General features: G+C 38.2%; 1 protein-coding gene and 1 long non-coding RNA gene across 2 annotated transcripts; both read left to right on the top strand.

Annotated features, from left to right (window-relative positions):
* The first annotated feature begins 21,736 nt into the window (after positions 1 to 21,736).
* Positions 21,737 to 35,761, top strand: LOC18440261 (putative beta-1,4-xylosyltransferase IRX14H). The gene is made up of 3 exons (XM_088855364.1): positions 21,737 to 22,660; positions 23,156 to 23,707; positions 34,976 to 35,761. The coding sequence occupies exons 1-3, from the start codon at positions 21,918 to 21,920 to the stop codon at positions 35,214 to 35,216; spliced, it is 1,536 nt and encodes a 511-aa protein (XP_088711490.1). The 5' UTR covers positions 21,737 to 21,917; the 3' UTR covers positions 35,217 to 35,761.
* On the top strand, positions 27,703 to 28,651 carry LOC148779169 (uncharacterized). The gene is made up of 2 exons (XR_016047237.1): positions 27,703 to 27,899; positions 28,386 to 28,651. It is a non-coding gene; the product is annotated as an uncharacterized LOC148779169 (long non-coding RNA).
* Positions 35,762 to 72,089: the final 36,328 nt, after the last annotated feature.

The raw sequence follows: 72,089 nt of genomic DNA on the forward strand, positions 1-72,089 counted from the left end.
CATTCACAATAACAGAAGTCCTGCTGTAAAAGCACTAACCTTGGGTCCGAGGTTATAACTTCTACCATCGCACAGGAGATGCACCATCAATGGGTAAATCCGTTGTGTAGTACCTCACACACGCACACAACCCCAGCGCACTTTGAGGCTTTTGATAGGCACTGACCTTGCAAGACAGACCATCTTATTCACCCTTCTAGTGAGAGAGCATTACACTACCAAAGGGGTTTTAATGAGTAGTGTCTTACATAAGTTTTGGAGGTGAGACCTTCCAAACACATACACTCCTAACTCTCATCCTATCATAGAGAGTAAAGAAAAATCATAGCTGCTGGTACAAATAACTCATTAGATCATAAAAGCGGCATGTCTCCATGCACCCATATTTTATCGAAAGCATGTTACCATTCACACATATCTTATCAGAAGCATGTTACCATGCACCCATATCTTATCAGAAGCATGTTACCATGCACACATATCTTATCAGAAACATGTTACCATGCACCCGTATCTTATTAGAAGCATGTTACCATACATGCATATCTTATCAGAAGCATGCTACCATGCACACATATCTTATAAGAAGCATGTTACCATGCACGCATATCTTATCAGAAGCACGTTATGTTACCATACACGCATATCTTATCAGAAGCATGTTCCAATACACGCATATCTTATCAGAAGCATATTATCATGCACGCATATCTTATCAAAAGCATACATATATTATCACAAGCATGTTACCACGGACATATATCTTATCAAAAGCATATGTCATATGTACTCACAAGAAACATCAACGTGTCTATGCTATACATATAGTCACCAGAGAGTTCCCCATAGGTGTGGACACTTCTAAAGTATAGTCAAGAGGTACAGGTTCAACACAGAAATGGCATGTAAAATGAAGTGCAACAAAAGAATGAGAAGAACCATGGTCTATCAGAATTCTAGCCACTTCCATCTATCAGCCTTTTCTACTCCTCCATGCCCCAAAAATGTCGGTGGTGTAAATCCCTTGAATCTTTCAATTAACCCACCATCTACATGATCTGGAGCAGGGACAGCTGGGGTCGGCATAAAATCCTTCATGACATGAGTCATGACCGCGAGCGTCGTAAATAATTCCCCGAAAACCTCAATGTTCCCATCATTCTTGTTCAAATTACTACCACGAGTCCTTGACATCTTGACCTAAAACAGAAACATCCAAACACTAGTTACTACTCTATCCCTATTTAACCTAAGGGTCCTTTTAAGATTTTAAGCCAATAATCCTATCCTGAAGCTCTGATACCATAATTGTCACACCCCAAATTTTATAACACTAAAATTCCTAAGATGTGACAGTCTATTCTTAAATAGAAAAATAAATTCGTAATTTTTACTATTTATTGCTCCAAAACAAATTTTTCATTCAAAAGTTTTTTGTACAAAGTATATTTCATAGCTTATAATAACATGAAGATATATATATATATATATATATATATATATATATATATATGAAAACGCTGAGATTAGCCCACTAGCTCATATGAACCTATGAACCCAACAGTCAAGATTGAATCTGGGCCGATCTGACGATCACGACCTCATTTCGTACTTGAATTTTATGTTTTTTTTTTAGGAATCCAAATAAATTGAAATTTTAGGTATCTATTCTTTTCATCAAGAAGCACCTAATAAAAATATTTTAAAAATAATTCGCAAAAAAAAAATTGATCAAAATACCCCCGAAATATTTTAGGAATATTTTGATCCATTTATTTCTTGAAAATTATTGCTTTGATATTTTTATTAGATTCTAATATTTTTGAAGAATACACACCTAAAATTTCAAATTATTTAGATGCATAGAAAAAATATTAAATTCAAATATGAAGTGAGGTCATGACCGTCAAATCGGCCCAGATTCAATCTGGGCCTTTGGGCTCATATGAACGCATATGTTCATATGAGCTAGTGGGCTAATCCCAGCATTTGCCCATATATATATATATATATATATATATATATATATATATATATATATATATATATATATATATATATATATATATATATATATATATATATATATATATATATATATATATATATATATATATGGGAATGATTTCATACAACGGTTGTATAATAGTATAATACAACCATCTTAAAAAACCATATTAGAGACATTTGTTTGATGTGAATTTTTAAATGTACACTCTTTACATTCTGAAGAACAATCACAAAAAAGAAAATTTTGTAAAAATGCTACAGAAAGTTTTCATTCTAGCACAATTAATATAAGCCATCCATTTTATTGAGATGGTTAGATATAGACCTCAGAAGGATTTTTTTATTCCCAAAATTTTTATATAGCATTATCATCATTAGATTAATAATGATAAAAAATAAAAATAGGATTTTGAATTTCTTAAGGCCTAAATCTTGAAATTCACCAAATGGATAGTCGAGATTTATTGTTGGATGGGTACTAATTTGGACCATATCTAGGGTGCAAATTGAAAACAAAAAATTCATAGGATTGATTATGAGGATGAAGAGAATGTGTGTACAAAATTTGGGGTCATACAAATGCCAAAAATATGATTTCTAGACGTGCAGTTGCATTATACTACTATACAACCGTTGCATTAGATCACTTCTCATATATATATGTAGACAACCTGGTGAGCTTTCTTATTATATGTCCTTATATTTATTGAAAATGGTTTTATAGGGATGCAGCTCTATCAAAATAAGTAAATCCTCAACTCATAACTCATCGAAAATTGCAATTCAAGCATTAGAAAACCTTGACGTCAATCATCTTGGCTTAAACATTACGGTTGTGGAAAAAAAAATAGGATTTCAAGTTCTGAAAAATAGTATATATTGTAACAAATCATCTACACCGTTCATTTTGCCCTAAAAGTAAGTATTCATAGATCTACAAGATCTGTACCATATTTTTAAGTTTCGAATTTCATTATTGGTGTTGGAAATTGATTTTAGAGCCATCATGACTATTTCCTTTGCCGAAAGTGCTTTTGGATGAAAATTTGAAGTGAGGCTTTATTTTGTTTTCATAATGGCTATGCCTTATAGAAACCTCATAAGTAGAACCTTACATAAATACGCATCCTCGCTACCAAAGGAAGTGATCGTTTTGATTTGAGTAACCACCTTTCATGCCTTGGAGACTAAATGGGGCGATTGTCCGTGTTAGAACCGTTCTCGAGTTAGGGTGTGGCAAGAGATCCTCCAGCGTAATGTTTCTTACTCTTGCGAGAAGCTACACAGGCTAAAAATATTTGTTGGTTGATTTTTTTTTTTTTTTTTGAAACAAAGCTCAAATATTTGTTTTTTTAGATAATAGTCCCTACCCATTTTTTAAATCAGTAGTTTGTTGTTTACTAAAGTACTTAATTGGGGATAGAAAAATATTTACTCCAAAGGAAGACATGGTGGTGCAACGTGGTCTTCAATGGGTAGGTAACGCGTGCCTTTCAATAAGGTAGCATGCGGTGCGGCGGATTTGGAAATGGAAATGATCGGTGCGGAATTTATGTGTTTTGATTTACAATTGTATTCTACTTTTAGTAGTCAAAACACAGAATCGGGCCGAATAATCGGTCCTGGCTGATCCTATTGGTACGATCGATTCTGACTGGATCGGCTCATTAGTGCCTTGATTTTTTTAAAAAAATGTAATTTTGATAAAAAAATCTTAAAAAATTCAAAACATCCCAAAACAAATCCCAAAAAAATTGTAAAAAAATGTTTATTTATATTGTCATATAAAAAAAGTAAAAAAATAAATATCATAACAAGAAAATGACCTAATACATTTTTAGTTAGCAATATATAATTAATATATATTAATATTTTATATTAGATATAATATGTAATCAATATATACTATATAAGATAAATTACATTAATAAACTAAATATAGATATATAATATATAATATATAATATATAATATAATATGAAATAATATTATAAAATAATAAAATATTGCATCTCAATATCATGTTTGTTTTTTTGGGTATTTTGGAATTCAATTAAAAATGAGTGTGGTTTGTATAAAGTTGCAACCTTAAACAATCCGATTAAGGTGCACTTTCAAATTTTATTATAACATGTAATTTTGGTATAAAAAATTCTTAGGATTATCTGAAAATCTATTTTCATCTCTAAGTATAAAATTTTAAATTCCAATAATAGTTAAAATCAAATAGATATATAAGCATATGAAAATTTTGGAAATGGACGGTCTAGATAATGTGTTGCAAGATGTACTATTTCTGGAATTCAAAAAAAAACTTTTTTTTTTGAAATATTCATATCAATTAGAGGGTTTTTCAACATTAAAACAACCTTTTTCAATGGATTTTTAAGGTACATCTTTAATTCTACATTTTAACGTTGCAACCTTATATAAAATTTTTCCATTAAAAATATAGGTAAATTATAAAATTGTTCGCCTATTTGTGACAATTTTGATAAATTTCCATCTCTCTCTCTCATATTTTATGTCTATGTGTATGGCTATGTGCCCCTGGGTGGTTGATGGTGCGAGTATTAGATTGAAGATCAAATAAGATGGACAACAAATAAATTTTATATCCCCCAAGTTGAGGGATTTACAGGCTTGGCACCTTGTCGCGCCCCGACCAACTCTAGTGCGTCCGAGTCTATTCAGCCAAGGTGGTAACCATTACAGTTAGCAAATAAAAAATTTGTGATAATATATAAAGTTTTAAGTAGAGTAATAGAAGAATATGGAAAATATATATATATATATATATATATATATATATATATATATATATAATGTTATAAGGACAGCTTTGCAGAATCTGCACTGTGACGTTACACTTATCGGCCTATGTTTACAATAAATCACCGATTAGTAACGATTACTCTAATTAGTCGGTCGATTAGTGTACTGAAAAAAGAAAATCCTACATACATGACCCTTGGAATCGGGCCAAATTGGGATTGGCCAATGACCGATCCCGAATTAGTCGGCCGATTTTTTAAAATTCGGCCAATCTTTTAAACATTTTTCTACTTAACCTCCGTTGTGTTGTTCCGAAGTACCAAAATGTACATTTGTTCTAGGGGCCCGAAAAGCATATTTGACGGAAAAAGAAAAAAAAATGGATGTTCTTATCAAACCATCTCTTCTTGGAGATGTACCATTTAAAATTTGATTTTTTCTTTTCTTTTTTTGTCTTAGTAACAAAAGACTCCCAAAGGACATGTATTAATGTCTCAATAATGCCTTTTAAAATTGTTCTAAGGTTAGTTTTCCAATTTTCTTCTTTGTTAAAATGGAAGTAGTTTATATAAAAGAAAAAGTTTGCATAAAGATGCAACCTTATAATGTAGAACTACGGATGCACATAAAAAATCCATCGAAAAAGGTAAAAAACCCTTTGATTGATCATCTCGATATCGAGATGTATGACCATGAAAAATAAAAAGATTTTATGTCTCAGAAATAATGCATCTTATAACATATTATCTACACCGTCCATTTTCAAGATTTTCATATGTTTATAATTAGATATAAAAATAGATTTTGAGATAATCCTAAGAACATTTTGCATCAAAATTATATACCATGATAAAATTTGAAGGTGCACCTTACCTCTACAGCTACGGATGCTTCTGTATGCCAATGGTACCCTTATATGAAAACTATAATGTTGAATACCAATATTTTCACACATGTTAGATGAGATATTGGTGTTTCTAAACACCAATGTCTTACTGAATAAGCTACCTTACGGGATAGTGGTGGTTTTGAGGACCAACATCTCACAAGTTTGTCCTAAGATATTGGCATTTTCAGATGCCATGGAATTTTCAAATATCAAGTCTAAAGTATGTTTGGAATAAGATTTTGGTATTTGAAAATATGAACAAGCTAATATAAAGAATTTTCTCATAAACCACTTTGGATTGATGGATGGGCAAGATTGTCCTAAGATATTGGCATTTTCAGATGCCATGGAATTTTCAAATATCAAGTCTAAAGTGTGTTTGGAATAAGATTTTGGTATTTGAAAATATGAATAAGCTAATATAAAGAATTTTCTCATAAACCACTTTGGATTTGATGGATGGGCAAAATTGCAATCACATTTATTGATATCGGACCCCTAATAATGTTGCATGATTTGTATACTTGAGGGCTTTTCAGAAGAAAATGATTGAAATGTGATACTATTGAATGTGATTTGATTCATGAGAAAATTTCAAAATAGTTGAAAGAAAATATATTTTAGGAAAATTATTTCATGCGGGCTGGACCGGATTTCTACATATACGGTCTAGAAGTATAAAGCATCTATCTTAAAGATGAATGCAAATATGTAGTCCATCTAAAAACAATTGAAATTAACTGTCCAAATGTTTTCTTAATAAAATTATTATTTTTAGTTTTTAAAATTTATTTACTTTTTCATGTTTATGATCTCTATGTTAGAAATTACATATCCTTGAAAATTAAGTCTAAAAATCGATCTCAAAAATAGATTTATTAAGGGGTTCGCATTTTTACATGTGCAGGCTTGGCCCGCATGCTAACCGCATCCTTAAGTTTATAAAATCTAGATCTAAAGTATGTCAATCTACAAAAAGGATTTGATTTTGGAATAGTTTGATTTTTTTTCTTTTTTTTTTTGTTAATTTTTTTCTAAACTGATCCTAGATATGAATAAAAAAACAGTGGTTCGCTGGTGCTGGACGAAGTGTACCGTTTGGTACCAGTGGACCATGAGCTAAAAAGTCATTTCCTTCCCATTATTATAACGATCAAGGTGTAGTAGATGTGTTCTACCAAACCCAAACAATGAACAATAATTAAAAATATGCATATTAAAGAAGGTAGCACGTTGGCATCTCATCATATGAGGTCCGGGCGTTGGATGAACCCTTTTGATCTCAAAATCACAATGACTGCCCACCCCAAAACGCCTTCCATATGAGGGAACCCCCCTTACACTAGAGAGAGATGTTCTTGATTCTGTTTGGCCAATTGCCCACCATCTATCTTGGGAGACAAACAATAGTCATCAATCCTTGAACACGCGTATGTTGAGAAGGGATGGTTTATAACCTTAGGATAGATCATTGCTCTGAAACGCCTAGGTCGTTGATTTGGATGGGAATTGAGACAGTATCCACCTATTTCCCCCTAAATCCAGCTATATATATTTTTTCTTCTTTTGTTTTTCTTTAATCTTATTTTTTTTACGTCCTCTCTAAATCCCTAACCCATAAAACCTTATTTTATTTTAATTTTAATTTATTTATTTTTCATATTTTCTTGGATCACCGATTCAAATCAGTGCTCTAAAATGGCAATTTCTAACCCAGATCATTGATTTGGATGGGAATTGATTGGGACAATACCAAATGTAGGATTGTATGGGTCTCGCCCTAATTCCCCTAAACCCAACCATATTTTTTTTTGTTCTTTTATTTGTTTTTAAATTTTATATTTTTTTAGGTCATCTCTAAATCCCTACCCCATAAACCCTATTTTAATTTTTTTTTACTTCATTTATTCTTAATATTTTATTGGATCACTGATTCAAACCAGTCTAGACCTACTCCCAATTACCGATCCAAGAATTTGACACAGATCTATGGGTGAACGATCTACCTCACTGATCTAGGTTTTGAAACACTGGGATAGATTATCAATAACCAAAGAAAACATTGAAGTCCGGAAGGGAAAAACACAAAAGAGAAAGATAAAAGATGGTTTCATGATGCTCATAGACCAATTTCAACCTCGTATGTAGCGAAAAAAAAGGCCTAGCATCAGAAATAAGACTTTTTTTTTTAAGAGTTTGTTTAGATGACAATTAATTTTACCTGAAATATATGATCTTATCTGAATTAATATACTCTAAAAATATTATTGTGTTAGTTGTTTAGTATGTATCTTGTACTATATATAATGTTATTTAAATATTTAACTTCTTAGTGATTTACAACTTCTTTTTTTTTTGATACATTAAGAGTGGATTGGAGGGTGGAATGTTATGTTGAGGCATACCAAATCACTTATGTCCCAACCCCATTCCTAGTGATTTACAACTATTTTTAGCTATTTTTGGCCAAGAACAGGTGATATTCAACAAATTACTTTGGATTAATGTAAAAACGGCTTTGAAACAAATAAAATTATGTGTACAACTGTCTATAAGTTTATTTTGGATAACTTTACGATTGATCACTGATAACTTTATAATGGGCACGACCAAATAACTGATATCTCATTATGAAGACTAAATTTATTAAAACAATAACAATAACATCTTGTAAGGTTATTTTAGATAACTTTATGATTTATCACTGATAACTTTATAATGGGCACGACCAAATATCTGACAACTCATTATATAAAAATTAAATTTATTAAAACAATATAATAACAACTAGCGTGTCTAACAAACTTTAAGTTTTAAAGTTCTAAAGCCCATATAGTTCACAGGATTCATATTTCTGGGACTCATATTTTAAAGAAATGTGCAAAAAAATCATGTTAGGATGCACTTTGATGGAGGGATTCATATTGTGCACATGTAGGCCACCACTTAAACTTACCTTAAAGATCGATTTTAATCCAAAATTTTAAAGATTTATGATCTAGGTTAAGATGATCATGAATATGAAAAAAATTAAATTTTTAATATTTAAAATGTGCATTTTTTAAAAAAAATTCTACACTATCTAAATTCATTTTGGCCCATGGGTTTGTTATTTTGTTATGATGTCCATCCTAGAGATGGACGATAGTGAGAGTGGGCTTTTGCACTCGCTAACTCACAAATAACTTTTCTTTTTCAAAATAAGAGTAACTTGGGTCAGGCATAAATTTCATGAAGTCAAAATTTATCATGAAAATTGAAAATTTAGACGAATGAAATCGTGGAGACATCCGCAGAACCTAATTGCGTTGGTGGCATTTGGCATTTGGCATTTTGCATGTAAAGGTTTTTCTCTTTTCTTTTTCTTCTTTTTTGTTACTTTTCTTCTTCTTTTTTCCTTTTCTTTTTTTTTTTTGAGGGAAGGGGGGGGGGTGGTGAGTCAGTGGGGGGATGGCCCCCTTAGTAGAAATTCAGCCTAGGACGTAACATTGCAAATCATCAAGCACGCTAACCAATTAAACACGGGCTATTTTCATAAGGTTTTGCTTCTTGTCACAATATCCTAAACATCAGGTGTAGAATTGGGTGCAGGTCCAACTTCGACGTTTTTTTATTTTTAATTTTTTTGGACATGTTCATAGTTGACGGTGGGAATGGAGGATGAGATGTCATATCGAGGGGTCAGCTTGCCTATGAGGATGAGAACGTTATGTTGAAACATCAATCCCCCCAACCACTAGTATCTCAAAATCCCATTCCCAGCACTAGTATCTCAAAATTCCATTCCCAGGTTTGTGTCCAACGTTTCGACCAATTGACCCAAATTCGTTCCAAGTCTATTATTCGGTGGGGATGAAGTTTATTTTAGAAAAAGATTTATGTCAGTCGGCGGATGCAATAGCCTGCTGAAACACATACATCCATCATTTTATACGTTGTTTGAAGTGCATGATTATAAATAACATATGGACAGTGCAAAAAAAAATCTCAAAAAACATATTTTAAATTTAGGTGAGGTTTGTATAACAGTCTAAGAAGGTGAGGACCGTAAACGTTTCCTTAACTCATCCCAAGCTCGGGTAAAAGAGGTGAGTTGTGGTAGATAAGGTGTACAACTTTGCCAAATCTATCTATGGTGAGGTCTGTACAAGGTTCACACCTTAAACAATTATAGTAAGAATTTCAACATAACATGCAATCTTAAGGGTCGTTTGAATACCTGGAAAATGTATTGTAGGTGAAATATATTACTGGTGTAATGCATTACTGGTGTAATGCATTATATGCAAATTGATTGTTATTGTTTGGGTAGTATTTAGATGCAACCTGCTCTTACTTGACACGGTTTAATATGAAATTGTCTACATTGCACCTTAAATTTGCTGTTATATTGCTCTTACTAGACATAGTGATTTAATATATAATTGTCTACGAAGAAACTATAATCATTCTTGTTTTTTAAATTTCAAAATAGGTGGTTGTACTAGTCTCAATGAATAAATACAAAAAAATTTTTAAAAAATTCACTTCATGAATCACCTCAAGCCATCCAATTTGACATCTAATATTTGAAAATGATTGTGACCTCAATTCACAAAAGATAAAGTGTGAATTAATATTGGTCATAAACATTGAGTGAACTATTTTAGTCACAACCTTTAAATATAGTTAATTTGTAGTTTAAATAGTAAATGGTGATGTATTTGTAAAACAATTTAATGTGAAATGGTAAAGTATTTTAAAAATTAGATTGAGATATTGGAAGAGGCCAATGTGGAAGTAATTTATCACTCCTTAAACTGTGTCTAAACCCTAATCCCAAAAATTCTTTTTTGTTTTTCAAAAGAGTAATCATTATAATTTAAATAAAATATAATTTATCACTTTTTTTATCTCGATCTAAACCCCAATCCCAGAAAAATCTTTTTTTTCAAAAGATTTAGTAAATCATTATAAGCACAACTCGCTTCCTAATCCCAAACAAATCTTTTTTAAAAAAACGATTTAGTAATCATTATAATTTAGCATAGAGAAGGGAGGCTCAAAAAGGGATAGAGAATGCAGGCTTAAAGAGGGACAGAGAAGAGAGGCTGAGTAAACCTAGAACATTTGATTTTCATGAACGCAGTACGTCATGAAGAAAGAACGGTTGAGGAAGCAGGGAAGAATAGAGACGGGATTCGAGCAAATTGATGAGAGGAGAGAAATTGATACCATCCTTGAATTTGGAAAAAAAGAACTTGAAAAAGAGGGAAGTGGTAGGCTTACCAGGTTGAGAGGGAAAAAGAGTCATTGAATCTGAAAAAATGAGCTAGCGAGAGAGAGAAGTGGTAGGCTTACCAGGTTGAGAGGGAAAAAGAGTCATTGAATCTGAAAAAATGAGCTAGCGAGAGAGAGAAGTGGTAGGCTTACCAGGTTGAGAGGGAAAATGGACGTGAAAGAGAGAGGGAAGTAATAGGCTTACCAGGTTGAGAGGGAAATGGGAGCTTGAGAGAGAGAAAAAGATGTACAAATGAGAGAGGGAAAATGGTTTTTTAAAAGTGATTACCCGTCATGCACATAAAATATTTCTCAACCCTCCCCACCTGTAATATATTTCACTATATTTGGGGAAATACTATGTAATTTATTTTCATTTCCTTACTAATAAATGTATCGAAACAGTGTAAATGTCATATTTCCTAGTAATCTATTTTCTTGTAATATATTTTTCAGGTATCCAAACGGCCCCTTATTGACAAAAACTTTTTGATGAACTAAAAATCTATTTTCATATTAATTATAAAATTAATATTTAAAAAATAGTGTAAATTGAGCAAATCCATAAACACTTGAAAATCTTGAAAATGGATGGTTCATATAATGTATTACTAGATTTACTATTTTAAGGACTTGAAATCTCATTTTTCTTTGTATTTAATCATCTCCAAGTTAAGATGTGGAGGGTTTTCCAGAATCAGAATGACCATTTCTAGTGGGTTTTTGAGGAGCACCTTATTTTTACAGTATAAGGTTGACACCTTATTTGAACTCTTTCATTTAATTTTTATTTTTATTTTTATTTTAAAAAATTCATGTTCATCTTGACAGATCATGAATCCCTAAAAGTTTAAATAAAAAAGCCATCTTTAAGATAGAATTTAGAAAAGGGATGTATGTGTACATATGACCAGCTTACTAATAGAACCCTGTCACACCCCAAGTTTTTATACTTCTAGAATTTTTGAGATGTGACAGTCTAATTCTAGAGAACCAAAAAAAAAAATTAAAATTATCACCATTTCTTTCATTAAAACAAATTTTCCATTCAAGAACTTTTAAATTTGTACAATATCTATTCTCACTTATAATTTACAAGAGGATCTATGTTTGCATACAACTGTGAGTTTGATCAAAAGTTACAAAGGGACATCTAATCATGAACAGATTTATTTCTGATCTTACACATGTCATGTATTCCTTATTTGACAAAGCAAATAAGCATGATACATAAACCATATACACACGATTCATATCAAGATCAACAATAATCTAAATTTGGTAGTTTAAAATATTAGTGTAATCAAGTATCAAATATGATCCAACAAACATTCATAACAACAAAATTCTTGCAGTAGAAGCATTAACCTTAGGTCCAAGGTTAGAAATTTTACCATCCCACAAGGAGAAGCACCACCAACGGTTAAGTCTGTTGCGTAGTTCCTCACACACGCGTACCTCCCCAACGCTCTTTCGGGCTTTTGATAGGCACTGACATTGCAAGACACTACCCCTTACGCCACTTGGCTAGATGTATGCACCGTCAGGGTGCCAATCACTATGAATGGGGGAGCGACCACCCAAACAACTCCTACCCCTACTCGCTTCCTATTATTCAAGAGTCGAGGAGGTCACACTTGCCGACACAATCATATCTTATCAGAAGCATGTTGCCATGCCCACATATCTTATCTAAAGCATGTTGCCGTGCACACATATCTTATCACACATATCTCATCAGAAGTATGTCTCATACATAATCACAAGAACGTAACCATGTCTATATTACATATATAGAGTGACATCACTGTGTCGTATTATCATGCATATAGATTAAAATACATTATTATGTCAATTGCAGGTTATATATCAATATAGTAGAAACCAAGAAAAATTAATATCGTGTTTTCAAAATATCCTTTAAATCACTTACACATAACATTTACCGCATTTAAAATTTATATAGCAATAAATACAGAAATACGTAAAACTTACAGTACTAGAACTATTACAATTAAATGCATGAATATCTCCAGGAATATAATAGAAATATCATGAAATGAAGTCACCTACAATACCTAACATCTGCGCTGAAAATATTACAATTACATACCAAAATATCTCTGGCAATAAAATATTAGTTTTCAAATAATGAAAACATTAAGTCACCTACATGTAGAGCTTATGTCATCTAAAAATTCATAATAGTGTACGAAAACACTACAATTTTATTGAAAGCGATAATACCATTTTTCAAATGACTATTTTTCAAGAAAATGAGATCACTTACATTTAATCACTCAAAGGATTGATGCTTTTGGTGTATGTTGGTTGGGGCACTAAAGGGTCGTCTGTTTACAGTGAATCTTATGGAATCAGTATGCACAAGAGCTCAGTGACAAATATTTCAAAAGCACTGGCAATCCTAATCATCATAGTAGATCAGCTTATCAAACAAAGGTCCCATATTTCGTAAGCTCATTGTTATAGACTATGAAAGGCAGCTGCCTGTTGTACTTTAATGAACAAACAGAACTATGAAAGATATCATTTCCACATGCAGCAAAATGTTTAGAGGTCGTGCAAGGCACACATAAACAAGGGCATACCTCGGTGATGAGTTCACAGTAAGTTTGACAGATACAAACATTGAATAAAGAGTAGAGTCAATAAAAATAAAGCACACCAAATACCAAAGAGAGATCCAATATGAGTTGTATTTTGAAAAAGCCTACATCAAATCCGTACTACACTTAACATAGATAGTTTCCACCTATATAGATAGCAGCTTACAGAAAGAAACATGGATTCGAATAAGGTAAAGATGAGAGAAAAGAGAAAGACTTTACTAATGGCACATGAGTTACCACGTGGAAGGAGAGAATGTTTAAATAAGACGGGGTTGCCACGTTGAGAGAGTGGGAGTTAAATGGGATGGGGCTGCCACGATAGAACTAAAACATAAAAATAGGAGATGGTGGACTTATGGTCCATCCAAAACAAATTAGACCATGAAATTTATAAGTTAGTTCGTTAACAATAATATCACATTACCTAATGATAAACAAAAAGAAAAGGTGGTGGACCAAAGGTCCACTTTATAGGAGTATACCATCACAATGAATTATTTATATTATTACTATCTCTCTAGTGCATACAACCCATTCATCTTCCCATATTTGTTTATGCATAGAGTGAGAAAAGTTTCAGTTAAAAAGACACATCCCATGGTTATACTATAGGAAGATGGCACATTTAATTTACTTACACGTCATAGTGGATTGTCAAGGGCCAACACGTAAGAGAAACTACAAGCCACATCATAGAGAAGACCCAAAAGAAAAAGGAGTGGTCCTCTTAGACCAGGCTATGCGTATGATCCACCAAACGGAATAAAATGGAACTTCTTCTAAGCATAATGGTCTTAGTACCATGGACTCTCAGATAAAGTTTATTTCTTTATATATTTTTTATTTTTTATTTTTAATATGATTATTATTATTATGTTCACTATTATTTTTCAGTTAAAAAAATTTTAATTTTTGGATCATCACATTTATTATTATTGTTTTTTCAGTTCTAAAAATTAAGGTCATTACATTTTCCCCCTTAAAGAAATTTAATCATCTAAATTTTGTACCTATGGGTTATGGGCCCACCACGACTCTATCATGCCATGGCTATGGCACATATACTTTGTTCGGAAACTTTCCATATTCTCCTGCACCAATCCTCTTAATAAGATAACATTGCTACCCCATATACTTATTGGCAAAATTTTCTCTTTTCTAGAATACAATGTTTGAGAGTCACTTGCTCTCCTAATGCTTAGTTTTTGATACTTAGCTTCTCTTTCTTGCCTCATTATTGACCATATGTGGATCAAGCCTGTCCAATTCAGTAAATTTGACTTCATATTGTACTACCATCCTGTTTTCTTGGACTAATTCCAGGAATTCCATTTTCTTTTGATCTTGAATAAAATCTGAGAAGTACTTTTCATTAAAATGCATCTCGTAATGCTTCCCAAGTCATGGGTTTATATTTTAGGACCAATACTCTTTTTGCCCTTTACCACCATTTCCCGTTACTGACTGCTTAAGTGGATTGTGTTCTCCATTTAATGCTGCATAAGAGCAGCCGTATTCACCAATGCTCTATGAATTCCTTCCATACTTGCTCCAGTCATACGGAATCTTGTAACTGTTTGTACATACACTAAGTATGACTTATGGTATATTTCTATTCAGATTTCCTATGATCCTAAACCTATTACTCTGATACCGAATTTGTCAAAGATTTTGAAAATAATTTTTGAAAGGTAACAGTTCTGAAGGACATTCCTGAAATGTAACATGATAAACAATTTATTATCAATAGAAGACCTTTTATGGAAATCCAAAGTTAAACACGGAAATATCACAATTTTATGGAAATGCAATTACGTAAATAATCATTTTACAGGAATAGATAGCGTTTAGATAGACAAAATACAATTAAATACATATATGCGTGAATCTTTCAGTAGTGGCAATATTACAATCAAATGCAGAAATATCAGTTTTTTCGAATAATAATTTTATAGGAGAATGAAGTCATTTGCACATGAATTTTACAATGTTTAAATATTAAAAAATTGTGAGATTTTATTACTAGTTCTCCTCTTTCAAAAATATTCTATTTCTCTCAAAAATTGAAAGAAATCTCACAAATTTACTAAAAGAGGAATTATTAGTTCAACTTTACGAGAAAATGAAATCATTTATGCAACTTATAAAAGTGATGTACAAAATATCATAATTTTATTAAAAGCAGACTATTTTGAAAGAGAATGCAATCACTTACATATAATCACTCAAGAGATTCATGCTTTTGGTGTATGTTGGTTGGGGCACTAAAGGGAGATCAGAAATAAATCTAAATTTAGTAGTTTAAAACATTACTGTGATCAAGTATCAGATATGATCCAACAAGCATTCATAACAACAGAAGTCCTACAGTAGAAGCACTAACCTCGGGTTAGAACTTCTACCATCTCGCAAGGAGAAGCACCACCATAGGGTAAGTTCGTTGCGTACTGACTCACACACGCACACTTCCCCAGCATGCTTTGGGGCTTTTAATAGACACTGACCTTGCAAGACACTACCTCATACGCCACCTTGACTATAACCTTGCATAGTCAGGGTGCCAATCACTATGAATGAGGGAGCGATCACCCAAACAACTCATGTCCCTACTCCCTTCCTATTATTCAGGAGTCGGGGAGGTCACACTTACCGGCACAATTATTTCATCGAATCATAACAGAAACATGTCTCCATACGCTCATATCTTATCAGAAGCATATTGTCATGCACATATATCTTATCAGAAGCATATTGTCATGCACATATATCTTATCATACATATCTCATCAGAAGCATGTCTCATATATAATCACAAGAACGTAACCATGTCTATGTTACGCATATAGTCATGAGTGACATCATTATGTCGTATTATCATGCATATAGATTAAAAAACATTATTATGTCAATTGCAGGCTATATATCAATGTAGTAGAAATTAGGAAACATTAATATCGTATTTTCAAAATATCTTTTAAATCACTTGCACATAACATTTACAGTATCTAAAATTAATGTTCCAATAAATACATAAATATGTAAAACTTACAGTAGCAGAACTATTACAATTAAATGCAGGAATATCTCTAGGAATATAATAAAAATATCAGGAAATGAAGTACTTACAATACCTAACATTTACGCTGGAAATACTACAATTAAATACCAAAATATCTCTGGCAATAATATTAGTTTTTTCAAATAATGAAAATATGAAGTCACCTACATGTAGAGCTTATAGCATCTAAAAATTCATAATAGTGTACGGAAACACTATAATTTTATTGAAAGCGATAATACCACTTTTCAGATGATTATTTTTCAAAAAAATGAGGTCATTTACATATAATCACTCAAGCAATTCATGCTTTTGGTGTATGTTGGTTGGGGCACTAAAGGGCCGCCCGTTTATAGTAGATCTTATGAGTCAGTATGCACAAGAGCTCGATGACAAAAATTTGGAAGCACCGGCAATCCTAATCATCATAGTAGATCAGCCTATCAAATAAAAGTTCCATATTTCATAACATCATTGCTATAGACTATGAAAGTCAGCTGCCTATTGCACTTTAATGAACAAACAGAACCATGAAAGATGTCCTTTCCACATCCAACAAAATGTTTAGAGGCCGTGAAAGGCACACATAAATAGGGGCATACTTCGGTGATGAGTTGGATTTACGGTAGGCCGTGAAAGGCACACATAAATTGGAGATGTTGGACTTATGGTCCATCCAAAACAAATTAGACCATCAAATTTATAAGTTAGTTCGTTAACAAAAATATCACATTACCTAATGATAAACAAAAAAAGAAAAGGTGGTGGACCAAAGGTCCACTTTATAAGAGTATACCATCACAATGAATTATTTATATTATTACTCTCTCTCCAGAGCTTGCAACCCATTCATCTTCCCATATTTGTTTTTGCTTAGAGTGAGAAAAGCTCCATTTAAAAAGACACATCCCATGGTTATACAATAGGAAGATGGCATATTTAATTTACTTACACGATCATAGTGGATTGTCAAGGGCCAACACGTCAAAGAAACTACAAGCCACGTCATAGAGAAGACCCAAAGGAAAAAGGATGAGTGGTCCTCTTGGACCAAGCTATGCGTATGATCCACCAAACAGAATAAAATGGAACTTCTTCTAATCCTAATGGTCCCCAGGTGTATTATTAGTACCATGGACTCTCAAAAAAGTTTATTTTTTTATATAATTATTTTGTTTTTATTTTTATTACTATTACTATTATTATGTTCACTATTAATTTTCACTTAAAAAGTTTACACAAGATTTCAACCTTATATTATTGAAGACACACTTTAAAAACCCATCGGAAAAGGTCGTTTGATGATAAGAAAAAAAGCCTCAAATTGATCATCTCTACCTCGTGATATACGGATTAAAAAAAGAAAGAAAAAAAGATTTTAAGTCATGAAAATAGTATATCTTGCAATGGGTTGTCCATTTTCAAAACTTTTAGGAAAATTACACATCGATACGATTTCAATGCATTTATTACAGTATAGGTCATAATTTTGTAAAAACTATGTGGGAACCACCCACATCCACGACCCTTTCTTTTCTCCCATAATTGCATATCTATCAGCATGTCCAACACTGAACAGGTGGGAATCCCACAAGTTTTGGGCCATTGCTAATAGTAAGGGCCTATTCAATATTACCAACACCAAACAAACACGCTGTTTAGTGTTTGTAATACCAGAAAACTCAACTTATAAAAAATCTCTTACTCAGGGCTTGTCTAATATGTGCAATATTGAATAGCCATATTCTTCTACTTTTTAAATGTCGGACGGCATAACTTCCTAAGCTGGCCAGAATTAGAAATACTACACCTATTGAAGTAATTATTATTATTTATATTCTAACTGTTTAATTAGTATAATAAAATTTATGTACTATAATTATTTTTATTTGTTTGTTATTTTATTTATGTTATTTTATTTGAATAAAAGTACTTACATCAAATCTATTATACCAATTACATAATAATAATTACTCATAAATGGTCCAACTTTTTCTAATGGCAAACAACATGAGAAGTTGAGCTGTGAAGTACTAAAAACTCAAAACTATGTGTCTGTTTAATTTTTGTAGTACGAAGCATGCTCTTACTAATAGGGGTGGACCAAAACTTGCGGATTTTCTCATCTGTCCGATGTTGAAAATGCCATACAGGTGGGCAACTTTGGAAGAACAAAGTGATGCGGCGTGGGGTTGGTCTCCATATAGTTTTTCTAAAAATATGACCCATATTGTAATACACGTTGAAACCATGTCTTTGTAATTTTTTCAAAATTTTTATGGTTTACAGATCTACTCGATCAACATCATTTACAGAGCTTTAAATTGTATATCTAAGATAACATTAGATTTTTATGCTAACAAAACTTTCCAGTATTGAAATTACATCTTTCAGCATAATTTTAAGATGCACTTTGTTTCAATAGTATACCATTAACGCCTTATGTAAACCTCACTTGTTTTAAAAAACACCACCTCAGTATCACCAAACCACACGTTAAAATGAGCTCATCCAAGAAGGCGTCAACTAAAATAAATTAGGGAAAATTGCAAATACCCCTCAACTTGGACTTTCTAGACAACATCCCCCCAACCAATATTTTTATCATAACTTTTACCTCAAAACAAGTTTTTTAGCAAATATCCCCTCAAATAAAAATGTCATTGGATTTTTTGATAAAAATACCATTGTCTGTATATGATGGCGTCACATCTCCGTAAGATACTCAACGATTAGAAAAAATATTAGATATGGTGTGACGAACTAAGTCAACAATATGCCAGACCGAGCGGGGATATTGCTAGACCGCACTTTGGGCCTATTGCCGGACCACATGGACTTATTGCCATACCGCATGGTCTTATTGCCGGACTCTCTTTCGCAGTGCCAGACTGCATGGGCCCTCACTTGTTTAAACTATGGGACCACCTTTTTGTGTGTTGCGAGAAAAATTAAGTTGTCAATGTTGGTAGGGAGAGATGGAATTTTCGTCCTAAATACTATAACTTTTTGACTAGGAGGTATTTGTTAGAAAAGTTTATTCTGGGGTAAAAGTTGCAATAAAAAAAAATTGATTGAGAGTACATTGTAGGGGTGGCAACTGGACCCGTACTCGAATCCGACCCTGGACCTGTAGAGATTGAGAGAGGGGAGAGCCCTTTGGGGAAGATGGGGGGTTTGGGCCTTTGGGGTTGCAGGGAGACGTTGAAGCGGGAATCTTTCGATAACTCTTTCTCTCTCTAAATATAGGACACGGTTTTTATATGGCCTACCCGGATAGTGTAAAAATGCGGGCTTGGCGATAAACGTATTTTTTAAATATAATTTGATCTTAATTTTAGATAATACATAATTTTTAATATGGAGATCATGAATATGAAATAAAAATAAATATTGAAAACTAGAAATAATAATTATATTAAGAAAACATTTGGACCGCTAAGTTACAATTGTTTTTAGATGGACCACCTATTTGCATCCATCTTTAAGATGGATGCTTTATATGTTTGGACCGCATATTGTAGAAATGCGGTCCAGCCCGCATTAAACAATTTTCTTTAAATATAGCTATGTTTCTGTCTCTGACTCTTATTTTGCTTTGCTTCTATCATTGCAAATATGAATCACCACTAAGCAAGTTGGGGGCTTTTATAATTGGTCATGCTTATGAGGAGGCATGGAGAGGACCCGTTTAAAAAACTTACTCTTTTTATTTTAATGGCTAATGCTTGGTTTTGAGTCTCTGGTGTTCTTGGCCCTTCGGTTATAATGGCTCCTAGTCTCTCTTAATGTTGTTTTTTTTAGATAGAGAAAGAGTTAGAGAAAGAGAGGGCAGAGAGAGCAGCCAACCCTGAGACTGTTATTAATGTTTTCTTGCCCCCGTTTAGGCTTTTGGGTTTGGAGCGAGAGAATGAGAGATGTTTGATAATTTAGGGTTAGGGTTGGGGACTTGAACTTAAACCATATATATTCAACACAAAAAAAAATTTAAACCATATATAACTAGTAGTACTAAAATGGGTCGAGTATCTATTGGGTCAGGCATAATTGGACTTAGACCTAAACGTAAGATTGATCAAGTATCAATTATTGGACCCAGACCTCTCTGTGGGTCCAAAACTTGGACCTATACCCCGGGCTGTGTAGAATACACCTGTCGGGTCTCGGATTGGTTCTGGGTCCATTGCGAGGCCTATTATGCTTTAAAGACAGTTGGGTCAAGGGCGGGTTTTATAATTTTCGCAACAAATTACCATGCCCCCAAATCCAGCACTACAGCTTAAAAACGAATGCGTTTGACTTGTTGGCACACGTGTCTTATCACAGGAAAGCTTAGAGTAGAAGACACACTTCCCTTGCATTCCCAAACCATCGCCAACAACCAATGGACCCCTCCACCCGCTCACTCTTTCTTTCCCTCAATTTTCTGTTCCTTGTCTCCGAGATACTCCAACTAAAACAGGCTGTCTGTCTGTTTCAACGTTAAGAAAGATCGGCCACACCATCCCAAATTTAAAAAAGAACATGTATGTATGGTGGAGTAGAAAAGCATATTATAATAAAGGGCGCGGTTTGTCTAGAGAATAAACTTTTTTTTATAAATAAATGAAGAAAAAGTTTATATCGAGCCGAAGCTCTAATCAATCAAATTAGAGCTTACCTCAAAATTTTAATTAGAAGAGGTTGTTTTGATGTTAAAATATTATCAAATTAACTGTCTCGACATCAAGATGCATGAACATAAACAAAAAAAAGAAAAAGATTTTTAATTTTGAAAATAGTATATCTTGTAATCCTCAATTTTCAAGTTTTTCTATTTAATCTACACTTCTTTTTTGAAGATTTAAATGTGATAATTAAAAATAAAAATATATTTTAAAACATGACAAGGATTTTCAATATTAAAACTACATTTCTCAATTTGAAGGTGGTGCGCTTTAGTTCGATGGTTTAGAACGACGGCGTATTTCTCAACACTATTTGGAAGTGCGCTAACCTCGGCTTATGACCGATGAACCGTGCAATCCGCGACGTGTATTAACGAATACTTGTGATACTTGTGATGAATAGTGGAATCCCCACCCAATAAACCTAGTCTTGGCAAGAAGACGATGTGCGACGGCTCCTCGCTCACTCCCTTTCGCCGGCAACAAAGAGAGCGAGAGAGTTGGGAATCATTTGAGCAGGTGGGTCTGGCAAAGGTAGAGTTTGGGGATCATTGCATGTAGAGTTCAGGGATCATTGAGAGAGAGAGAGAGAGAGAGAGAGAGAGAGAGAGAGAGAGAGAGAGAGAAGCATGAAGGTCTCTATTGACCCCATGATCAACGCCCCAAACAACAACAGGCGCAACAACAGCTTCAGGGGTATCGCTGAGCAGTCGTCAATGGAGAGCATATTCAGGTCCCCCTCCGCCCTCTTTTGGCTCCTCCTCCACGGCCTCTGCTGCATCATCAGCCTCGTCCTCGGCTTCCGCTTCTCCCGCCTCATCTTCTTCCTCCTCTTCACCACTAGTTACAACAACTCTTCCTCTTCTTACTCTCAGTCCCCTCTCCTCCTCCACCAGTCCACATCAACCTCTCCACCCGTTCTCACCACAAATGCACCGACGACGCCACTGCCTCACGCCAATCACAGCGGCAGCAGCCGAGTAGTTGTGGGTCGGCACGGGATACGCATAAGGCCATGGCCGCATCCTGATCCGAAGCAGGTGATGCAGGCCCACCGCATCATGGAGAGGGTGCAGAGAGAGCAGATGCTTACCTATGGCGTCAAGAATCGGAGGCCTGTTATTGTGATTACGCCCACTTATCTGCGCACTTTTCAGACTGTGCACCTCACAGGGCTTATCCATACGCTCATGCTTGTGCCAGGGGAGGTTCTGTGGATTGTGGTTGAGGCAGGTGGGGCCTCAGATGAGACTGCTGATTTGCTTGTGAAATCGGGGCTCGAATTTGTGCATGTTGGTTTCGGGGAAAAAATGCCCCCTTCTTGGGAGGCCATCCACAAAATGGAGGCTCGGATGCGGCTCCAAGGCCTCAGGTTTGATAGTTTTCACCCTTTCTTCGACTTTGTGTTTTAAATCCTTGGCCTTGTTGATCATACCCTCGCTCTCCAAGTGGAACATGTGCTCATTTGAATTTGTTTTTTCTTTTTTTTTTGGTTTTTCCTTTTGTGATGAATATGCTGTGATAATTGGGTACTTGATCTAGTGTCCATGATGATTGGGAATAATTTATTCTTTTTGCATTTATCCAAAAGTATTCTTAGCCCAGTCAGAAAGTCTCCCTCTGGGTTCACTCCTAATTCTCGTTTATGGTCTCTGATATTGCAATTCAGAATTAAGGTTCTTAGTCATCTTCTAGTGATTACCATGCTGATGCTCTTGTCCCTTGTTTTTTGATTTGCTCGTAATTCTGCCTTTTCGGCCTGTTGCAATTCAGAAAAGGGTTGTTGGGCATCTCTATGTGAATACTTATAACTGATTCCATGCTTTCCTCCTCCTCATTATATTATTGTTCTTGTCTTGTTGGGCAGGGTTGTGAGAGAGAGGAAATTGGACGGTATCGTGGTGTTTGCAGATGATAGCAACATGCATTGCTTGCAACTCTTTGATGAGATCCAGTCAGTGAAATGGATGGGTGCTCTCTCCATCGGACTTCTGGCACATGGGGGTTCCCGAACAAAGCAAGATGGCAATGGAGGAGAAGAGGATGCTAATTTTCCATTACCTGTTCAGGGTCCTGCCTGTAACTCCTCTGGCAAATTGGCTGGTTGGCACACCTACAATGTTTCTCCATATATGGAGCAAAGTTCTACCCTTGTTCATGATGGGGCCACTGTTTTACCCACCAAGCTTGAGTGGGCCGGTTTTGTGATGAACTCAAGGTTGGTGTGGAAGGACGTTGAAGATAGGCCTGGTTGGTTTCGAGATTTGGATGAGTTGAATGAAAATGGTGATGCTATAGAGACTCCACTCTCTTTGCTGAGGGACGAATCTTTTGTTGAACCCCTTGGCAAATGTGGTCGCGAGGTGATGCTTTGGTGGCTTCGTGTTGAGGCCAGGGCTGACAGCAAGTTCCCTTCAAGGTGTGTTGTGATTATGGCTTCTCATTGTTCTTGCTCTTTCACTCACAATGGAATGTTTTTGTTTGTGAATGGCTGCATTTCGATCTTAGTTTTTTGTTTCCTTGTTACTAGTTTGCTCTGATAGCATTATTAAAACATTTAGATATTATGCCCATATTGCTCTCTCATGTGGCATATCAAATTTAAGACTGATCTGATGGCAACGATTTTTAGGTGGTTTCTTCATTTCAGTGGTTATCTTATGGCCCTATGTAGTTGGAATTATGGGGAAAACTGGGTTCTTAGGTTGACCTACTGTAACCTTGTTTCCCTAGAAATCAGAAGTGCGCACATGTGCTCTATTCCACAAATTGTTTTCTAATTGAATTTTCCGGAAGCTCATAATGGTTGGTAGAAGTTGTACATCTTAATTTGCGAAGAGCCGAAGGCATTTAAATTTCCTGTGTCATACTGCAATTGTCAGATTGTTTTTCCTTTTTTGTTATTTTTGGTAAGTCTATACTTGTTGGCTTCTCTGGGAACATAGTGAACTTGCCAGTTTGTCCTTTATCTTGGGCCGTTAATGAATTCAACTTGGTCCATGAATGAGTTGAGCATGTTTATGAATCATTGGATTGCCCTTGGGTTTGCCAGCCTGCTGTTCCTGGTGATTTGTATTCTTGCGGTTCACTTAAATTTTAACTTATGTTCAAGTTGTCATTTTAAGTTTTTCAAAAGGATACCCTTCTCTTACCTAATGACGATGATTTCTGTGGACATTATGTATGGTAGTACAGGATGTTGGAATGTATTGAATTTACATCTTATTAATGCAGCATGTAGTTCGAAACAAAAATTGTTATGTGTTTCTTTCACTGTTAGTTGCTCCTTAATGAACCACTGAAATCTAGGAGTACATGAATTGAATATTAAAATGTTTTTGATTGCAAAATGAATGGCTCGCCAAGAATATTAAATCTATTACCTGTATATTTGAAAACTCATAGAAGACATGTAATGCAGAAAGAAATTCAAGAATTGAAATTTTGACTGAAAATAATGTTGGAAACTAAGCCAAACTTCTTAGCTATCTTTTGTTCAACCAAAAAACATAAAAAGTTAATATCAAACTTTGCCACAAAGTCTGTACCGAACCCCTATTTATAAGGAAACCCCAATCAGATTCCCAAAAACCTTATTTTTATTCTAGTTCCAATTAAATTGGCATCCTAGTTAAAATGTAAGATGATTTTTTTAATTAAAATACCCTTTACGAGTAAACTAATACCACCTTTGACGAAAAGAAAATAACAACCTAATTGATTTCCCCAACTGCCCCTAATATCCAAAACCTAACCAATAAAATTTAAACCCAATAAAACCCAAAATAACTGAATTAATTAAACATAAAAAATATGAATCAGCCTATCCTGCATTAGACTCTTCTGGTTGGAAAAATCTCGAAGTGGGCTAGGATAAATTCTCTTATCATATCCACTACCGTCTTCAACATTCTTCTTTGCTTTCTCTAAAGATATGAATTGTACTGAGACAACTCATGGAACAGATCTTGATATGTAGACAGAGGAGTAGATAAAAATATATCAAATTCACCTGTACTTGAACTTACACTTAAAATTGCATTAAAAACTTTGAACTCAAAATTTTAGAGGTTTATTCTTTTTGTACCCTTCAGAGTTTTTTGTATAGGACATCCATCTCTTGGGTTGCCTATTTTTGGAACTCTCCCTTAACTGTACCGTCTTCTCAATATCAATACAATTGTCAACTTATTAAAAAAAATATTTTAGAGGCTTTTCCCGACCAAAAAATGAGTAGGCAATACCAGTCGAGCTGGTTTGGGTGTCATGGGGCTTTAGAATAGCTTTCCAAAGAGTACCATTAATTGCCATTCTGAGTTATAACGAAAAGTTATGGCTGTTGGATGGTACAGCTATTGAAATCATCTCATCTGAGGCCTGAATTGTAATATGGAGGGAAATATCCTCAATTATTTGCTAGGCACTCTCCAGGACAAACTCACTAAAAGAGAGTCTTAAGAGAGTTTGAGATTCCGTGGCGCCCTATCATCATCTATCTCTTTCTCCAGCGCATGAAGTTCTAATTCGAGTTGAATTCTTATCCTTTCCAAATTGACTCTCTCTTTGGTCTTGGGCCAATTGAATCATCATGTTTTTTTTAAAAGAATTGAACCATCATGTTCAGCTTCGTCCTGAAAATCAATGGTCTTATCCATTGAACTCCTTCCTAACAATCGATACAAATTTAGGAATCCTAACTAAGTTCCAGTATATGTCATCCTTGTCTCCAACCAGAATGCAAACTTGCAGCATGTCTCTGGCGCTTTGGGAATGAGACTGCTCTGAGAATTTTTTAAAAGTTCTTGGAAAGAAACCAAATAACTAAAAAATTTGATTGAAAATAATGAAGACTTACAAGCCCAACTTCTCGGCTATCTCTGGTTAAACCATGAAACATGAACAAACAATATCGAATGCTGCACTGAAGTATCTACCGAGCCCCTATATATAATGAAACCCTAACTTAGACTTTAGGAAACCCATTTCTAATCTAATTTGTATTAAACTGGACTCCTAATTAAGACATAAGACAAAATTACTAAAGTACACTTTACAGGTAAACTAATATTGCCATTAACCAAAATTGACTAATGACTTAACTAATTTCCTAAACTCTGCAATCCTAAGAAATTCAAAGAAAACCAAAAAATCCCAAATTACATCTGCAAAATTAACTGGAAAATAATATAGTATATGAATCACCCTGTCCAACATCAACACGATAAACTTATTTATAACAAGGCAATTCAATTATACTAAAAAGTTGATTACGGACTCATGCATTGCCATAACAACTTAAATGCCACGAGCTACAACTCAGTTCAACGTGTTGATACCAACCAGTTACCAGTACATTTAAAAAGCGGACCGGCCAGCTCTTGGGTGGACGCTTAGGTGGGTCCAGAAGGCCTGGCCGCATTGCCCAAGCCTAGGCGGCCAAATTTGGCGGATATCCCTAGGCAGCCGCCTAGGCACTCGGGAACACACCTAGGCGCCGGGGAAATCGCCTAGGCGGCTGCCTGGGAAACCGCCTAGGCGGCTGCTCGGGATCCCATCTTGTTGGCCGCCTAGGCCTACGCCCGGCCCAGGGCAGAAATGCCATTTGTTGAGGGCATTTTTTTGGTCATTTTTTAATATTAAAGGAGAAAAATTGTGGGTTTTAGGGTCATTTGAAATCGAAAACCCATTAGAGCCTATTTTAGAGAGAGAAAAACCCAAAAAACTAGTTTTTGGTGATTTACAAAGGGTTTCTCAAAGTTAAGAGAAATTGATCTAAGCATTCACCCATTGATATTAGATTTAGTTTTGGATGTTTTATAAATTTATTAGAAAGTTTTTTAGAAGTTTTTGAGTCCTTAAAAACATCGTAGAGGTGGAAGTTTGGAGATTGAACAATCAAAGTTAGTTATTTTTTTTTAATATGAATTTATTGTTATGGAGTATGGAGGAGTGTGTGCTATGAACTTGTGTACTATACATTTGATGTGCCTTAAGTGCCTAATTCTTATATGTTATATGGTTATACTGTTAGAGACATTTTTCTTTCTACTGGGCTGCCCAGGTTCTCGAGCCTAGGGCACTGGGTGGCCTAGACCAAACACTGATACCATCTGGCAACATTGAGTGGGAAGTTATTGATCTATATGTGAAGTCATGAATATTATTAGATGTCATTTGACTATAATCACTTATAAATGAATTTTGTCTCATATGTACATTCAAAGCTGTTACAATTTTCTCCTAGTGTTTTTGTGTATGTTGTTCACCATGATGGTATCTTTGACACAAAGGTTTCGAATGAACGAAGCAATCAATATTGTGAACTTCTTACTTTATGAATTGTAGAGATGAAAAAACCTTCCTTTATAGATTTCATGATCTTTGAAACATTTTGTGTGGTTTCGAATGAGTCAGCAATTCATCGGCGAGGCATATATTGTGAAGAAAAAAGCTACAAGTCATAGTTGCTTTTGGTGAATATGATGAATTTCAAGAACTATACATGATATTGTAGTAATGGTGATAAAAAGGTGATTATAGTTGGTGTTTTCAAGACTCAGCCGAGTCCAGTCCAACTAGGCTGGGTGACTCGGCCTCCACATATGGTTGAGGTGAGTTTCAATGAACAACTTGCCTAGATTTAAAATTAGCTAAGGAAAGCCTTTTTTTTGTTAAAAATCAGTATAATATGGTTTAGAAATATATTGTTATATGATTTTTGTGGTTTCTATGATGATTTGGATGCTTTTCATGTTACATTTTTTATTTTCTTATTTTTCTGAAATATTTCAAGGTACAAATCAAAATTTTCAAAAATCCAACTTGTATACATTTTTCATCTTTTATAGAACTTTAATGACTTCTACTACTTATTTGAGATATTTGATATTTTTAATAGTTTTTAATAATTCCTTTACCTTTTTTTTTTTTTTTTTTTTTTTTTTTTTTTGAGTTTATGGGAATATTTTGTTCCTTTACAAGACCCGGCCGAGTCCACTTGGACTCGATCATGTTATTCGGCTCGGGCCAGGGCTGAGTCGGAGGTCCGACCACTGCTGACTTTAAAAACATTGATTATAGTCTTGACGTCTTTGCAGTCGGTTCCTTATGCACAAGGTTTTTATTGAGGGCTGAGGCACATGCTACCTGTAGTTCCTTGTTTATAGGCGACGCATGCTAGTCATTCGAGCATGTTTTCTGTCTATACTGAGAAATATGTTTGAAAGTCACCAGTCTGTTATGAGAAATTGCAGATTTTGTGCATGAGAATGGTATCCTTCATTTGGAGGAAGGATATAACTGTAATGTATCCTCTTGGATTGTACATAATTGTGTTAGTGTTATATGACATTTATACCTTAAATAGATGAGTGTATAGAAAATGGTAACCGTACTTGTCATGGTCACCCAAACAATTCAGAAAAATACTATTTTGCTAAAATCACCCACGCACTTAGGAAAATAACTATTGTTCTGGCTTGTTTCAGCAAGGAACCTTCATTATTATTTTTGGGATTGGTTAGGTAACGATTAATGCTTATTTGTAGTAAGTTTGTAACACTAGAATTGACCTTAAATAGGATGGGAGTTTCCTTCAATGCATTTTCTTTGATAAAAATCTTTTATTCAAGAAGAATGAAATCAAATTGAGATAGGACCAACAGTGTTGTGATATAGAAGCTCAATAGCAATAGAAAATAAAGAGGCTGTGGACTTGTAATGTTGGGACAACTAGAGTGTTCTGCTTTTCATGATCACTTGGACAGGCTTGTTTCTTCTATGAGAGACATAAAGATACAAGAAATGCATAACACCTTGGGGACCATTTAACTAGTACCAGGACAATTGAATTAGTTACCATTTGCATGTGTTATTGGCTCATGTCTGATTGATCAGAATAAGACCTTGCCTTGGTTTAGACAAGTTTTCGTTTTCCCGGATTGTTGATGTAGGTTTAATATGACACAATCTTTTGAAAATAGGATTTTCTTCTTCAAACCTTTTACTTTGTTTGATTATGTGCGGCTTTCACCTACTGCTATCGATGGATGGAGGAAAGAAGGCCTGTATTCGATTGCAAAGTTTATTATGTACCCTATCGGAGATTCCATTTTTCTTTTACCTCTTAAACTGTTCATTGGGAGGTCCTGATCAAAGTCATCTTATAATCTATGCTGCCAATAAATAATGAAATCCTGTGTGGCCAACTTTGCATGAGCATGTAATTTTATGGTGATTAGAGACTGTTATGCCTTTTGAAATACCATATCTAACCTTACTACATCTCAATATCTACCTATAGCTATGGTATCTTGTGGTCAAAATGTCATCCTCTCTCTCTCTCTCTCTCTCTCTCTCTCTCGCTCTTCTCTTCATCTGGCTAGATGACCACCTCAGTGTCTTTTGAGAGGCCAAACATGAAAAATTCATGTACTGAAATCCTCTGCGATCACTCCATGTCTAAATCTTTCAAATCATGCTTGATGATTGTGATAAAGTTTCTAGATTGACTTTGAAGATTGCAAATCATACACTTATCTTCCTAAGAGTAGCACACGAATGCTTTTTATAAATAACTTTATAAGTCAAATGGCTACTTAGATATTAATTATTATACAAGGATTGAAAACAGTAATCATTAAGTTAAAATTTCTATCGATCGGATATGCCCATATGTTAAGACCAAGGTTTTAAAAATCGACGAGTCTCAACGGACTCGCCCGAGTCGATACGGAAATCGGGCACCCCGTGTCAATTCTTCTGCCAAACTGGGAATCGCCCGATCCCAGAGGAGAATCGGCGATTTTGAACAGTGAATCGCCCCTATTACGTCATAAATCGCGATTCCAGCCGCTTAGTGACGTCACAGGACGAATCCTTACCTGAGGACATTTTGGTAATTTTTTTCAAAATATCATTTCAGGTTACCCCTTCTCTCTATCGCGCTGACATTAAAGCTTTTGTAAAGGTATTTATATCTTATAGACTTTCTCCAATTCTTCGATGTGGGACTTGCGCTAAGCAATATTATATTGAAAATTCATACAATATAGGTAAATAGTATACAAAACTCTTCAGTAGTGAGCGAAGGGCTGCCGTGGTTGACAGAGGAGGTTTTATGCATTACGTCCCAAGTTCGAATCCCTGTTGGGACTCTATTTTGCAAATTTCACTTTTTGTCTTCATAATTTTTTTTTTAAAAAATAATATGATAATGTTTTTTTTTTTAAAAATAATATCATAAAAAAAAGAAGAAGAGAGGTTTTTACTTTTGTCTTAAAAAAAAAACTAAAATTTGTCTTCATAAAAAAAAAAACAGAAAAAAAAAAAAAAAAAAGAAAAAAGAAAAAAAAGAAGATAGGTTTGTTTTAAAAAAAAAACTAAAATAAAGAAAATAATATGATAAAGGAAATAAAAAAAATAAAAAAAATAAAAAGTAATACAACAAGCAAAAAAAAAAAAGGTAATATAAGATCTTTTTTTTCTTGTCAAAAAAAGAAAAAAGGAATACAACAAATATCATATTTTCTCATAAAAAAAAAATACAACAATTATTTCTTGTCAAAAAAAATAAAAGATATTTCTTAATACAACAAATATTTTTTAATACAAACTAGGAATAACTGATCTAATTATAATTTTTATTTTTATAATGTGGTAAGCTTTAACATAAATTTGGAATATTAATTTTAAGATATGATTCATACACATTTGAAATGTTTCTCTGTCTCTAGCAATCTCTTCCATTAAATTTATTCTAGAATTCTAAAAAATTATATTTTAAAAAATTTGAAGTGTTATTTCGAAAATTGATGCGCATTCGAATAATTTATATATTGATAATCAAATATTTTATTTATTTATTTATTTATTTGCATTATAAATCTTGTAATGTATTATTTTTATTACAGTTGTCAATAATACATTTTAAATTAAATGATATTATAAAATATTTTAAATTTGCTATTATTTATATAATAAAATATAATCCAACAATTTTCATTGCAATATATAATATTATAGTTAGATAGGTTGTAATAATTTTGGATTATAGTTAGTTAGGTTGTAACAATTTGGTTTTTTTTGTTTTTTTAGTGGATTAGGTTTTTCCTCCAATTCGAGATTTTAGTGGCCATTTTTTATCGATTTAATCTATTATTTATTGTAGTCTATATATGATTATATATTTTATCCGTGGTAATTCTATGTTTTTGGTTTTATGTGATGCAAATTTAATGGTTAACATAAGTTCATACGGGAAAAGAACATCTTAATTATTCACAAATTGATTAAAAAGGAAAGTTAATAATGTAATACCCGAATTTCTTATTGGATTCTTAAAAAATAACATTTATCATGAATTTTCATAATTTTTTTGGATTTTTGTTAAGGCTTAAGAGGACCGATTTGGCCGATTCCCGATCCGGATCGCCGAATCACCGATCAGGATGGGTTTTTGAGGTGCCCGATCCGGGGCATCGATCCATTTTTTAAACCACTGGTTCAGACTATTAGAGAATTCATCCACAAATACCATATAATATTAAGCATTGGATCCATGGACCTTCAAATATCAAAACAATTATGAGTATGAATACTTGAAGCTTTAGTGTAAAAGTATCTCTCTTACAAGATGAAGAATTGAGCTCATTTTCGCCGACTTATTCATAATCAGAAAATCCAAGTTTCCAATCTATCCTGCTAGAAAGAAGATAAATCAACAGTATATTTGCCATATTGATTTTGATGGTGATATTTTGAGTATTAAATTCTCTCAACTATGAAAGGCCTTCCTTGTTAAGTCCATTGTCCTGTTGCTTTAATGAATTGTTGAGGAAACACCGCATTTGTTGTTTCCATGAACCTATGATCCAATATCGGCATACAAGCACTGCTTTTTGGGTAGGTCAGTGGTGGGATGTGAACCTGGTATGTTGGCTGGGAGTTGTCAACGCTGTAACCATCAGGTGAGCACTTAATAGCATGACAAGACAAATCACCATTTATATGATTTGTAAATAACTCAAATGATAAAGTAGAAGTCTTACCAGAAATGGCTGAAATGATTGAACCAATTTCTGGGTAGTGTAAAGAAGGAAAAGTAAGGTCTCAGCAGTAATCAGAGCTGCCAATTGCCCATTGAGCATGTCTTCTGCCTACGGATCTTAATCTAGCTAATGCTTTCGTGATGGTTTTTCCCATCTAATGGCAGTGAAAATATTGTATGAGTAACTAGCTTTTAGTTTCATATGTACTTATGTTCAGTTGGGGTGCCATTGTTGTCTCTCTAGTCTCTCTTTCTTGTAGATGCAATAGACTGACAGTGCTCCTTACATATCTGAGAGGAAGATGAAAATGCAAAGCCCCGTTTTGCATCAAGTCTGTCGTCAGTGTCACTAATGTTCTCAGTAGCCTATTCTAGTTCTGATGTTAATGATGTTTGGATGGACATCAAATGTACTCATGACAGCTCTCCTTATTCCAAAGTTGTCAACTAGGCGGTCTTTGCTGTAGCATCTCAATCCCCTGCTCTTGATGACAATAGGGAGATTGATTCTATTTCATATTAATTTTCTATAAATGATAATGCTGGTCCATGGATCTGCGCATAGCTTGGTACTTGATACTGCTTTTCCCAGAACTCAGGATGCTAGCATAGGACGACAACATGATCAGATATCTAATAACAATATCTCTACTTCACTCAATGTTCGTGGATTTGGCTGTTTGTATATTGATACATTTCCACAACTCGTTTGTGACTATGTTCATTATGCTTGACCCCAATTCTCTATATTTCTTCTGTATAAAGAAAACTATTCTTTACTCTAATTTTATGAAATATGATTCCAATCTGAGATCTTTGTTTTGATGCATGTTTTGAAACAAAAAAAGGTGTTGCTTGATGTAAAATCTTCTTTATTATTTTTGTTAATTCATGGTCATATTCAGTGACAGATAAGTTTCGCTTCCCCTTTTTAATTTTTATGCATTTGCAAGAAGGCCTGAACTGCATAATCAATTTATGAAGTTCAATATTGCTTTTTATTGTTAGTCCCAGTCTGAGGCTTGCATCATAGTTTCTTTGACCAAAGAATTCGTAACATAAACTCTAAATTTCTTCTGTTTGTCCTGCTTTGGATTCAATTTCTTCAAATCTGGTTAATTGGATTTAAATGATAGCCCAAGGAGCCAATAAGATGTTTGCTTTGAAGTTATGAATTATTCGAGACTAGTAAAAGAGATTGAGGAAATCAGATCTTCTCTGATCTTGCTCAAATGAATATCTAACAAAGCTTTGCTCTAAGTAGAATAACTCCCGAGTATTTAAAGCTACAAAATGGGAAGTGGCATCAATTGTACTCATGGTAGTGGGAGCAGAAGTACTCAAATTTCAAAACCTAAAACTGAAAACTGAGAAATTTTGATTTTTCATTCCCGAGTATTTAAAGCTACAAAATGGGAAGTGGCCAATATATCAAGTGTTACTCATGGTAGTGGGAGCAGAAGTACTCAAATTTCAAAACCTAATACTGAAAACCAAGAAATTTTGATATTTCTCTGATGAGAAATCTTACCTTGCAATGGTTTCCAAATAAGTTAAGGCAGTGGTCACAATAAATTGTACTTGCATAGTCCCCTTTATCATCTTAAGTTTGAACTAAAGAACCAACATCCAATGACATTTCGAGTCTCCAGTTTTAATAGTTAGCCTTTTGCAAAGTGTTACAAATATTTAGCGCAATGTCATCCTGAGATGGGACTGGCCTAGTGAGTGGTATTGCTGTAATGCTGTCTCAGTATATGCTAGAATTGGAGCCTTTGTCGATCCACAGCTCTACCAGGTCTTCAATGCAAAGAAGAACACATATAATGCTCACTCCTAAATGCCTTCCCTCTGGAAGAATAAGGTAGAATTTTTCTACAGCCTACACTGCAAAAAACGACCCATGCAATGCTCAGTCTTAAATATCTTTCCTTCAGAAGAATGGGGTATGAATTTTCTACAGTTACAAAACCTTGGAGCGGGATGCACAGTTCTTTTATTGTTTAGGGTGCTAACTGATCCTCTGCCAAACTCTCCTCTTGCACATCTGATTGATTGCATTGAAAGTCATCTTCCAGCCTGTTCACCTAATCCATTGTCCCTTATTTTTGACCCTATATTGAAATTCTCTTCCCCAACTTTGGAAGTCATGTTTGTCTTTGCTTATCTTCTAGTTGTTCATGTTTGATTTTGTTTTTAATAGGCCAGAAATTACGTAGATCCTTTTTTTTCATGGATGTTCCCTTGGGAGTGCGTGAATTTCTCTTGCATTGAAAGTTCAAAGAAGTTTCTCCAAGCTGTATAGATGGGGTTCCACAGACTTTGTAATTTCTGTGTTAATAATTCTGTATGGTGATTACATGCAACTGAATTTAATCGATTTCATCTCTAGTATTTGAAATAATCTACATGCAAATTACTAGGCCTATCTTGCATATAGCTGCTTGCATGCAATTTATTATTGCATTTCCATGCTAATATGGAAATTGTGAGAGTTCTACCATTTTTCTTACATGATGATATGTTCATTTTGCTCTGTTTTCAATTCAGGAACACTTTTAGTGAATTCAGGAATAGGAATGCTATGAAATGTTGTCTGCTATTTCCTTCTTTGTGACATAGGGCATTTTATTTATACAGGTGGATCATAGACCCTCCATTGGAGATTGTTGTTCCTGCAAAACGCACACCGTGGCCTGATGCACCCCCTGAACTTCTATCGAGCGAGAGAGAAAGTGGGATCAGAGACCATGCTGAGAAGCATCACACAAAAGCTGGAAGGGTTTCCAGGTCAAGAAGAGTCTCCCACAATAAAAGAAAGCATGATTCACAACAAGCAGAGTCACAACTTTCTGTGGTATCTACAAAGCAAGAGAGATGATAAATTCATTGCAGGTCTTTAAAACAATATGCTTATCTTCTAGTTTTAGTTTCAAAATGTAGAGAACATCTACTTCTACGCTCCTAGACGTTTATATGGAAAGCAATTATCCTTTGCCAGGGTACTGTTTCTCTTCATTTTTGGAGTGTAGATTGACTGGAGTAATTAATAATTGGGCACTTGGGGGTGTACATGCTGTCAAGCCATGAGCTGGCCATTTGTCTCTGCACTCGATTGCGGATGGAGTATTAGGACAAGCAGGCCTTTCTACATTGAAACAAATTTTACAGAACTGATTCGTGTTCTGCTTCTGACTTGGTTTAGTGATTGTCAGTTGATGGATATCCTTTTTGTGTGATGATTCTCATGAAAGAGGGTTGGCAGCGATTGCTGTCTTCACTGTCAGAAGCAAATTTGTATTCAATATATTTTGTTTTGTCATGGAGAAATTTCAATTTGGTTCCTTCAAATTCAGTTTAGTTCATGAACTGTTATGTAGTATCCTCATTGGCTATGAAGAAGGTCCTGTTACATCATTTTACTTTTATGATTCTTATATCGGTGTATATGATTTTAATTATTTATGTTGAATGGTTCCATTGCAATTCTGAACTTCTATTTAGAGTGAAATATAGGCTCGTGGTCTTAATGGTGATTTCTCATATTGTTTTTATGTTGTTGGAATCTTATAGCACCCCCTTACTGGTTGCAGTCTAAACCACTATTTCCATTTGAAGTTCATCTGTTTTTGTAGGCATCTACAGATTGACTTGTATTTCTTGACTTCCAGCATCAATTAATATGTCAAGATATTTGTCCCACTGTTAACTTTTGTACTATTGAAATCTGTGGCGTATTTGTACTATTCAAATCTGTGGCGTATTGACACAAAATCTGTATATTTAGCTTTCCTCGGTACATGTGGTTTGGCTATCGATGTCTCTGAGTGATCCAATTTTAAAGCGTGGTAGTATATCCACCACATTATTGCCTTCCCTGTACGGGTGCTTGATTCAACTTCTTAGGATCAAAACATTCTTCCAATTAAATTTGAAAAAAAGTTTGTCAAGTGTGAACCTTATATTGCACGAGTAAGGTGCACCTAAAGAACCTACTAGAGAAGATTATTCTTATGCTAGAAAACCTGCAAATTGATCATCTCGACTTTGAGATTCATATCTATGAAAAAGAATGGATTTTTAGTCCAAAATATAAGTTGTCTTCTAATACATTATCTGGACTGTCCATTTCAAGATTTTCATGGAGGTGTAGATCTGTTTGATCATCATTATTTCTAGAATTTTAAATTTCTGAGAGCAACAATAGATTTGCCTATCATTGGAAGGAAAAAAAAGGAATAATCTTCTCTACTATAGAGACCTCTTTGACCCAAGTTCTAGGCATACGACCACTCCCAACACTTTGTAAAGCACACTGCGTATCCTAACACTTTATTTTTAACCCATTTCCCAAAGTGAAACCGTAATTATTTAAGGGAAGAAAATCTTCCTTCTCTACCCTCATTTTTTGCACCTCCTCTCTAAGGAAAATAAAAAGATCTATTCGGTTTGGCAAACATCGACAAAATTTGGTTCTATACATTATGTACAGGACCAGTTTTATTGTTTAAAATAGACGGTTTGGTACAATATGTGTCGGATTGTGTTGGACTGGCTTCAATAGGACAATGAGCAAGTTTGGCACACTATATGTGAAATCGGCTTCATTTTAAACAAAAGAACGGGTGTGGGTACAAAAAATTGTGGGCATAGAGGGGCATTTTCATCCACAAACATTCACCTTTTAATTTAAGGGGATGGGTGCAAAAATAAATAGTGTTAGAGTCCGTGAGTTAATTTAAAAAGTGTTGTGGGGTGAGCATGCCTTTAAAGTTGGATCTTAAGGGGCATCTATAATTCTCCCTTATTAATAACCCTAATGGATGACAGGAAACACTAGTCAACGAGCATTTTGGCTTGCACATTGATGTTAACAATTTGAGCTCATGACAACTGTGAATTAGTGCTTTTGACTATGTTAACAATTTGAGCTCATGATGACTGTGCATTAGTTCTTTTGACTGTGTTAACAATTTGAGCTCATGACAACTGTTCATTAGTGCTTTTGACTGGAATGCTTCTTTCAAGAAGAATTTGATCTTAGAGCATTTTTGTTTCTTATCGATTTTTTGCTTTTGACTGGAATGCTTCTTTCAAGAAGAATTTGATCTTACAGCATTTTTGTTTCTTATCGGTTTTTCTTTTGGTATTTTAAATATTGTAAAATGGTATAGAATTTAGAATGAATATATATGAGGGAATTTCGATGTGGCCTCAATAAGCAATACGATGAAGAAAAGTAGATTTAGGTGAGCTGGCTATATGCAGTGTAGTCGTAATACAATACCAGTTAGGATGTGTGATTTGGTTCAAGTAGAAGGCTCTAAAAGGTAAAAAAGAAGGCACAAAAGGACATGGATAGGTGTAATGGGAAAAATTATGGTCACTTTTGCTCATGCTGACAATATGACATTTAATAGAGAAGAATGGAGGAGCACGACTCATGTAGCCAAACCTAAAGAATTGAGCAGGGCTTGGATGGTGATGATGATTGTAATATTCTGAATATTTTTTCTGGTATAATTAGAAATGAGCAAATAGATAGAACTAAACTAGAAAACTAAACCTATGAACCGGTTTGGCCTCTTGGTGTGGTCTAGTTTAAGGAAGGGTACTAGGAACTTTGCTTGGTGGTAGGAGTGTTGGGCTCACCCGTTCAAGTCCTCTGGCACGAATGCGAATGTGGGCAATGGAACCCAGATTTATGCGGTACAAAATAGACCAAAATGGTATGCATGTGTGTATGAGCGGAAAAACATGCAATAAAGCCAACAAAATCTACAAGTACCGAGATTTATGTAGCTCACTTTTGTAGGCCGTGTCTACGGGAGAAAGAGACAGATCTAGTATTAAAATAATAGTTACAAAATTCTTTCAAGAAAAAAGTTTTGTTGGACTCTCTGATTTCTTCTAAAAGGTTTTCTCCCTTTAGATGTTGAGGTTCTTCTATCTCTCTGATGCTTCTTTTCTTTTCTAGAGGCTTTCTCTTTCTATGAAAGAAAATGTTCTTTCTCTCTCTAACATGCTTCTTTCTCTTCTTCTTCTCTCTTTAAGATGAAGGGTAACTTTCTTTCTCTTCCTTTTCTTTCTCAAAGAAGGCACTCTGTATTTTTCTAAGGGAAAGCTCTCTATGTTCCCCTAGAACATAGAAGTTCTATGTTCCCCCTATCATCCAGCCGTCCATTTTTTATCAGGAGAGCCACTCACCGTTTGATCTTAGATCCGACGTTTGAAAGTATTTTATTTTTAATTTTTTTAATAAAATTTTTTAGAATATAAAATTTGGTACGTGCCATCTTCTCTTTGGGGCGCACCTATAAAAAATATTAACAATAATTTTTCGATAAAAAATAATGACCAAAATACCCCTTGAAACTTTCAAGGGTATTTTTGATCATTTTATTTATTGAAAATATATTTTTTATATTTTTTGTTAGTGTAAATTTAATATAGGAATGGACATCCAAAATTTAATGTCAAAAAATTTTATAGAAAAAAAATTAAAAATAAAACAATATAGAGACGTGACATTGTGATTGGGACAATCTTAGCCTTCCATTAAAAAATGGAAAGTTGGATAAGGGGGAACATAGAACTTCTATATTGTAGGGGGAAGATAGAAAGTTTTTCTAATATACTAAGTTATGTATGCTCAAAGAAGAGGCACTTACTAAAATATTAGAGAGAGATAACAGTCAACATTAGGCTTTCCCCTTTTTATAAAGGATGAGATTTTGCTTCTTAAAAATATCTACCTCATCTCACGCCATTTTTATCTTATGTTTTGTAGAAATAGATCACTCTCCTCTCTCTCTAAAGAGATTAGAGATAATATTTCATAACAATCGACTCACATGAGTAGTTATCCACTTATAACGATGGGTTGTTATAACTTAATACCCCTTTAATGGGATTATCATCGGTGCCCCTTCCTCATGGGACGTGACACCTAACAATCTCCCCCTCCAGTCCTAGAAGGGAGGTTTGCTGTCACAAATCAACCGCTACTTACATGGAACCCATGTCATGCGCGCTTCTACATAACTCTTGCTTGTCTCTGATCAAGGTCTTTGTCATCATATTAGATGTACCTTTGTTGGTATGGATTTTTCCTAGTTGCAACAGTTTCTCACCCCTTTTCAGCTTGAACTGCCATAAAACTGCGCCCTATAAAAGTAAGCAAATATTATGAGATTGGCTTCCTGGAGTCTAGTTTTCCAACTATGTATTCGTCTCTGTGTCATTGTAACATGTGTTTTCCTCCCCCAAAGCTTAAATTTATTTTGCATATTCCTCTGAGATATCTGAATATCCAATTGACTGCGGCAAAGTGTTCCTTATCAGGATTAGCGATAAATCTGCTCACTACGCCAACTGTGTGTGCGATATTTGGCCTTATGCACTTCGTGGCATGCATTAAACTTATTATGGCCTACCCATAAGGAACTTTTTGCATTTCTTCCTTCTTCTTTTCAGTTGAAGGGCTTTGCTTGACACTTAATTCCCATGTCATCTTGCCTTTAGGTAACTTTATCATGTCATAGGTGTGATTCTTATGTAAGGAATCATTATCTTCTTACATAGCTCTAATCCACACCTATTTGTGTTTGTCGGCTTGGACTTTTAGGTAGGTTTATGGTCCACTCTCTTCAGTGTATAGGACATAATCTGATGCAGGGTATCTAGTAGAGGATTTATGTCCCCTAGAAGACCTTCTATGTTCATATGAAGGTAGCACTTCTTGAACATGCTGCTTTCCTACTCTACTTCAATTGGAACTGGTATGTCAAACTCTTGGAACCCATCTTCTTTACAAACTTTTCCCCCATCTTCATGTACCACGGTGTGAGGAACTATACCCGGTTTTGAACTATTGAAGATTTGTGGCTTTTCTAACTTCTTCACATCAGAATGATAAGGTCTTCCAAAAAAAACCACATCCCTACTCCTAATCACCTTCTTATTCTCATGATCTCATAGCCTATAACCGAACTCTTCATCTGAGTACTCTAAGAAGATGCATGAGTGCTCTCTCATCCTACTTGGATCTTTGTTCCTTGGGCCCGTGCGCCAATGCCTTGCATCTAAACATCCTCAAGTGTCAATAAGATATATCTCTTTCGGTCCAAACTCTTTATAGGATTTCACCATCCAAAGAAAATGATGGGGATCAATTATTAGGTAGCATACTGTGAGGACTGCTTCAACCCAATACGACTTTTGTAACTTGGTGGCAGATAACTTGCTCCCAACTCTTTCTGTAATGATGTGATTCATTCTCTCAGTTACACCATTATGCTTGGGATATATGATATTGTCTTTTCATGCCTTATGCCATGCTTGACACTGTAGCTTTTGAAATCATTGGAAGTGTACCACTAAACACCCCCCCTAATTATTTGATTTGGAACAATTTATGTCATGAATCTACCCCCGACCGCCTTACCCCTGACTACGGAGGGCGACCGGACGCGGGTTCGTGATATCAAAGTAGCGCTTGTTACTCGGGTAGGAGCAGACTCAACACCTTATTCTCGGTAATCAAGCAAACAAAAGAAAGTTGATGCTCACAAGCCTAAAAATTTAAAACTTAGCAAATTCATTCATAAGGAAAGATGTTTCATTACATTACAACCCAAAAGTAGTACAATAGAGTTCAAGGCTCCAAGGCCTAGAGTTACATAGGTCAAAGAAAATAGTACAAATAGGGCTGAGAGCCCCGCTACCTACAAGATCTAAAAATCTTTTTTAGAGTGGTCGCTTTAATCTTTAGCTACGACCCACACTCTCAACTCTGAACCTATCACTTTTAGTCTACAAGGAGGGAAAACAATGGAATGAGCTTTGAAGCTCAGTAAGTAGATCTAGTGTTATGCTTACCCATGTGCAATAAACAATTTACTGGATCATAATCAGCGGCAATGCAGTAGTCACGTATATTGGTCATTAGATCAGTACATCAATTATAAACCAGATATCTAAGCAACAATGCATCAATTATAAACAATATTATGCATCAATTAGAGACAATATCGTGTATCAATTATAGACAATATTATGCAGTCATTAAAACTATATGAAATCATAGTCATAATCCATTCATTTCACATTCACTCCCTAGTTCACGTACTCGTGTTAGTAGAAGCTCTATCCATCAAGCCAAGCCAATCCCGCTGCTTAGGACTTCTACCATCCTACAAGAGGAAGGGTAATGACAAGTGGGGTAATCCACTTTGTAATACCCTCAACTCACGTACACGGTCCCCAGCGAGTATTGGGGGTTCGACAGGCCTTTACCTTGCAAGGCATCTATCAATCATGTATCTCATGTCATGAATCATAGGGAGCGACCCTCCTTTCTCCCCTAACCAGGTCCTGTCATTGTGCAGGTTAGGGAATATGCCGGCATCACCTCCTTAGTGTATCAATCTCCACTACCAATGGGTGTCCTATCGCGTAGTGGCTAGTATCAGTAAAACAGTGGCCAGTATTCTCATCTATGTAACAGTACAATACCCACTACCATTGGGTGTCCCATTGCGTAGTGATCATCATTAAGGCCTCTTTCCATGCTCAAGCATTCAATTCATTAATGCCAATTCAGTGCCTCATAACAGATAAATCACATTCTCATCATATCAGTATGGCAATTAACACGAAACATTCATTACATGAATCGTAGCAAAACATTTACACATGGATATCATCAATGACATTTTGGCACTTACCATGAAACTTTCATCATTAAATAATCACATGAATATGGCGCTTATCACTTTTCACATAGCGCATTGTTGTGGAGCATCATTTGCATGGCAATTATCATATAACATTCATACTTGTCACTTATCAAGGGAATTTTAATGCTTCAATTAATAGCTAGATGAGAAAATTTCAATGTTTCACTTATCACGAAAATTGGACCTTATTATTTTTGTCGAAAATTCAGTTCTAAACAAATAATAGTTGCTGAAGAAAAGTGGGCAGTGACACACTCACGCAATTTGGGGTATAACTCAAATTTATGGGAAATTTCAAAAATCTCAAAACATGTAACCTTAAGTTTATTTATAGGGTTTTCCAACGATGGTAATTTGAGGACGTTTGGACGTCGTTTGCCAGGCCAAAAGTCTGGTCCCAAAAGAGTCACAATTGTTGGAATTTACAGCCACTGTGAGCAGTGAGATGTCTCACATTTTAGGCCATATCTTTTGATCCATGTGACATTTTATATGATACAAAACAAACTTTAACTAGACATGTATATCTTTCATTTAAAACTGATTTCGGCCCATTTGTGGGTCATTTGGTTAGTGAAAAGCACAAGGCAAAAGCCCACACAGTTGCTGGAAAATCTCCTTCCCTCAAACATTGACATGCCATCACCATATTATACACCATCTTATAGATAGACTTAAATCATAATTTTAGTCTTAATCATACCAAGAAAGCTTGTATGTGTGGAAAGGAAAGAACTCTATAATTTTTCCAAAATTCATTGGCCATGTTCAAACATTTATTCCACTTCATTTTTTGTCCACTCTACATTCATTCATTCAAGTGAATCTAAGGTAATCTTAGCACTAAATCCACTTACCTAACAGTCACGATGCCCCTAAACTTCCTTGCGCAGTTCGCCCCTTGCTTCCCTACGACAGCCTCACTCTTGGATTCTCACGTGTAGGTTGCCCTTGCCCAAGACGACAGCTTCCCAACAGCGGCAGCACAGATCTTGCGCTAGGCACTAGAGAGAAAAAGTTTGAGGGAAAAGAAAGGGAAGGCACACGACGGTGGGGAAGGGCGTGATTTATAAGTGCGTGGGCAGATAAGATTCATTATGGCTGACGCCGTGGGTGGTTGGGGAAAATGGCTGTGGTTGGCGTCACTGGTGCGACACGATGTTGATGAATTCGACGCGGCACTGACCCTGTCGGTGGTCATACCAGATTGGTCGAACATGCACGATGTTACCCTCTGGTCGCATGTGGCAATGCTCACATGGCAGTGACGCTCGTAGCGATGCCCATCTCTATTTTTCCACACGGCGTTGGTCACTCATTCACGCAGCGCTCCTTCATCTACATGTTTGACATTACATCTCTCGCCTTTCACCCTCGGTATTACTCCAAATGGCGTTGTTGAGGCTTCTCTGCTCTCTCTCCAATTCTCAGATAGCGCTACCTCACGTCGTGCATGGCGTTACTCCTTACGTTCGCGGCAATGCCTCCATTCGTGCCCGGCATTAGTCTGGCTTACGCACGACGTTAACCATTATACCCACAACAATGCCCTCACTTGCACGCGACGTTGCCTCCATGTTACATGGATGACAATAGGCCAAATCATACGAACGACGCTATCCTTCGCCCTTAGCTCCGGGCGTGCACTCCCGTCTCTTTCAACTTCCTTCTCACGACTGCTGCGAGTGATCAGGCTCAATTGAATTGTGGCCCTTACATTATCCCTCCCTTAAAAAGGATTTTGTGCCCAAAATCATTAATCAAAGAGGTAGGGGTATTTTTCCCTAATTTTACCTCCCATTCCCACGTTGATTCTTCCCTTGTGTGATATTGCCATTGCACCCGTAACAAGGGAATTTCTTTATTGTGCAACACTCACGCTCTTTGGTCCAATATCATAATTGGTCGTTCAACGTAGATTAGGTCTTCATTGAGTGGGATTGGCTTGTATTTCAAAACATGGGACGGGTCAGGTCGACACTTCCTTAGGAGGGATACTTGGAAGACATTATGGATATTGGCAAGTCCATACATCATGTTCCCAACTCTTTCCAGAATTTCGAAAGGCTCAATATACCACGGGCTCAACTTTTCCTTCTTGCCAAATCTCGTAATACCCTTGGTTGGTGATATCATCAACAAGAAAATATTTCGTTGGAAAAAGTGGAAAAAGGGAAAGAGTTTCAACAAGAAGAAAATGTATGTTGTTAGGAAAAATAACAGCACACCTAAGAGTTCATGCCGTTACTATATCTGCAACGAAGAAGGTCACATAGCACCAAATTTGCTCAATTCCTATGCTTCTTTCCTTTATAGATACAACAAATTCTCTTTCTTTTTCATCTTCATGCTTCCTTCATGCTGTAATCCGCTAGTCCTCCTCATCTATTGCTACTGCTGTTCCGCATGTCTGTAACTAGTATCAGAGCTGTAATTGTTTTGATGTTAAACCTTATGCTCAGAGCTTGTAGATGTTGTTTCAATATATGAAGTGAAGTTTGCCATTTCTTCTGGTAAGATTTAAATTTCAATTTATTTTATTTGTCTTTATTATGTTTATGTTCATTTTTAATTTGATTTAAGTTATTATTCATTAAGGCATCCTTATTTCTTTCGGTTTTTCTAAAACCCATACACCTATGTGTGGTTTATCTAACTATGAGGCCATTTAGCCAAGAGTGCGTGTAGACTATTTTGTTCAAAGGAAACTGTTTTATTATAGGAGGCCTTAGGTTCCAAGAAAAACAACATGGGAGAAATAGTCTTCTTAGCTAAAGAAAATAAATTAGATCAAAATAATTTTGAGCATCTATATCATTTGGATAAAAATGAAGAAAAAGATATTTCGAATCTTAGTAGGAGTATAAATGGACTTTTTGACTTCTATAATCAATGGTTTAAAAATATTTCAAAAAACCAACAAAAAATTTAAAAAACGATTTCTAAAGTAGAAAATAAAGTAGATAGCTTAGGAAAAATAAATAGTATAGACTTAAACCCTATGTCAAAAATTTTGCTAAAACATTTTGAACAATCTTTGAATGAAAACACTGTTTTCAATGAGACTTATGAACCACGTAAGTCACTTTACCTCGGGATAGAAATCCTGACCCTAGAATAAGAACATAATGATTCAAAGCCATAAAAGAAGTCCTTGAATATTGGAAATCCCGTTATATCAAAAAAACTAATTTTGAAGAAAGATCAAAGCTTCAAAGAAGCATGCAAGAATTGTTTTATGAAAATGAAAAACTCATGATAAAAAACAATTTCCATCTCATCTTAAACATAGATGAAGATGAATCTTTTTCGGTTTTCAAAGTCAAAATCGAGTCTGATACAGAATTAGATTCTGAAGAAAAAACTGAAAAACCAGCTTCAGAACTTAAAGGAAAAAGAAAAGTTGAACTGCCAGATCACTTGGATTCCTATCCCAAATCTAAAGGGTATTCGGCCCAAGAATGGGAAGACTACCTAAGGAGTTTTCGAAAAGAGAATTTTCAAAATTTTCAAAAGTATAAAGAAGCTTCTAGCAAAGAAGATTTTTCCAGACCATCGAGGAAAAACCTCGGACGTCTGCAGCATCTGAAAAACCTATTTCCACTGCAAACAACAGACGAGAAGATTTAAACAAAATATACGTTTCGGTTACAGGAACGTATTTGGATCTTAAAAATGTTCCATTTTATGAATACAACCAAGTAATCAGCGAGTGGGCATAGTTTATGACTATTGTTATAACAAACAATCCTACATGGACCACTGATAGATTTTTCGATTATCTTGTGGGAACTCTGCAAGGTGATGTTTTACAATATCTTCGAAAGTTGTAGGATTCTATAAAAGGATCCGTTCACAAAAAATAGCTTTTTGACAAGAAAACAGATGACCTTTCGAAAGTAGTAACAAAATTTCTAAGAGAGGAATTCTGTGGCACTACACTTGATCTGAATCTAAAAGAAGATTTTGATTACTCTCTCACAAAGCTAAAACTTTGCAAAATCCAAAGTTTTGAGCCCTTTGCAAACGGATTTAAAAAATGGTACCAAATGTTAGATGAAATAAAATCTGAATATTGGAAAAAACAGTTTTTCAACAAATTACCTCTTCCATGGGATGACATTTGTACCGAAAAATACGAAAAGTATGTTACTGATACCGCATAAGTAGATACTCTCGGAAATAGAATCAGATTTGTTTTGCACATGATAAAAAATCACTACATCGAGGTAAAAGCAACCAAGCAAGTAAAACCAGGACTTAGCATAAATGACTGCACCAAATTTCTAAAAAACAATTTAGAATTTAGGTGTGATGTAAAAAGGAAAGAAAAAGAAAATTTTCAAACTTTGGAGCAGCAATCAGATGATTATTATAGCTGCAAAGCAGTGGGTAGAGGTGGTTGTATCTAGAGCTGGTGACCTTGATAAACTGAGGTACGCTACTCGCCAAGGAATGGCTAATGCATGAAGCAGACGGCACTGACGCAAGGCCTTTTAGCATACCATTCACATAATCCTCAAAATGTGGCTCAACAGAGGATATACACAAACCCAAAACAAATGGGAACAATGCCCTTCAACATGGCACACAATTGCCAGACGGGCTTGATTCTGATTGACAATGTCCGCACAAAATCCTCAGCTTTAGAATCACAAATAGTCTGCATGAGGGTGAGGACTTCGATAAGATCCCTCAAAGAGTCTCTTCTCCTCCTAAAATCTCCATGGACGGACTTACGAATAATGCATCCCTACGTTTGAGCATCTTAGTTGCACCATTGCGTGAATCTCCTAGGCGTTCACGTGGTCCTGTGGCTAAAAAAAAAAAAAAAAAAAATCCAAGGGAAATTTTCCTAATGTTGTCCTTCTCGTTTCTCTCAAAGAACAACATTCGACGAGGCAAGCTGTTTGAACACATTTTTCAGCACCTTGGTCCCTGATGCGGAATAAAGAGGAAGCAGGTCAATAAAGCCTACAAAAAGTGGAAAATTTGATAGTCTCATAATGGCTCCAAAATTGGTCAAGATCTTCATCATTACTCCAAAGTGCCATTTGGCAAGTTTCATCACGATCAGACATGTCTAAAGTAATGAACACAAAGACAAAATTTCGGAAAAAATTGACCTCTAGCATCATGAAATGGACCCTGTAACTAGAACTATTTTTTTGGTGCATCAAATTGCTTTGGGACCACCACCATTGGATCCAGCACAGTCAAGTTTCGGCTTAATCGAGCACTCCAAGACAAAGTTATGGGTAAAATACCGAAAAGGGGTGGGCCGCACACTATTCCTGTGTGGCCACCATACATCAAAACGCCATTAAAGGTGGTTGTTTTTACAGTCACAGATAGTGCCTTTTAGGGCCCATATTTCACTCGTTTGGAGTCAGATCATGTTCAAATTTTGTGAACGTGTTAGTCTCATCAAGACGAGCGATTTGATATGTGGTACGCCTCTTGATAATGCCACAACAGGAAGAAAAACTAGAGGGAAGTTGTGATCCGTGAAGAAAGTTGCAAAAAATTCAGAAGCAGCGCCCCCCACTCTGGTGACCAAATCACGACACTCGCATACCCGATCGACATGAAACCAATTGCATTATGTGCATAAGGTCCGTGCCTATCTCTAGCCCGAGCTAAGTGTACAATGAACGTTGGATTTCACACACAAAGGTGTCGAAGCTATTGTAAATTTTGACTGCCAGATTTTACGATTTCGACAAAAAACTCAAGACGACAAAATTCATCCTAACACGAAATTGAGTTGCGTTTGTTGCAACGTGATTGTGACGGCATGATCAGTGTGATTCAGTGAAGAAAATGAAGAAAAACTTCTAGGAATGAGCACATTAACGATATGAAGTTTTCAAGATTCATTCAAAATTCAAGTCTCATGTTCGTGGCTTAAAAACAGGATCCATGGCTCCAAATTGGTATCAAATCGATCCCCATGCCGAGCCCTACAAGAAAATAATCAGTTTTTGATCAAACAGGCATCAGAACAATCCCGGATCAAACATAGAAGATCACGCAAGTTCTTGAGAAGCAGCAGGGACTGTTTTGAAATTCCACACATTGTCAAGCAGAGGCAAAACAGTCCTTTTGCACCCATTTTTAGAATTTCTTTTAATTCAATAAAATTTTAATTATCTTAAAATTTAGGTAGCTTTTGGGCATCTATCCATGTTTGGGCCCAATTCTATATAAGCATGCAAAGCCAAATTGAAAAAAAACCTAGGATTCATTTCTTCAATCAATCAATAAAGACTTTATTTTTTGGTTAAGCTCGTGGGTGCGTCTTGGAGAGAGAGAGAGGAGAGAAGAAAAGGGTCGGTACCCTTCGATAAGGTAATTTTCTCTTTCCTCCCCCCTTTCTCTCTCCTCCCTTCTTTTCACGTTTCTCTCTCTCCTTCTCATCTCTATCTCTCCCTTTCTCTCCTCTTACTCATCTCTATCTCTCTTTCTCTCTCTTCTTCTCATCTTTATCTCCCTTCTCTTTCTCATCTCTATCTCTCTTTCCCTCTCCTCTTTCTCATCTTTATATCTCTTTCTCTCTCCTCTTTCTCATCTCTATATCTCTCTTCTTCTCATTTTTTTCTATCTCCTTGCTCTCCTTCTAAACACAGTTGGCGATGCTCGCACCGATTGTATCTTCTTTCTTCTCTTCCTCTAAACACAATCAGCAAAGCCTAGCATCGACTATGTCTACTCTTTACTCTATCTAATACAATCGGTGAAGCCTAGCGTCGACTTCATCTTCTCTCTCTTCTCTGTCTAATACAGTCGACGAAGCCTAACACCGATAGCATCTTCTCTCATCTTTGTCTAATACAGTCGACAAAGCTTAGTTCTGACTGCATCATCTCTCTCTTCTCTAACTGGCACAGCCGGTGATGCCTAATGCCGATAGTGTCTTCTCTCTCTTCTTTTCTTAAGACACAATTGATGAAGCCTAACACTGACTGTGTCCTTTCTCTCTCTTCATTTACTAGCACAGCTGACGATGCTCAGCGCCGACTATGTCTTCTCTCGCCTCACTTCTTAAACACAACATAGAAGCCTAGCACCGACTGTGTCTGTATCTCTTTCTCTCTCCAACCCAACTGGTGATGCCTAGCACCGACCATGTCTTGCCTTCTCTTCCTCTTCCAACACAGCTGGCGACACCTAGCACCGACTGTGTCTTCCACCCTCTTTTCTCCTTCTCTCTCACTTCTCTCACACTCTTCTCCTTCTTTCTTTCTCTTCTGCTCTTTCTTTCTCTTCTCTTTCTTATTCTCTTACTTCTTACTCTCTCTTTATGATTTTCATTCTTTCTATTATCCTTTCATTTGATTAAGAAGGTGTGAGATTAGCCTCTTATGGTAGTCTTGTCGTCTAACCATAATGTTGTACTACTATAATTACTGCGCCCATTTTATCGCCACAATAGACTAACCATCGTGTCTAGCTAGTCAGTATCATTATTGACGTCTAGTAGTAATCTTGTTGAGCAAGTCTGAGTTACCGAGCCCGTTTTACTACAACGTCAGGTCAATTACCCACCAGTTTAGTCACTTTGTTGATTTCTCGCCTGGTCAAATTCTTCCTTCCCCTATATTTCTTCTCTCATTCTTCTCCTTTACTTTTTAATGTGCACGCTTGTGTACGTTCACCCAATACGCCAGGTGAGGTCCACTGACCCACCTGTCTTATAACCTTTGCCATATATGTTTGATTGTAGAAAACTAGAGAAAACAAGCCAAGGGAGGCAATTCTGAACAAGTTTTATTACTAGGGAGCTTTCTTCATGATCTAAGAGGGCGCCCATGTGAGCCAACACGAGTAAGTCCCAAACCCACCTTAAATTCCTCTCTCATCAGTCAGTAATATTCCCCCTTGTTGTCGAACAAGGTTCCTGAGAGAGCGATCTCAAAAGTCCTAAGTCTCCCTTGAAACCCGAGACGCATGCCATCCGATCATGCAGATCCGTAGGGTAAGATCGAGGCACCTAACCAGCCACGAGTACGGGGATAAGAAAATCCCCGACCTGGATAAACGGGTTAAAGAACCCAAATGCCATAGAAATAAGTGCAGAAAGTAAAAGAGGATACTAGTCAAATAAGAGCGAACCTACTAAGGGGTAATAAGTCCCCAGTCGAGTTACCAAACTAGTTAGGTACCTCGATCTCGCCTTTCGGATCTAGATGATCTGACGGCACGTACCTTAGGTTTCTGGAGAACCCAGGGTTTGAGATCGCTCTCTTAGGACCTTGCTCATAAGCAAGGCAGATATACCAACCGATGAGAGAGGAATTTTAGGTGGGTTCAGAACTTACTCGGGTTGGCTGGCATGGGCACCCTCTTAAATCACGAAGAAAGCCCCCCAGCTACTTTAGCTGGTTCGGTATCGCCTCCCTTAACCTGTAATCATTTTTTTCTACACAACACTTCTTTGGTTAATTTGTAAGATAGGTGGGTCAAGGAGACCCACCCTTGTCTTAGAGTAATGTACGTTCATGTGAGAGCATGATGAAACGTAAAGTTTTAGATAGAGATAGAAAAGAGAAGAAAAACTCGACGGAGAGGCGAAGCTTGCATGACATCTGGACAATTATCAACTTAGAGTGGTAGCAAGACGAGCATGGTCCTCAAGACCAGCACGGCGGCAATACTACTCAAAATCGAGACCAAAATGGCAGTGCTAAGCTAAATCTACCCACAGTCAAGTTAGAAGAGAAAATGATGAGAGAAGAGAACGAGATGGCAGGAGGAAGAATCCAAACGGCAATGGGCAACGCAATTAGCAGCACGAGGAGGCGGAATGTCTAGAGCGAACAGTGATGGCTCCTTATGAGGCACACAGTGATAACTTCTCATAGGTCTTGCAGCGATTACTTCTCGTAGGGTGAACATCGATGAACGTAGGGAAGCATGGAAGAAGCTAGCATGCGGCGACGAGTATTGCCTTGACCCTCTACCGACGGCGATGGGTATTGCCGTCTACAACGGTCACGCGACAAGGTGAAGCCCCCGTTGGCAGGGATGGGCTTCGTTACCCGCATCCTTCGCTAAGGCGCTTAGGATATAACTACAGACGGTGATGAGCAGCATCGTCTGTAAGCCTCGCGAAAGAGATAGAAGTGAGGGAGAGAGAGACACGAGCATGGAACTACCATCGCCATGCACGACTTGTGAGGCTATCAGAGAGGCATCCACGGCACTCCAACTGTCATGCATGGTCTCTGAGGAGAGCTCAGACGGGGAAGAAGAAGAAGAAAGAGAAGAAGAGAGAAAAGAGGAGAGAGAGAAGAAAAGAAAAGGAAGAGAGAGAAGGTTTACCTCGAACCTAAGGGTACCAGTCAAAAGTTTCTCTCTCCTCACTCTCTCTCAAGCGTGACACAACAATGGGAAGAAAGGGAAACTATATTAAGTAAAAACTCTCTTTTACAAGGAGAATGATCTTGTGTGTGTATCTTTTCTACGTACAAGGATGGTACGTATATTAGAATTTGCCCCAAACATGCGTGGATGATCAAAAGTAACCCTAATTTCTGAAAATTTAAATTGAATTAAAATAAATTAGAAAATATGGTGCAAAATGAAAGCTTTGCCCCTTTTTAACAATTCGTGGAATTTTAGAACAGTCCCTGTGTTGCCCTAGAACTTGCGTGATCTTGCATGGATGATCTGGGGTCGTTCTGATGCCCGGTTGATCGTAAGATGATTGTTTTCTTATAGTGCTTGGCATGGCAATAGATTTGATACCAAATTGGAGCCATGGATTGTGTTTTTAGTTCACGATCATGAGACTTGAAATTTGAGTAGATCAAGAAACTTCAGATCGATAGTGTACTCGTTCCTCGATGTTTTTCGGTGATTTCTTCGTTGAACTACACTGAGCATGCCGTTACAATCGCGGGGCAACAAACATAGATCGATTTTGTGCTCGAACAAACATTTTGCAACGTTGGAATTTCGTCAGGAATCTGGAATTTCGACAACGAAATTTGTAGTTGCTTCGTTGGCTTCGTGTGCAAAATCCGACCATTCATCCTATACAAGGTTCGGGTCAGTGATAGCCCGAGTGGCGTGATGACGAGTAACAGGATCCGGCTGCTTGAGCGAGACACGATGCTACTGAATTTCTTGCACTTTCTTCATAGATCAGCAACTTCTTTCTAGCTTTTCTTCGTGCTCGGTTGTCATCACGGGGTGTGCCACTTACAAAATCGCTCGTCTTGATTAGACGAACATCCTCACCGAATTTGAGCATGATCCAACTTGGGACGGGTGAGATATGAGCAGCAAAAGTCACTGGTCGTGAATGTCCCTTCCATGGTGGAGTTGCATGGTGGCTGCACAGGAATAGCGTGAGGCCCCTCATGTTTCACTCTTTTGCCTATAACTTCCTCCTGGAGTGTCTGTTCGAGATGAAATTCGACCCCTAGGGGTTTTCAACTGTGTCAGTTCCAATGGTGGTGGTCCCATGGAAAATTGAGACACTAAAAATGTAGCTCTAGTTATAGGGTCCATTTCAGGGTGCGAGAGATCGATTTTGCAGAAACTGTTTCTCAATCTGCACTGCCTTAGACATCTCTGAATGTGACAAAAATTGACAGGAGAATTTTGAGAGACTATATAAAGATCTGGACCTGTTCTGGGGCTATTATGAGATTTTTAGAATTTCCACTGTTTGCCAGGCCAGTGGGGGCCCCATGTTAATTAAAAATACCTTCAAACATGCGTTCCCTTGTCCAGATGTACATCGTGTCTGTTATTCATTTTTTTGTGAAGGCGTGTTTAAGGTCATGCCTTTGAAACCTGTGCGAAGCCTTTTAACATCATGCAACCTGGACATGCACTACAGTTTAAGGTCATACCGCTGAACCATGGTGGTGATGAATGACAGTTTGTGGCAGCAATAAAGTGAGTATGGTGGTGGTTTTGACTCACTTTGGGGAGATGGAACAAGGCTACCTATGAAAAGGGGATGATATATGAATGGTGGGTGAAATTGATGACCCACTAACTGACAGCGAGTATTGATAGCGGGATGGCTCACCGTTTTGTGAGCACGGGTGAGAATCACTGTAGAATGATGACTGGTAATGGAGGAAGATGGACTTACTAGGGAGGTGCTGAAGGTGATGTGAGCACACATATGGGTCGATTAGATAAGGCATGCATGTAAAGGGTGTGTGAGCATGTGTGAGGACGTGTTTAAGGTCATGCCTCTAAGACCTGTGCAAACTAGTTTGATGTCATGCAGCTAGAAACGTGCACCACGATTTAAGGTCACATAACTTAGACCGTGGTTAGACAATTTAGAGTCATGTAACTAGGGCCATATAGTTTAAGGTCGTGCAACTAGACCTCCACTATAATTTTAGGTTATATAGTTTGGACTACGGTGCTAAGCCTTTAAATGTCATGCGGCCAGGATGTGCACTATGGTTAAGGTCATATATCTCGGACCGTTGCTGTTTAGTTTAAGGTCATGCAGCTAGGACCATGTAGTTTAAGGTCGTGTAACTAGACCTCCTCTACAGTTTAAGGTCATATAGTTTGAACCATGGCTGTGCAGTTTAAGGTCATGCAGCATGGACCAAGGCTGTGCAGTTTAAGGTCATCCAGCACGGACGATGGGTGTGCAGTTTAAAGTCATGCAGCTATGACCATGCAGTTTAAGGTCATGCAACTAGACCACCACTACAGTTTAAGGTCATATAGTTTGGATCATGTAGTTTAAGGTCATGCACCTAGACCAAGGTTGTGCAGTTTAAGGTCATGTAGCACTGACCATTGTGTGGGTCACCGTGTAGGTGAAGTTTTATGGGGGATAGGTCTGTGGATAGCAATTTGACTTCCTGGGGATAAAATAGTTAAGGCTATAACCAGGCAGAGGGCTTAGACAGAGATGGTGGCCTGACTAGGAGTGGCAAACGGAAGTGGACTTTCATGGTTAAGTGGAAAGCATGGCTTTTTAAGCTGAAAGATGAAACTCCATGGGCAATAGCTTGGTGAGACGTTGACCCATGGGGATTGAAGGGGTAAGCATGACCTTTTTGGCATACGCCTGACGCCACTGTGGATGATGGGTTGTGGCTCTGGTGTAACTCCTACTAGAGATGATGGTAGAATACTCACAGCGGTGATCGAGTTCAACCATATGTAGCACTAGCATGGAGTCATCAGTTGCATGAATGACATTGAGCAGTTGTTGGCGCGCGGCGTCAGTCATAAGCGGCGTTCGTCAAGGAGTTTCACACAAGACGTTGTAGCTAAGTTTTCACATGTGGCAAGCGATGTAGATCTAATATCAGGCCTCAGGCTCTGGCCCAGCCCGGTTCATTTGATCTTGACGATTAGCGCTGCACTAATGGCTATAAGCCTCTATTCGGGTCACGGGTCAGAGCTCAACCTTGTTCAGCCCATCGTCGATTGGACTTCGGGGACCTAGCTGGCATTCTAACTTTGTGAGTGGCACTTCGAGGAATCGTCTTCTATATAAGGGGCGTAAACCCCAATTTTACCGTTTTACCGAAGGTAAAAACAGCTAAGGCGTTTGATAGTAAGAGTGAGAGAGCTCCCGGTGGGAATTCTAGCAAAGCACAGAGCTTTCAGGCGAGAGTTTGTCGGCAAGCACGTCGTCCAGAAAGAACCAGCCGAGTTGAGCAAGGGACTTCACGAGGGTCATTGTTGCTGGAGTTGAAGAGCAGGTAGTGCAAGCAAAACAGGGAGTTGGTCGGAGTCTGTAGAGATTTTGGCGGTGGTTCAGGGAGTTCTAGAGAAGAGAGTAAGGTCCAAATTACCGCAGAGGTTTGCCGGTGAACTTCCACTAGTTTTTTGGAGTTTTCCACTTTCGGGGAGAAGAGGGGAAGGTCTGCCAGTTAATTTTTCGGCGAGTGAGAGGGGTTTCCCTACAGGAAGCCAAGAGGTCATAGGGAATGAACAGTCATTGGAAGGTGGAGGGTTGCAAGTTCACACATACGAGAACGTGCGTCAAGTCATATCATGACCAGCGATTGTCAAGCGGCACTCCAAGGGCTCGAGGGGACACACATGTAGTCTGTGGCACGTGAGGGAGATACGAGCAACGTTGCCTCAAATGGCGATAGTCCCAAAAACACAGCAGACGTTGGCCTTTTGAGAACCCCGTCAGTGCTAGTTCTTGAAATGCAGTGGGCTTTAATCCTTGAAGACACAGCCAGCGTTGGCCTTTGAGAGTACAGCCAGCGTTGGGCTTTGAGAGTACAACCAGCATTTGGCCTTAGCAATCAGAGCCGATGTTAGCCTTTCGAAACACACCCGACGTTAGCCTTCATCAAGCATGGCCGACGTTTAGGCTTGATTTATGACCACTACACAATGGGTCCTCCATGGGTAGTGGATATTTTGATTCTGTTATATGAATTCTGTTTTCCTGTGATTTCCTGCCACTACGCAATGAGTCCTCCATTGGTAGGGGATATTTTGCATCTGTGACCACTATGCAATGGGTCCTCCATTGATAGTTGGGTATTCTGTACCTCAACTCCTATGATAGGAGTGGAGTCGAGATGTAACTGTAAATAATTGGGAGGGTTATGCCCCGCCAATTGTCATGGGCACTACACATTGGGTCCTCCAATGGTAGTGTAACACCCTCTCATTTAGGGCATAAGTGAGGGTCATGTCTTGCAAAGCCTCAACTTATCGAAAACCCTAAAGCGTGCTTAGCATGTGTGTCTGAGTGAGGGTATTATGAAGTGGGGCAGCCACTTGTCATTATCCTCCCTCCTGAATAAGGGTAGAAGTCTCAAGTAATAGGATTCGCTTAGCCTGATTGATGTGGCTTCTACTTCGGGAGTAAATTAATATGTTTTGCTTATCTGAATTCTGTATTTTATAAGACTATCTGACGGTAACTGGTAGATGCGATCTTAAGGACAAGTACTGCTCCGTTAACTGATTTTTTCCCTCGTCATATAGCATTAATGTGTACCCTGATATGTGACTACACTCTATAAGACAAATGAGATTTCTGATGAACTATGGGTATGTTATCATATATATACACTGTTAGTTAGGAATGCAAGGGTAGTGATCTGCTTATTGAGGTTTTAGCTCATTCCATCTTAATCTCATAACTGTAGAGTGAAGGGTGATGGCAACAGTACCAAAGGTGGGTGGCAATTTTAGGGCTTGAAGCTTGAAATTAAGAAGTTTGCGAAGACATCTTCTGAAGAATTTCACAATATGTTTTGGTGATTTCAGCAACATGATGTATACCTCATTTGTGTATTTTGGGCCAGTAGTGCCTCTAAGAAATTGTAAAGACTTTTGATATTTAATGAATGAAATGGCTGTACCTTTTGTTTGATTCTTGTTTGATGAATGGATTTATTATAGTTTTCTTTCGTGGTTTACTCTCGATTCCGTCTTTTTATGCGTTGAGCCAGTCCCACCTGAGTGATGTTCGCGACCTTTGGTCGCGATCCTGCGCTCTGTCGCCCTCCGATAGGGGTCAGAGAGTGGGGTTGTGACATCCCACCAAGGCAAGAAGATGGAGAGTTAGGGACCTTCAAGCCTCTCCTCACGTCAGTCCAGGTTAAGACCTTGGAGCTAGATTATCGGGTCTTTGCTCAAAAGGAAAGTTGGGAACGAAGTTCGAGGAACTTGTTCCTGAGGGACGCTCATGAATGCGGAGATGAGAAAATCCCCGATCCGGAAAAATGGGTTAAGAAGCCTAGTAGCCATGTGTGTGCAAACAAACAAAAAACAAAGGAGAGACTAGACAAACAAGGATGATTTGACGAAGGGATAGTAAGTCCTCAGTGGAATCTCCATGCTGATTAAGTGCCTCGATCTCGCCCCTGGATCTATATGATCTAGTCATACGCGTCTCGGGTTTTGAAGGCAACCCAGGACTTGAGATCACTCTCTCGAGAACCTTTCTCAAGAAAAAGGGCAAGTATACCGACCAATGAGAGAGGAATTTAAGGTGGGTTCAAGACTTACTCGGGCTGGCTCGCATGGGTGCCCTCTTAGATCACGAAGAAAGCCCCTCAGTCATACAACTGGTTCAGAATCGCCTCCCTTTTTCTGTATTCTCCTATTTCTGTGATCACACATACATGGTTAATTTTACAAGACAAGTGGGCTAAGAGACTCCACCTTGTCTTTGGGTGAATGCATACAGGCGTGCACATTCAAAAGAGAAAAGAGAAGAAATGATGAGATGAGGGTTGGGAGAAGGAAGAAGAGAGAAGAAAAGAAAAGAAAGAGACACTTGACTGGGTGACTAACCTAGCATAGTGGCTAGATTGGCATGATGATTGACATGTTGTGATAGCAAGACAGGCACGGTAATAAGACCAGAATGGTGGTAATACTACTCGACGACAGAATCCCAACACCAACGTGAGTTTGACGTGGCAGCAAGACGAGTACAGTTACTTAGACCAGCAGAGTGGCAATACTGCTCGACGACGAGACTACCGTGACAGTGCTAGACTTATCCCTTTGCCAAATGAGGGAGGAAGAAAAAAAGAAAGAGGGAGATAAGAAAAGCAGAGAGAGAAAGAGAGAAAAGAAAAGAGATAGGAGAGAGAAGAGAAGAGAGATAGAAGACAGGTGAGAGAAGAAGAAGAGAAAAAAGAAAGAGGAGAAGAGAGAGAAAGAAGAAAGGTGAGAGAAGAAGAAGAAGAGAAAAAGGAAAGAGAAGAGAAGAGAGGGAAAGGAGAGAGAAGAGAAGAGAGAGAGAGAAGAGAAGAGAGAGAAAGGAGAGAGAAGAGAGGAGAGAGAAAGAACATGGACGGTGATGTGTTATGTCGCTCATGACAAAGGAAAGCGGAGAGAAAGAACATGGAGGCGATGGGCTCCGTTGCACATGACAGAGGGAAGACGAGAGAGAAAGAACATGGATGGTGATGGGTTCCATCGCTCTTGATAGTGGAAAGAGAAAAGAGAAAGAGAAAGGGGAAAGACATGCGCGACGCTAGAAATCAACCCTCGTGTCATAGAGGACTCAGACACGATCCGACCCGCCACTCGGGAAAGGGACCGGTTCAGTGTCCTTGTTAAAGAATGAGAAGGAATGTTATGCACGACGATGGGAATTGTCGTGCACCACTTAGGAAAGGGGAAACATGGACAAAGGCCCGGCCGACCACTCAGGCTAAGGCCCAGCTCACTGTGCATGTTTTCGAGGATAAGGGAAGAATGAGAACGTCATGCTCAGTGATGGGTATCACTGTGTATGACTGAAGATGAGAGAGAAGAACTAACAGGGTGAGAGAAAAAGACAGAGACAAAGAAAGAGGGTTTAGGGAAGAGAAAGAAGAAAGAAAAGTAGAGAAAAAAAGAAGGTGGACAGTGAAAGATGAAAAAGAAAGAAGAGAGAGAAAAGGAAAGTAAGGAGAGAGATTAGGAAAGAGTCAGAAGAGAAAGAAGGAAAGAGATAGATAGAGGCACGCACGACACTACCACCACCATGTGTATTAGGGAGAGAATGAAATAGAGAGAAGTTCGTGCATGACGCTGCCATCACCATGCACGTTCAGACAGAGAGAAGCAGAGGGAAAGATAGAGTAGAGATAGAATAAAGAAAGAAGGAAAGGAAGAAGGAAAAGAGAGAAATTGAGACACGCACGACGCTACCATCACCGTGTGTGTTAGAGAAAGAGAAGAAATAGAGAGAAATTCATGCATGGTGCTACCATCACCATGCACGTTCAGGCAGAGAGAAAGATTGGACAGAGAGAGAATGGTGAAGAGAGAAGAAGAAGAGAGAGAAGAGAGAAAGAGAAGGAAGAAGGAGGAATGCAAGACTCTTCCATAGCCGTGAGTGTTCATAGAGAAGTAGAGAAAGAAGCAGAGAGAAAGAAGAAGAAAGAAAAGAGAGACAAAGAAAGAGAGAGAAAAAGGAGAGAGAAGAAAGCAAGAGAGAGAATTACCTTAGGGAAGAGGGGTACCGACTTAATTCTTCTCTCTCCTATCTCTTTCTCAAAGACGTTCCTATTCAACTCAATGCAAAAAACTTAAACTTTATTGATGAATTGCACATATGGGGGAAGCCAGGGAAGAAACCTTTACAATTAGGTTTAGCATGTATTTATAAAATTGGCCCTAAACATGGGTGGATGTCAAAAAACGATCCAAATTGATGATAATTAAAATTTAATTGAATTAAAATAAATTCTAAATATGGGTGCAAAGTGACTGTTTTTCCCCTGCTTAACAATGCATGGAATTTTAAAATAGTCTCTGTTGCTGCCCAAGAACATATGTGATCTTCCATGGCTGAACCAGGGTTGCTCTGGTGCTCGTTTTTCAAAATGATGATTGCTTTCATGTAGGGCTTGTCATGGAGATCGATTTGATACCAAATTCGAGCCATGGATCATGTTTTTAAGCCATGATCACGTGACTTGAAATTTGTGCGAATCTTGAAAACTTCGGATCGATAATGTGCTCATAACTTGATGTTTCTTCTTGATTTCTTCACTGTATTACATTGAGCATGCTGTCAGGATCGCATGGCAACAAATGCAACTCAATTTCTTGGACGGACAAAGATTTTGCAGTCTTTGATTTTTGGCTGGAATCCGAACTCCGGCAGCCAGAATTTACAGCAACTTTATCAGCTACGCGAGTGAAATCTGACCGTTTATTCCCACGGGGATCGGACCAATGGTAGCCCTGGACCATACGCAAGAAATGGAACTGGTCTCCTATCAATCCAATGCGCGAGTGCCATGATATGGCCACTCAAACGGGATGTGTCGCTGCTGAATTTACTGTAACTTCCTTCACGAATCATCGACTTCTCTGTAGCTTTTCTCCCTGCTCAAGCGTCAACACGGGACGTGCCACATATCAAAACGCTCGTCTTGACAAGGCTAACATGCTCACAAAATTTGAGCATGAAACGACTCGGGACAAGTGCGATACGGCTCCAAAAAGTCACCGCTCAAGATTATAAAAACAGTCACCTTTTATGGTGATTTGGTGTAGGGAGGCCGCACGAGAATAGTGTGCAGCCTACCCCTTTTCGGTCTTTTACCCATAACTTTATCCTGGAATGCCCGATTAAGCTGAAACTCAACTCATAAGGGTTTCTTACTGTGCTGAATCCAATGACGGTGATCCCACAGTAATTTGACGCACGAAAAAAAGAGTTCTAGTTACGGGTCCGTTCCAGGGTGCTATAGACTAATTTTTTTGAAATTGTTTCTTTGTCTATACTTCCTAATATATGTTGAATTGCGCTGAAACTTGGCAGGTGGCCTTTTGAAGTCCTTACAAACATTTCCACTTGTTCTGAGGAAATTTTGGGATTGTCAAGAATTCCGCTATAGTTCAGGCTTTATTGATCGGCTTCTCTTTTTATTCCACATTGGGGACCCAAGGTACTGAGAAATGTCTTCAAACCGTGGCTACAAGTGTCAAAAAAAAATGACAAGGGACAGTAGCACCACTAGCTATCGTGAGCAAGAGTCATAAAAAATAAAGAAAGATGGACATGATGAAAACCCGAAAGGACATCATGGGCAAAAACATCTCAAGAAAATAAAAATTGATAGGGCAAGGTAGTACCATCAGCTATCGTGAGCAAGAAGCGTCAAAATAAAAATGGGCATTATGAATAGAGGGCGCTGTAAGTAAAAATAAACGGTCTCCGAGGCATGACCTTAAACATGCCCTCAGGTCTAGGTGTATGACCTTAAAACACATATCACTATGGTCCCAAAGACAACGGTGATAGGCTGGATTGGGTCGGGTTACGACTCGAGCCCAAACCCGAATGACTCCTTTCAACCCAGCCTGCCGTGCACATGTTGTCGTGTGCGTCTCTCTGCACAGGCTGCCGTGTACGACTCTCTGCTCCGTCTACCGTGCGCATTCAACAACGGAGCATGTTCAACCATCGAGCGCGTTCAACTGCCATGCACATCTACCTTCCCTAGACTGCTGTGAGTGTTCACTTTCTCTAGACTACCCCACATACTCACTCAGGCTACCGTGTGCGCTCAATGCACCCACCCAATTGCCTTACGCACAAGCATGCACCTCTGAGGTGAACCCTAGCCGCTAGCTGCCACGTGTGCATTTGCACGTTGCCGAGTGCAAGGTCTCTGCTCCAAGCCAGCTCAAATCCCTTCACACGAGCCCCTCACAACACTTCATCCCTAATAAACCCTTCGTGAACCCACCCTCTTCCCCGGTGCAGTCTCACTCATGCCTCTAGGTCTGCTGTCCCTCATCACACTCTCACCTTCATGGAGTCACACGCATGTCTTCCATCAGATGATTGAACCCATTTTAATTACTAGGCAATCACACTTGTTCCCTAATCCCAAGTGAGTTCGCATGCACCTTTCATCCCTCATTTAGGCCACCTTCATCATCTGAACCCACTGCCTATAAATGGTCTCGGCTATTTCATCCCCAGTGAGTTAGACCATCATTTGCAAACTCATTCCCCATGGAGTCTTATTCACTTCACATTTCTCAGTGAGTCCACTTACACTCACAATCTCTCATTGGCCTACCTTCATCATTTGAATCAAAGATCCAGTTACATGACCTTAAACTGTAGCACACTTCCTGGCGACATGACGTTAAACTGCTTCGCACAACGGTCCAATTTATACGACCTTAAATTGTAGTGCACATTCTGGCTGCATGATGTTAAACTACCTTGCACAATAGTCCAATTTATACATCCTTAAACTGTAGCACACATCTTGACCACATGACGTTAAACTGCTTTGCACAATGGTCCAAGTTATACGACCTTAAATTGTAGCGCACGTCTTGGCCGCATGATGTTAAACTGCTTCGCACAAAGGTCCAGTTACGCGACCTTAAACTATAGCACATGTCCTGGTCGGATGACGTTAAAGTCCTTCGCACAACAGTCCAAGTTATATGACCTTAACTGTAGCACACGTCCTGACCGCATGACGTTAAATTGCTTCATACAACGGTCCAAGTTATACGACCTTATACTATAGCACATGTCCTGGTCCCATGACGTTAAAATGTTTCTTACAATAGTTCATATATACGGCCTTAAACTGTAGCGTATGTCCTGGCCACATGATGATAAACTGCTTCACACAATGGTCCGTGCTGTAAGACCTTAAACTGCATATCCACGGTCCATGTTATATGACCTTAAACTGTAGCACATTCTGGCTACTTGACATTAAATTGCCTCACACAATGGTCCAAGCTATATGACCCTAAACCATAGCCCAGGTTCCGGTGGCATGACCTTAAACACGCCCCCACAAAAAAAATGGGAATGGTGAAAACTCGAAAGGGCAGATGGAGTAAAAATGACGGACGTGCATGGTCATGAAACCATGAGTAAAAGCATTCCGTAATAAAAACTGGGCATGGTGAAAACTCGAAAGGGCACCATGAGAAAAAATGGAAAACGAGAGGACATGCCCTTGAGGTCATGGGTAAAAGAGCCCAATGAAAAATGTCTTTACGACACCGCTTCCCCTTGTCCAAGTGAAAACCCGAAAGGGTACTCGGACCAATAAACAGGTTGATGCAGGGCTCGCCTCCATAGGCGGCTCCAGCCGGCACTCCAAAAAAGTCCCCGATACCGGAATACTCTGTTGTTGGGACCGAAAAAGAAGAGCTTCAAGAAAAATCCAACATTCTGAGCCTGTTCATGAAAGGACACAGAAGTCAGAATACTCGTCAAGATGGAAAGTCGGGATTCCATGGTAAAGGACGCCATTATGAAGAAGTCAAAAAAAAAAAAAGGAAGCCATGGTGGCACACCAAAGATGCTCCCAAAGGCAAGAAACTATCAAAGCAGGTCAAAACCTGCCACCAATAACCAGGGTGAATCCTACTCAAGGTTTTCGGTTACTGTTTCAGTCTAGATATTTTAGGTCGGTTATCAAACACCCCTTACTAGACACAACGATCCACACCCCAAAGAGGCTGCCTCGCCAAACCCCTCCTTGACCGACTGTCCCAGACTTTTCAGCTAGGACAACAAAAAGCCCCCTACTGGACTCTCCAGGATGGGGCCCAAAGAGGTACCCTTCTTGTCAAATGCAAACCTGGATGATAGGCCTTCCTAGAGGGTTCCCCCATTGGTAGCAAAACAAAAGCCTCCTGTCACAACCCCTCTCCCTAACCCCTACCGGAGGGTGACAGAGCGCGGGATCGCGGCCAGAGGCCATGAACGTCACTCAAGTAGGAGTGGCTCATCGCATAAAAAATTGGAATCGAGAGCAAACCTCGAAAGAAAACTATAATAAATCCAATCGTCAAACAAGAATCAAATCAAAGGTACATCCATTTCATTCATTCAATATCAAAGATTCTTTAAAATTTCTTAGAGGCACTATTGGCCCAAAATACACAAAATGAAGTATACATCATGCTGCTGAAATTGCCAAAACATATTGTGAAAGTCTTTGAAAGACGGCGTCTCAAACTTCTTAATTTCGGGCTTCAAGCCCTCAAATTGCGACCCACCTTTAGTACAGCTGCCACCACCCTTTGCTCTACAGTTATGAGATTAAGATGGAATGAGCTAAAAGACTAGTAAGCAGATCACTATCATTGCATTCTTGACTAACAGTATAAATATACATGATAACATGCTCATAGTTCATCAGAAATCGCATGTGTCTTAAAGATTGTAGTCACATATCAGAACACACTTGAATACTATATAATTAGCGTAAGAATCAGCTAACCGAGCATTACTTGTCCTCAAGATGACATTTACCAGTTACCGTCAGAGAGTCTTACAAAATACAGAATTTTGATAAGCAGAACAAATTAATTTACTCTCGAAGTAGAAGCGACATCGATCTGGCTAAGCCAATCCTGTAACTTGGGACTTCTACCGTCATTCAGGAGGGAGGATAATGACAATTGGGTGCTCCACTTTGTAATATCCTCACTCACACACACATCCCCAGTGTGCTTTGGGGTTTTCGATAGGCTGAGGCTTTACAAGACACAACCCTCACTTGTGCCTGCTAGAGGGCGTTACACTACCATTGGAGGACCCAATGCATAATGTCCATGACAATTCTGTGGGCGCGTCCCTCCCAGTTATTTACAGTTACATCTCAACTCCACTCCTATCATAGGAGTCGCGGTACATAATACCCGACTACCAATGGAGGACACATTGTGTAGCCGTCACATAATCAGAATATCCACAACCAATTGAGGACCCATTGCGTAGTGGTCAGAAATCACATATAACATAATTCATGTAACATAATCAAAATATCAACTACTAATGGAGGACCCATTGTTTATTGGCCATAAATCACAAAATAACAGAATCAGAATTCCACTACCAATGGAAGACCCATTGCGTAGTGACCAAAGTCACAAAATATCAGTTTTCATATAACAAGATCAGAATATTCACTACCAATGGAGGACCCATTGTGTGGCGGTCAAGGCATATAACAATATGAATATGACAGAATCACAGTTTCCACTACCAATGTAGGTCCCATTATGTAGTGGCTAGAAATCCGTATTTATATAGAAGAATAAGACAGTATCAGTATCACATTTTTAACAGTATCAGATCCATATTATATTAGTATCAACATTACATGATCACATTATTAGAGTCACAGAAACTTAATGTCGTTGTCACATTTCCTGCAATTTCAAGCAGAGACATCTGGTCGAAATATGGTCATAACTCCCAATTCCTTTGGAAGTTAAAGATGGCTCTAGAACTAATTTTGCACTAGACACTCGTACCATTCAAATGGGATTGGTTTGAAGACAAATAGGCCCTGTTTGGCCTCTTAAAAGTTTCAAAAAGCGAGGCCTAACTAGCTGCACCCTTCTGTGTACAATGGACAACAAAGTACCCTATTTCATATCACTATAACTTTCAAACCATGAGGTAACTTGTGATTGTTTCAAAATCAAAGTTTAAGACAAGACGTACATCTTTTTAAAAAGGTAAATTGAAAGAATTTGGATTCCATTTGGTGGTTCAAACGTTCGTGCCAAACAGGGTGATCTTTCTGAATTTTATCAATACTACCCATAGTGACATACCTTCATAGGTTGAAGAATAACTTTCAATCTAAAAAGAATTTCGAAATATTTTCTCATGCAAATTTTATCCCATTCAAAGATCTTTCAAATGGATGCAGTTTGATAAGAAATGGACTTCATTTCTTTAGTGAAAACTAGTGACCACCATATTGTTAGTGCGAAATCTAGGAAAACAGTCAACAGTGAGATAGTCTCTCATTTTGAAACGTAACTTCATTTTCATAAATAATTTCAATAGTGGGAAAAATTTAAAAATTTACTAGACTCGTACATCTTTACAGTGGCGAAAATTTGAGGTCAATTGGACCCTATTTGACAGTCCAAAAGCCTCATTCAAGAACACACATAATTCAGGAATTTCATAGTGGCATATAACATGTCTTAAGAATACCTTCCATAACCCTCATTTCATGGTGAGAAACATGATAATAACCATTCTATCACAATGTGAACACACATAGCATGCATTTCTTACACAATTTAAGAATCATACATTGATTTTTTACAACACATACACTTTTATTGCTCATTTCACATGCATAAATTTCCATGCATCCTTATGACTACGATGCAATAGTGATGGATCTACTTATCTAAATAATAATGGGGACTCCTCCAATCCTTTGCTCACAGCTCACACTTGCCCAACAATGGAAGAGTGAGTGGTGTAGGTGAGAGGAGAGGCTTAAATACTCTTATGTTTGGGGTGGTGGTTCAAGTGTCATCAAAAGACTTAAAATCTGGACAAGTGGCACTCACATCAGCATGCATCTAACAAGTGGCACTCATAATCCATGCATATCAGTAACGCAGCCGGCGTTGGTCTCCTTCTCCTACATAGGTTGTGCTAGCCTCTGCACACGGCACAATCAGCGCTGGTCTCTTGTCTCTGTACACAACACAGCCGGCACTAACACTTCTTCTCCTACATAGCCGGTGCTGGCATCTGATCACAACACAACCGACGCTGGTCACAACTCAGCCGGCGCAGTCACTTCTTCTCTTCACAGCTGGCGCTGCTCACAACTCAGCCGGTGCTGACACTTCTTCTCTTCACAGCCGACGCTGCTCACACCATTCGGCAGAGCAATATGTTTGATAGTATTTTTCAACACTTGTATCCCCGGTTCGAATAAAGAGAGAGCAATTTGTGACCTAGGTCTGCAGGTACCAAAATGCTTATGGACTACATAAGCCATAGGTGAATAAGCCCTGATCCAGAGCAAACTTTTTGACAGTCTCAGAAACCCTCAGAATGCTAAGAAACATGGCTAACAATCTCCTAAGAACACTTACCAAGTTTCATCACGATTAGATGAGTTTAAGGCAGTGCAGATGCAAAATCAATTTGTGAAATCCAGCCACAAGCGCGCTGAAAATGGACCCTATAACTACAACCCTACCATCGGAGTGTCAAACGATCATGGGCCATAGCCATTGAATCCGGAACATTCGAAAACCCTTGAGGGCCAAGTTTTTGCTTGATCGGACATTTTTGGACCAAGTTATGGCCAAATTATCCAAAATGGGTAAGTCACACACTATTACAGAGCACCCTCAGTGAACAAGTTTTCATTAATGGAAACTGAGTTTTTTGTTTTCGAGCTCAACTATAGACACTCGTATCTCCTTCGTCCTAGGCTAGAATGAGCCTAAATTTTGGGAGCATATTCGTCTCGTCAGCTAGATCGATTTGATATATCGAACACCCCACGGCGTGGCCCGAGCCGAGATCAAACCTAGAAAAAAAATTGCAATTCGAAGCGAGGTTGTAGAATTTCTAGCAAACACATGCCTTAATTAAGCGGCCACATCATGACGCTCACGCATCGGATCGGCATGCAATCAGTCCCGTTGCGACCATAACATTGAGGGCTTCACATGACCCAAACCTTGCACGTGATGAATGGCTAGATTCACCGTATGATAAGGAAATTTGTTGCACTTTGCGACCACCAGAAACAAAATTTCCATCAAAATTCCTAATTTTGAAAACGGTCGTTGGGGCACCAAATTGAACGATGTTCGTTGCCAAATGTTCATGAAGGTATGCTCATCAAAATACAATGAAGAAATCATGGAAAAACAACAAGAAATGACAGTGATCTTGAACCAAAAATCGCACACTTCTCATGATTTTCACACCTCAAGATCGTGACCCAAAAACCCGATTCATGGCTTGAAATGGGTATAAAAAATGACCGTCTCCTTGAGCCGATCAAGAAAACAATATTGGCCAGATAGAGGCCAAAATGACCTCGAACGGGCCATGAAAGATCGCAAGAGTTGCATGGCCATGATAGGGACTAAATTGGAATTTCATGAATTGTGGGTGACAGGCAAAATTGTCATTTTCCCCCTGTTTTGGTATTTTTAGTTAATTCATTTTAATGCTATTTTTAGTCATTTAGGTCAAAAATTTGGCACCCACCCATGTTTGGATTGAAATTCTATATATACCCATGATGCAATTGTACATGGACCCCTTTGTATCAATTAATAGTTATTGGCCTGTGATCATCTTTGGGTCACATTTTTCTTTTCTTAGAGAGAGAAAGAGGAGAGAGAAAACTTTTCCTAATACCATTAAGCCCCATTGAGGTAATCTTCTCTCTCCTCCCTCTTTCTCTCTCATCTTCTCTCTCCTCTTTCCTTTCTATCTCATCTTCTTTCTTTTTTCTCACTTCTTTCCTTTCTCTCACTTCTTTCCTTTTCTCTCTCTATTTCTTTATTTTCTATCTTTCTCTCTCTTGCTTCTCTCTTGACTGGGATGGTAAGTGTTGTACGTCATTTTTTACTTACTTCCATGAGCCCATGTCAATAAGGAGAGAGTCGGCGATAGTCTGGTCTCACGGGTTCACCAAACACCCGCAGTCTAGGATTGTGTCGAGAAGTAATGCCTCCAGCCTAGTGTCTTGGGTTCAATGCCTCCGCACCAAAGAAGAACCCTCTAGTGTAGCCCCACGATAGAGGCTGCAATGGGGCACCAAACTATCGCCATTGTGCTCAGATTGTTGAGAAACCCACGAGCACTAAATTTGGGCTCAATCAGACCCTTTTAACCCCTCTAAAAGGGTCTATGCTCATGTGGCCTCACGATTGGTGGGATTTACCTTAGCACGATGCGGCTTCACCAAACCTGTCCTAGAAAAGGGGCTGCGATAATGTTTTTCGACGGTAACTTCTCTAACTTATGGCGCCTTCCTTTGAAATCAAGCCAAGATCAAATGTTGACATGTTCTAGATCATGCCAGCCTTGTCATTTCGACCTAAGGCACTCACTGTGGCGTGATCGGGAACTCCTACTGTTCTGAAAAGAAAGGCTTTCGGAGAAACTAGGGCTAAGAAAAAGCCCAATGGGCTCCAGATTTGGTGAAGCATACCTCAAAATCCAGGCTATGGATTGACAAGAGTAAGAGTTCAAAAGAACCACCTCGCACAGAGCTACATTCTGATGTGACTCTTGCATTGAATCCCTTAGTCGATGAATGTGAGCCCTTAGGTCATTGGAGAAACAAATCCACATTCTGGTGTGACTCTTGCATTCAATCCCTTATTCGATACATGCGAGCCCTTAGGTCATCGGAGAAAAAAATCCAGTCGGTTGCAGAAATCCCTTTCTCCGGTAACCTTCCATAAAGGCAAAAGATGCAAATCTACACCAAATCGACCCGCCAATTGGTGCAAAACAACTGCAACGACCTCCTCTTTGACTTGCAAGCAAAGCTAAGGGCTAAAACGACGCAGCTCGAGCATGCATTGGCAAACAAAGTTCGCAAAACTGGCCGGACATTCATCCCGGGGAAGAAGGCCACCATAGCACGATTGCAATGCATCAAAATGCTCGCAAACAAAAGGAGAACGAAGATATAATGTTGCAAGACCAACTTCCAAGGTCTTCCCTTGGCGGAGCAGCCTACATGTAGGGATGATCTCATCATTTGAGCAAAAGAGCATAAGGGCATTTTGGTCATTTACGCCTAATTTTTGAATTTGTTTTCAATTTTTTTAAATGTAATTAAGCTTGAATTTTGAGCATTCACCCTTGTTTGGTGAAACCTCTATATAAGCAAGCGCAGCTCACTTATAAGAGGGTCAGAAATTCGCTATAAAAGGTTCCCCTTTTAAAAGGTCCAATACCCCAAAGGCTGGGAAGAATCGAGGCAAGTTCGTTCTCACTTTTTCTTATTCTATGAGTCCTTAGCCCATTTGAGAGAGAAGAGAGGAAGAGAGAGAAAAATTTGTGAGGATTGTACCCCTGAGTGTGCAGTCTTGTGGACACCCCGGTCATACGGGTCATCCCATCTCCCCAAGTCGAGTCATTCCTTCTCTCTCTCTCTCTTCCTCCGACTCCCGTGCACACGAATCTATCCACACTAAAGCCCCGCCCGTTAGTGAGCACTGTAGATGTATCCTAACCTGCGGGGTTCTTCCCTAGATCTCTATCCATGTCCCCTTTAGTGGCCAGCACACCCTTCCCAAAGGGCGCCCAGGGAGGATGAACATTAGGATTCGGTTCCTATAGCATGGAAAGAGTTAAAGCAGAGAGAGATTGAGAACCTGAGGAGGGCTCCCGTCAAAACCATACTGACAAGAAGCCGAAGGGCTTCGTAATTACTCTAAGAGAGACATCTGCCTAGGCGCGTCCCTGATTCCCCAAGCGGCGAAAGAGCGGTTCGCACTCTAGTCGCAAAAATCTCTTTCACTATCGGCCTCCTATCTGCAAGCAAGAGGGCCCCACGACCACAGCGTGTTGGACCTCTGCGGTTGTTCGAGAGAGGGTTTCCTCATCCCTACGTAGAAGGAAACCAAGATGCCACCGACATCAACTGGTGGCTCCACTAGAGACTCGTCACCCTATCGTTGGCTCGAGATGTCCCCAGGTAGCAATCTCTCTACCGTCTCTTTCCACTCTTGCTATGGGATCCAATTATCCCTCTTCCTCCGGGTCAGGGAGTTTGACATCCCCATACCTATGTTTGCTAGGGGAGAGGCTCGACTGTTCGGTCGTCCCCCCCCTGTATGTCCTCTTTGTGGCCATGCTGGCCCAATCGTCCTGGCCGCCACTGAAAAAGTTAGGGGCACGGGCCTTCAGGTACCTTGCCCGGCCTTTCCCGACGTTAAGAGGGAGCCCCTTAGCCTTCGCTACACGAGTGACTTGGCCTCTCCCCCTCACCCGGCTGGCCCCTACAGGATCATCACTACCGCAGGTAGCGAGAAGGCTACGCTGTCTACATCACAAAGGGGTGTCGCCAACACTGGCATCCCTGCGCACACGCGAAATACTGACAATCACCATGGCTCCTCGCATGGTTACTCTACCGCACACACCCATGTCTATGAACTACCTGGCAGCCTGAACGCCATAATAACCAATCGGGGCAGGCAGAAGCCTACCCCGGTCCCTTAAAGAGTTTCGGGTCGCGTCCGGTCTGAGCGTAGCACTAGTGGCTCTGACGCCACTTGTGCCATGCATGTTAGCCCCACAGCACGAGACAGCTTGAAGGTTTGCACCGTACAGGAACACGACTTTCGAGACAATCAAAAGTCCTCCAAGCAAGCTCACCAGCCTACGGGAGGCTCGATGGCCTCACTAGTTGGATAAGTGAGTATCCCCCATCACCGCATCTTTCTGGCCACCCCAAAATGAGGAATGGGTTACCCATTTCCAACTATTCTTCCGTTGAGGATCCCCGAAAGGTGCGAGCTGCCACCGAAAAATCGACTGATCATGACCTAGTAGCAGCGTCCGAGCCTGCTCTACTAAGCGGGAATGCGAAAGAAAAGTGAGACGGAGAGGCATTCCCCCTATAGCCTATATGCATCCTATTACCAACATCTACTCCAAGGGCGCATGAGCAATCTGACCAAACAAAGCTTAGGATGACCCCTCCCCGAGGGCGGCAAACTTGACAAGATGGGACCTATATAGCCCCAAAGCGCATCGTATTATGAAAAAGATGGATCACGAGATGACCAGCAACCAGGGTCTAAACCACGACAAGGGAATGTTGTCCTCATTTTCCATATTCAGGGCCTTATCGTCCCAGTATCGCAAGAAGGAAGGCGTTGGTTACCCATGGCATTTGCGCCACCCGTAGAAGCCAGCCCTTTTTGAGAAAGTACGACATATAATGGAGACACAAGAGCCTACTCCATACCTTAGACATCTAACTCCTGAAACGGGAATGAGAGAAGTGACCCATCAGGGCCCCTTGAAAGAGCTAGCGCCCGGGGTTCTAAGAACGCACTCTTTTGTCGAGGCTAAGTCATCAATTACAGATGAAGAAATAAAAGAGGTGCCAGAAATCCTAAAAGATGGCGGATAGGCCACGGAGGATGATTTGGAGGAAATAAACCTGAGTAGCGAAACCAATCCGAGACCCACCTTCATCTCTACTGTTATGACCACTCTGGAAAAGCAGGAGTACATTGAATTCCTTAAGGCCAACCGGGATGTGTTTGCCTGGCATTACGAGGAGATGCTTGGCCTTAACTCAGCGTGGATTCACAAGCTGGGAATCGACCCATTGTGTAGAGCCAACAAACAAAAGCCAAGAAGATTCCGAATCGACGTTGAAATTCAGATCGAGGCAGAGGTGGATAAGATTAGAGCAGCGCGCTTCATTAGAGAGGTGAAATACCCAAAATGGAGAGCTAATATAGTTCCAGTAAAGAAGAAAAATTGGTAGATAAGAGTCTGCATTGACTTCTGCGACCTGAACATGGCCTGCTCTAAACATGAGTTCCCCCTTCCCTTCATGGCGTTACTAATCGATTCCGTCAATTGCCAAGCCTATTCATTCATGGATGGGGATGTCGGCTATAACCAAGTGTAGATGGCCCCGAAGGACTAAGAATCCACAACTTTTTGAACACCAAAAGGTTTTATCTGCTACACGGTGATGCCCTTCGGCCTAAAAAAAGTAGGTGCCACTTATCAAAGGGTCATGACCACTGTCTTC

This window comes from Amborella trichopoda, chromosome 13, assembly GCF_054954075.1.
Source record: "Amborella trichopoda isolate Santa Cruz 75 chromosome 13, AtrichopodaSantaCruz75HAP2 v2.0, whole genome shotgun sequence".
NCBI classification, from domain to species: Eukaryota; Viridiplantae; Streptophyta; class Magnoliopsida; order Amborellales; family Amborellaceae; genus Amborella; species Amborella trichopoda.

Coding starts and splice junctions, on each gene's coding strand:
- LOC18440261 (XM_088855364.1), top strand. CDS start 21,918: ATGAAGGTCTCTATTGACCCCATGATCAACGCCCCAAACAACAACAGG. Junction 22,661..23,155: donor ATGCGGCTCCAAGGCCTCAG/GTTTGATAGTTT, acceptor CTTGTTGGGCAG/GGTTGTGAGAGAGAGGAAAT. Junction 23,708..34,975: donor GACAGCAAGTTCCCTTCAAG/GTGTGTTGTGAT, acceptor TTATTTATACAG/GTGGATCATAGACCCTCCAT.